A 72089-nucleotide genomic window follows, 5' to 3' on the forward strand; every position below is an offset into this window, starting at 1 on the left:
AGGGTATTTGCGAGCCTGAAGAGGCTGCACTCTGATTCTAAGGAAATACGCCGTGATTTGGATACCTGACAGCTCTTTGCCGTGAGTGTTTTGCAACTCGTGGATGCGAGTCATCAGTGCCTCTGTCGATATTTTTTCTTCCTCGGTAGCCTCTGCATCCCAGGAGCGGCAGCGATAGATTTTCTCGGCACCGTCAAAAGGAGGAATATTGTCTTCAGCACATCCATGGTTCTCCTCACGGATGTACAGCCACTTTTTGCGCCACCCTTGAACTGAGTCAGGGAATTTGACGTCGAAATACTCGACTTTGGGGCGAACGCAGATAACAACGCCGCCTATATTATAGGCAACATTGGGAGAGCCATTGCAGCGACAAAAGAAAATGCGCTTCCATAGCGCCCAGTTAGGCTGGACGCCAAGGAAGGCTTCGCAGAGGGTGATGAAAATGGAAATGTGGAGGATAGAATTGGGCGTGAGGTGATGAAGTTGCAGACCATAAACAAAAAGCAATCCTCGAAGGAAAGGGAGAATGGGGGCGAGAAGGCCGCGGATGAGATGGTCGACAAAACTAACCCGATACTCCATTGGAGGGGTTGGGTAGCTTTCTTCGCCGGGAAGCACAGCGCCTTGGGCTTCTTGCTGATCCCCAGTTTTTTCAGGAGGTTGATGTCTTGGGTGGAGATTTTGGATCTCTCCCACTCGGCGCTTCCCAGATCCACGTAAGCCATCGTCGATTCCGGCGTGCTGTGTCTGGTCAATCTACGCGGTGGCATTAACAATGGCGCAGGAATGCAGCTTGGGAGAAGATGAGCTCAGGGAACTGTGGGGCGCAAGAGGAGTTTTTGCAGAGGAGAGCAGGAGAACGGCGCGAGCGGAGGTGCTCGAGGAAGAAGAAGGGGATCTTATATAGAGGTGCGGCGAAGCGGCAGACCGTTGGATGGAAAAAGTATGCGGCAGATGATGACCACGTGGAACAGGGGTAAAAAAGTAATTTAACCCTGGAGGAGTTACAATGCGTGCGCCAGGAAAAGCGGAGGACGTGTGTCCCCCACTTACACGACGTGTCAAGATGATGTGTAATTTGGGCCCGCAAGGCAGCGGGAGAGGACTTCTCGCGATTTCAGGAATTGCAATCGTGGCTATCGTCAGCACTAACGTCACTTCAGCAGGAGAAAAATTCGGCTTCACAGCTTCATAAAAAAAAAGGGGGGCGACAGCAAAAAATATTGGAGAGCCTTTGATCAAATACAAGTTTTTGATCAAATGCTCGGGGGCTACTTTGGAAAAATGAAAAGTTCGAGAAAGACAAAATAGAAATGGTGTGAGTCTATGATCAAATACAAGTATTTGCTCATAGCCTCGGGGGCTACTCCCATCGGGAGCGCTGTTCGCGCACCCGAGAGATTTGAAAATTTCGGGAGAGAAAGAAAATATAGCGGCATAAGGCGTGGAGCCTGATACGTCTCCGACGTATCGATAATTTCTTATGATCCATGCCACATTATTGATGTTATCTACATGTTTTATGCACACTTTATGTCATATTCGTGCATTTTCTCGGAACTAACCTATTAACAAGATGCCGAAGTGCCGCTTGCTCGTTTTCTCGCTGTTTTTGGTTTCAGAAATCCTAGTAAGGAAATATTCTCGGAATTGGACGAAATCAAAGACAAGGGGCCTATTTTTCCACGAAGCTTCCGAAGTCCGAAGGAGAGACGAAGAGGGGCCACGAGGGGGCCACACCCTAGGCGGCGCGGCCCCCCCTTGGCCGCGCGGCCCTATGGTGTGGGGCCCCCGTGCCGCCTCTTGACCTGCCCTTCCGCCTACAAATAGCCTCCGTGACGAAACCCCCAGTACCGAGAGCCACGATACGGAAAACCTTCCAGAGACGCCGCCAACGCCGATCCCATCTCGGGGGATCCAGGAGATCGCCTCCGGCACCCTGCCGGAGAGGGGAATCATTCCCCGGAGGACTCTACGCCGCCATGGTCGCCTCCGGTGTGATGTGTGAGTAGTCTACCCCTGGACTATGGGTCCATAGCAGTAGCTAGATGGTTGTCTTCTCCCCATTGTGCTATCATTGTCGGATCTTGTGAGCTGCCTAACATGATCAAGATCATCTATCCGTAATTCTATATGTTGCGTTTGTTGGGATCCGATGAATAGAGAATACTTGTTATGTTGATTATCAAAGCTATGTCTATGTGTTGTTTATGATCTTGCATGCTCTCCGTTATTAGTAGATGCTTTGGCCAAGTTGATGCTAGTAACTCCAAGAGGGAGTATTTATGCTCGATAGTGGGTTCATGCCTTCGTGAATCTGGAGGAGTGACAAGAACCACTAAGGTTATGGATGTGCTGTTGCCACTAGGGATAAAACATTAGTGCTATGTTCAAGGATGTAGTCACTAGTTACATTACGCGCAATACTTAATGCAATTGTCTCGTTGTTAGCAACTTAATACCTGGAGGGGTTCGGATGATAACCTCGAAGGTGGACTTTTTAGGCATAGATGCAGTTGGATGGCGGTCTATGTACTTTGTCGTAATGCCCAATTAAATCTCACAATACTCATCATGATATGTATGTGCATGGTCATGCCCTCTCTATTTGTCAATTGCCCAACTGTAATTTGTTCACCCAACATGCTGTTTGTCTTATGGGAGAGACACCTCTAGTGAACTGTGGACCCCGGTCCAATTCTCTTTACTGAAATACAATCTACTGCAATACTGTTCTACTGTTTTCTGCAAACAATCATCTTCCACACAATACGGTTAATCCTTTGTTACAGCAAGCCGGTGAGATTGACAACCTCACTGTTTCGTTGGGGCAAAGTACTTTGGTTGTGTTGTGCGGGTTCCACGTTGGGGCCGGAATCCCCGGTGTTGCGCCGCACTACATCCCGCCGCCATCAACCTTCAACGTGCTTCTTGGCTCCTCCCGGTTCGATAAACCTTGGTTTCTTTCGAGGGAAAACTTGCTGCTGTGCGCATCATACCTTCCTCTTGGGGTTCCCAACGAACGTGTGAGTTACACGCCATCAAGCTAAATTTCTGGCGCCGTTGCCGGGGAGATCAAGACACGCTGCAAGGGGAGTCTCCACTTCTCAATCTCTTTACTTTGTTTTTGTCTTGCTTAGTGTTATTTACTATTTTGTTTGCTGCACTTAATCAAAATACAAAAAAATTAGTTGCTAGTTTTACTTTATTTGCTATCTTGTTTGCTATATCAAAAACACAAAAAAATTAGTTTACTTGCATTTACTTTATCTAGTTTGCTTTATTTATCGTTGCTAAAATGGCCAACGCTGAAAATACTAAGTTGTGTGACTTCACAACCACAAATAATAATGATTTCTTATGCACACCTATTGCTCCACTCGCTACTACAGCAGAATTCTTTGAAATTAAACCTCGCTTTATCGAATCTTGTTATGCGAGAGCAATTTTCCGGTGTTAGTTCCGATGATGCTGCTGCCCATCTTAATAATTTTGTTGAACTATGTGAAATGCAAAAATATAAAGATGTAGATGGTGATATTATTAAACTAAAATTGTTCCCTTTCTCATTAAGAGGAAGAGCTAAAGATTGGTTGCTATCTCTGCCTAAGAATAGTATTGATTCATGGACTAAATGCAAGGATGCTTTTATTGGTAGATATTATCCCCCTGCTAAAATTATATCTTTGAGGAGTAGCATAATGAATTTTAAACAATTAGATACTGAACATGTTGCTCAAGCTTGGGAAAGAATGAAATCTCTCGGTTAAAAATTGCCCAACCCATGGATCGACTACTTGGATGATCATCCAAACCTTCTATGCAGGACTAAATTTTTATTCACGGAATTTATTGGATTCAGCTGCTGGAGGTACCTTTATGTCCATCACTCTTGGTGAAGCAACAAAGCTTCTTGATAATATGATGATCAACTACTCTGAATGGCACACGGAAAGAGCTCCACAAGGTAAGAAGGTAAATTTCGTCGAAGAAACCTCTTCCTTGAGTGATAAGATTGATGCTATTATGACTATGCTTGTGAATGATAGGACTAATATTGATCCTAATAATGTTCCATTAGCTTCATTGGTTGCACAAGAAGAACATGTTGATGTAAACTTCATTAAAATAATAATTTCAACAACAATGCTTACCGGAACAATTCTAGTAACAACTATAGGCCATATCCTTATAATAATGGCAACGGCTATGGTAATTCTTATGGGAATTCTTACAACAATAATAGGAGTACACCCCCTGGACTTGAAGCCATGTTTAAAGAATTTATTAGTACACAAACTGCTTTTAACAAATCTGTTGAAGAAAAGCTTGGGAAAATTGATATACTTGCTTCTAAAGTTGATAGTCTTGCTTGCCGATGTTGATCTTTTGAAATCGAAAGTTATGCCTAATGAGAATCATCATAATAAAATTGTTACTACAGCAAATGCCATTCAAGTTAGAATTAATGAGAATATAAGATTAATGGCTGAACTGCGTGCTAGGTGGGATAGAGAAGAAAATGAAAAACTAGCTAAAGAGAAGAATATAGCTAAAGTTTGGACTATTACCACCACTAGTAATGCTAATGCTACACATGTTGCTGCACCTACTACTAATACTAATAAAAGAATTGGTGTTAGCAATGTTTCCACTTCTAATGCAAAGCGCGAAAAACTGCCTGAAACTGCTAAAACTGCTGAAATTGCTTGTGATAAGGCTGCTGAAATTTTTTCCAACATTGGGGATGATGATCCCATTGCTTTAGATTATAATGGTTTGAATTTTGATGATTTCCACATCTCTGAAGTTATAAAGTTCTTGCAAAAACTTGCTAAAAGTCCCAATGCTAGTGCTATAAATTTGGCTTTCACACATCATATTACAAATGCTTTCATTAAAGCTAGAGAAGAGAAACTAGAGCGCGAAGCCTCTATTCCTAAAAAGCTAGAGGATGGTTGGGAGCCCATCATTAAAATGAATGTTAAAGATTTTGATTGTAATGCTTTATGTGATCTTGGTGCAAGTATTTCTGTTATGCCTAAAAAAATTTATAATATGCTTGACTTGCCACCGCTGAAAAATTGTTATTTGGATGTTAATCTTGCTGATCATTCTACAAAGAAACCTTTGGGTAAGGTTGATAATGTTCGCATTACCGTTAACAATAACCTTGTCCCCGTTGATTTTGTTGTCTTGGATATTGAATGCAATGCATCTTGTCCCATTATATTGGGAAGACCTTTTCTTCGAACTGTTGGTGCTACCATTGATATGAAGGAAGGTAATATAAAATATCAATTTCCTCTCAAGAAAGGTATGGAACACTTCCCTAGAAAGAGAATGAAGGTACCTTTTGATTCTATTATGAGAACAAATTATGATGTTGACACTTCGTCTCTTGATAATACTTGATACACACTTTCTGCGCCTAGCTGAAAGGCGTTAAAGAAAAGCGCTTATGGGAGACAACCCATGTTTTTACCTACAGTACTTTGTTTTTATTTTGTGTCTTGGAAGTTGTTTACTACTGTAGCAACTTCTCCTTATCTTAGTTTTGTGTTTTGTTGTGCCAAGTTAAGCCGTTGATAGAAAAGTAAGTACTAGATTTGGATTACTGCACAGTTCCAGATTTCTTTGCTGTCACGAATCTGGGTCCACCTCCCTGTAGGTAGCTCAGAAAATTAAGCCAATTTACGTGCATGATCCTCAGATATGTACGCAACTTTCATTCAATTTGGGCATTTCCATTTGAGCAAGTCTGGTGCCATTTTAAAATTCGTCAATACGAACTGTTCTGTTTTGACAGATTCTGCCTTTTATTTCGCATTGCCTCTTTTGCTATGTTGGATGAATTTCTTTGATCCACTAATGTCCAGTAGCATTATGCAATGTCCAGAAGTGTTAAGAATGATTGTGTCACCTCTGAATATGTTAATTTTTATTGTGCACTAACCCTCTAATGAGTTGTTTCGAGTTTGGTGTGGAGGAAGTTTTCAAGGATCAAGAGAGGAGTATGATGCAACATGATCAAGGAGAGTGAAAGCTCTAAGCTTGGGGATGCCCCGGTGGTTCACCCCTGCATATTCTAAGAAGACTCAAGCGTCTAAGCTTGGGGATGCCCAAGGCATCCCCTTCTTCATCGACAACATTATCAGGTTCCTCCCCCGAAACTATATTTTTATTCCATCACATCTTATGTGCTTTTTCTTGGAGCGTCGGTTTGTTTTTGTTTTTTGTTTTGTTTGAATAAAATGGATCCTAGCATTCACTTTATGGGAGAGAGACACACTCCGCTGTAGCATATGGACAAGTATGTCCTTGGTTTCTACTCATAGTATTCATGGCGAAGTTTCTCCTTCGTTAAATTGTTATATGGTTGGAATTGGAAAATGATACATGTAGTAATTGCTATAAATGTCTTGGGTAATGTGATACTTGGCAATTGTTGTGCTCATGTTTAAGCTCTTGCATCATATGCTTTGCACCCATTAATGAAGAAATACATAGAGCATGCTAAAATTTGGTTTGCATATTTGGTTTCTCTAAGGTCCAGATAATTTCTAGTATTGAGTTTGAACAACAAGGAAGACGGTGTAGAGTCTTATAATGTTTTCAATATGTCTTTTATGTGAGTTTTGCTGCACCGGTTCATCCTTGTGTTTGTTTCAAATAAGCCTTGCTAGCCTAAACCTTGTATCGAGAGGGAATACTTCTCATGCATCCAAAACACTTGAGCCAACCACTATGCCATTTGTGTCCACCATACCTACCTACTACATGGTATTTTCCGCCATTCCAAAGTAAATTGCTTGAGTGCTACCTTTAAAATTCCATCATTCACCTTTGCAATATATAGCTCATGGGACAAATAGCTTAAAAACTGTTGTGGTATTGAATATGTAATTATGCACTTTATCTCTTATTAAGTTGCTTGTTGTGCGATAACCATGTTTACTGGGGGACGCCATCAACTTTTCATTGTTGAATTTCATGTGAGTTGCTATGCATGTTCGTCTTGTCTGAAGTAAGGGCGATCTACACTGAGTTGAATGGTTTGAGCATGCATATTGTTAGAGAAGAACATTGGGCCGCTAACTAAAGCCACGATCCATGGTGGAAGTTTCAGTTTTGGACAAACATCCTCAAATCTCTAATGAGAAAAGAATTAATTGTTGTTGAATGCTTAAGCATTAAAAGAGGAGTCCATTATCTCGTTGTCTATGTTGTCCCGGTATGGATGTCTAAGTTGAGAATAATCAAAAGCGAGAAATCCAAATGCGAGCTTTCTCCTTAGACCTTTGTACGAGGCGGCATAGAGGTACCCCTTTGTGATACTTGGTGAAAGCATATGTATTGCGGTGATAATCCAGGTAGTCCAAGCTAATTAGGACAAGGTGCGGGCACTATTGGTACACTATGCATGAGGCTTGCAACTTATAAGATATAATTTACATGATGCATATGCTTTATTACTACCGTTGACAAAATTGTTTCATGTTTTCAAAATCAAAGCTCTAGCACAAATATAGCAATCGATGCTTTTCCTCTATGGAGGACCATTCTTTTACTTTCAATGTTGAGTCAGTTCACCTATTTCTCTCCACCTCAAGAAGCAAACACTTGTGTGAACTGTGCATTGATTCTTACATACCTGCCTATTGCACTTATTATATTACTCTATGTTGACAATATCCATGAGATATACATGTTACAAGTTGAAAGCAACCGCTGAAACTTAATCTTCTTTTGTGTTGCTTCAATGCCTTTACTTTGAATTATTGTTTTATGAGTTAACTCTTATGCAAGACTTATTAATGCTTGTCTTGAAGTGCTATTCATGAAAAGTCTTTGCTTTATGATTCACTTGTTTACTCATGTCATATATATTGTTTTGATCGCTGCATTCACTACATATGCTTTACAAATAGTATGATCAAGATTATGATGGCATGTCACTCCGGAAATTATCCGTGTTATCGTTTTACTCGCTCGGGACGAGCGGAACTAAGCTTGGGGATGCTGATACGTCTCCGACGTATCGATAATTTCTTATTATCCATGCCACATTATTGATGTTATCTACATGTTTTATGCACACTTTATGTCATATTCGTGCATTTTACGGAACTAACCTATTAACAAGATGCCGAAGTGCCGATTGCTCGTTTTCTGCTGTTTTTGGTTTCAGAAATCCTAGTAAGGAAATATTCTCGGAATTGGACGAAATCAAAGCCCAGGGGCCTATTTTTCCACGAAGCTTCCAGAAGTCCGAAGGAGAGACGAAGAGGGGCCACGAGGGGGCCACACCCTAGGGCGGCGTGGCCCCCCCTTGGCCGCGCGGCCCTATGGTGTGGGGCCCCCGTGCCGCCTCTTGACCTGCCCTTTCGCCTACAAATAGCCTCCGTGACGAAACCCCCAGTACCGAGAGCCACGATACGGAAAACCTTACGGAGACGCCGCCAACGCCGATCCCATCTCGGGGGATCCGAGAGATCGCCTCCGGCACCCTGCCGGAGAGGGGAATCATCTCCCGGAGGACTCTACGCCGCCATGGTCGCCTCCGGTGTGATGTGTGAGTAGTCTACCCCTGGACTATGGGTCCATAGCGGTAGCTAGATGGTTGTCTTCTCCCCATTGTGCTATCATTGTCGGATCTTGTGAGCTGCCTAACATGATCAAGATCATCTATCTGTAATTCTATATGTTGCGTTTGTTGGGATCCGATGAATAGAGAATACTTGTTATGTTGATTATCAAAGCTATGTCTATGTGTTGTTTATGATCTTGCATGCTCTCCGTTATTAGTAGATGCTTTGGCCAAGTTGATGCTAGTAACTCCAAGAGGGAGTATTTATGCTCGATAGTGGGTTCATGCCTCCGTGAATCTGGAGGAGTGACAAGAACCACTAAGGTTATGGATGTGCTTGTTGCCACTAGGGATAAAACATTAGTGCTATGTTCAAGGATGTAGTCACTAGTTACATTACGCGCAATACTTAATGCAATTGTCCGTTGTTAGCAACTTAATACCGGAGGGGTTCGGATGATAACCTCGAAGGTGGACTTTTTAGGCATAGATGCAGTTGGATGGCGGTCTATGTACTTTGTCGTAATGCCCAATTAAATCTCACAATACTCATCATGATATGTATGTGCATGGTCATGCCCTCTCTATTTGTCAATTGCCCAACTGTAATTTGTTCACCCAACATGCTCGTTTGTCTTATGGGAGAGACACCTCTAGTGAACCGTGGACCCCGGTCCAATTCTCTTGACTGAAATACAATCTATCGCAATATCTGTTTCTACTGTTTTCTCGCAAACAATCATCTTCCACACAATACGGTTAATCCTTTGTTACAGCAAGCCGGTGAGATTGACAACCTCACTCGTTTCGTTGGGGCAAAGTACTTTGGTTGTGTTGTGCAGGTTCCACGTTGGCGCCGGAATCCCTGGTGTTGCGCCGCACTACATCCCGCCGCCATCAACCTTCAACGTGCTTCTTGGCTCCTCCTGGTTCGATAAACCTTGGTTTCTTTCTGAGGGAAAACTTGCTGCTGTGCGCATCATACCTTCCTCTTGGGGTTCCCAACGAACGTGTGAGTTACACGCCATCAGAGCCTACACCCAAGCACAAGTCCTTGGCTGTAGCCTCGGGGGCTACTCCCATCGGGAACGCTGTTCGCGTGCCCGATGAAATTAAAAAAAAAGGGGGAGAAGAAGAAAGATAGAAGAACAAGAGAGTATATTTTGAGTTATGTAACTCTACATATACTCCCATCGGGAGAACAATATAAGTCATCCGTTGACTCAATAAAATGTGTTATTCCAACAGCCGAATAAGCACTCGACAATATATTCTCAGAACGCCAAAGTTGCGAACAATTTCTGAATGCCGCAAAACTTTGCGAAGGTAAGACCCCAGATCCGTTCTGTGTGGCGTGGCGCCGTCTTTGACGTCGGTTTGCTACTTTTATCCGTATCAACAGATACGAAGAAAAATCCTAACGGACGCGTTAGGTACCCGATAAATATAACTGGGACTCGATAGAATGGTAAGACCTTAAGCGGCACCTGTCGAAGTTTACACCAGTATCCCGATATCATGTCCGGGGACGTGATCTTGAAGTAGGTTTTTGCGGATTGCCACTAGAGCAGTTAACTAGTACCTGATCCGTCAGATGAACTAGCCCCAACTACCATTATCCATGTACAATATAGAAATTCATATGAAGAAATATAGAGAAGTTTTAAGCTGTCGAGTAAAAATAAACAGTGGAGATTTTCCTTGACTCTACGATTCAAGTAAAATCTCGGGGGCTACTGACATAGGCATCCCCAATGGGCCTGCCGAAGATAGTACCCGGGGTTTACTGAAGGCCCACTACTCGAAGAATAAGAAGATTCGGAAGCCCAAGATACTGTTAAGGAAAGCTAGAGTTGTAATAGGAAGCATTATTTGTAATCTTGCGGGATGAGTTAGAAACCTTCCCGGACTCTGTAACTTGTACATCACGAAACCCTCGGCTCCACCTCCTATATAAGGGGGAGCCGAGGGACAAAGAAAGTATCGAATCATTGTCTCTCAAACCCTAGTTTTCATAATCGTCGAGTACTTTTCGGCTGAAACCTTCGAGATCTACTTGCCCTCTACTTCCAACTAAACCCTAGTCTACAACCTGTAGGCATTGACAAGTTAATACCTTGTCACCTAGCTTCGCTCTTTTTTGTTATCAGGTCGTTGGTACCTTCTGTTGTTTTTATTTGGCTAATCTGTATGCCGCAGCTCTTGTACTCGTATGGGTGGTGTGTTGAACTCTCTGAACTTTATTAATTTAAAGTCGGGCATATGTATGCCTTTTATCTAAAAGAAATGATGTTATTTGTTTGTGTCATCCTTGACTCTTCACCCCATCTAATCCGTTAACGGGTTCTATTACTTCTGCTATATATCTATCTATTATATACTAAAAGCAAAATAAGGTGGATTAATAGAGCCACCACATTGATCCACATCATTTATATTAATATTAATATTGATAGTTAGATATAAAATGTATGGCTATGATTTAATAAAGGATTAATAGTAACGTAACATATTTGACACAGTTTATGTTGAAAATGTCACGTCTCTCAGACCTGCACTCATATAATTGAGTGACATGTGCCGTAAATAGATGTGTCCGTTTGGTTGGAACATACAACAAACTAGAGGAATACCCAGCTGTATAAGCAACTAAGATATGGAAAGTTTGAAATAAAAAATTCAGCCGTGTACGCAACTAAATTTTGGTGATTGAAAACGTGATATCTTCAAAGAAATGAAGAAAAGAAAGACCTTGCCACAACGTGTTAGCAACCGGACATGTACTTTTTTTTTGCTGAACGCACTAGGTAGCATGTCTAATTCTTTTTCCGGAACGGACTTATGACTTTCATTTAATCAGTTATTGGAATCTACGGTGCAAACGATTTATCAGTCTTTGTCTTTTATTTACACTGCATTTAGGGTTTAGTTAAAAAAATTGTAAAGTTTTTCAAATATAGAGTATGAAGAATATTAATTATTATATACTAAAAGCAAAATAAAGGTGTTTTTCGAGGCACCATGTTAGTACACATATGTTAAAAATATATAAACCGATGATTTTAATTTTAACGTATGAGATTCAAAGATAATAGGTGTTCCGTACAATAATATAGGTGTACAAAAGTGATGTTTACCGTGTCAAGTTGTATACCTGTAGAACTCTAGCTACAAAATCTACGAGATAGGATGTAAAACTAACCCAAATGGCTAGGACACAATTCAATACTACATATGGTAAAACTCAATCAATCAACCTGATAAATAAATCTTTGAAAACTCAATTGGTTTGTATGATGGAAGAGTACATGCCCAGTACGTAAGGAAGCTCCCAGGGCTGATTGATCATGTACAGAAAGAAAAGCTAATTGATATATTTAAATACATGGAAAGCAAAGATAGTTGATAGATTTAACTTCACCGCTAGGTATATTTGTCCGTTCAAAAACCGGAAGAGATTTGATCAGGCTGGGTTCATTGGTTCAACGAACTAAAAGAATGATTATCCTAGGACCTGTTCATATCAGTTCTACGAAAGAAAAAAATGGAGACATATTTTAATAGGCTGGTGAGCTATGTACTAAAATAGCAAGCCAAATCTTACTAAGACCCTACAAGGTGATATAGAATTTGAATCCGGACGCATACACGTTGAGTTTCTTTCTCATTATTTTAACCCCTGGCTAGCGTTAAAAAGGCTAACATCGTTGACTGACTAAAGAAAAGACTAACATCGTTGTGTTGACCTGAAATTGTATATCCCTCCATTGGCTCATAGTCCTACAATATCCCTCCATGGGCTCATAAATTCTACAATTTTTTTAAGAAAAAGTTTAACATCAATTATGGAAGATGTTGTCACAAATGATACACTAAAAATATAACTGCATGTATTTAGATAAATACATGTGTTGTCGATTAGCAGTAATAGGTATGCGAAGCACAAAAATATCGTCATATGGAATAATAACTTCAATGACAAAGTCATGCCAATATCTAAACAAATAAAACGGGTAAGCATCCGGGGAAAAATATATGCACATATGATTTTTTAGACTTTTTAACCCAATGAAGATGATGCCCTCGCATTGCGAGGGCCACCATGCTAGTTAGGATAAAAACTGTTTTGCTATTCCCTGCAAAGATGAGTGCTGGCCAAGTGGTACGGTTAGTTATTCCTGTTGCTTTGTTGGCGATTAATATTAAGCAGTTGCTTGCTTCTCTAATAATGTGCAACTTCAAAAACTCCCTCAGCTTCATATTACTTGAAGCTAATATAGATGTATCTAGAGTTTTAGACACATTTTAGTTGTAGATGGATCGGAGGGAATAGATCATTTAAAAATCTGAAACTTTCTCAATGCTCCTCTACATATTTGCTGAGGTGAGGTTGTTGAGTCATCCCTTTAATAGAACAAATACCATAGTGTATCTGATAGTTGTGCGGACCTGCACTAGGTGTTGTATGGACAAGCTGGGCAACTTTGTTTTGCCAGCAAAGGAGCTAAGAAAAACATTTCGTCCTGGGCTCCTGTGATCCCCAGGGCAAAACCCTAGATCGTGTTGCCGGCGACCTCCCTCCTCCCCTCCTCGCAGTCATGACGGTGCGGCGGTGTCAGGGCCGACAGCCACCTCCCTCCTCCCTTGCCGCCAGGGGCATCATCGGGTGAAGCCTGAGCGATGTCGGCGGCTGCGGGGTGTCCTCTCCCCTCCTCGTGGACATGGCGGTGCAGCGGCGCTAGGCAAGGGGCGTGGTGGCGTGACTGCTATGCGCCGACGCCGTGCCTCTGCGGGCTCATCGGACTAGACGTCGGGGCGGCAGCCCTGAGTGGTGAGGCGGTGCTGGCTTTGCGGCAAGTAGCGCGCGCTGGTGCTGGCCTTCTCCTTGGCCGTGTGGATGGCGAGGAGACGATGGGTGCTGGCTGTGGAGCTTGGGCTGCTGTTCCTGCTCCAGATCGGAAGTGGATGGACGCGTCGTGTCTGCCTGCTGGTGCTGCCTCCTGTTGGCCTCTTGTTGCCGGATTTGGCGCCTAGCTAGGTGTTGGAGGTGGGGACAAGGACCGGGAGAAATCCCAGCCATGATGGCAGCGACGCCGGTGGGCGCCGCTCCCCCCTGGAGGCGCTGTTGAGGTACTTTACCCTTCCCTCATGCTCCTCTCCTTACCCGGGAGAAATCCCAAATCTTCTGAATTGGTCAGCAGCAGCATCGTGGGTGTCATTACCTTCTTGAAGGCACTGGTTGAGGTACTTTACCCTTCCCTCATGCTCCTCTCCTTACCCGGGAGAAATCCCAAATCTTCTGAATTGGTCAGCAGCAGCATCGTGGGTGTCATTACCTTCTTGAAGGCACTGTTTTGGGTGAGATGGATGTGGGCTTGTTTCAGTTCTAGTTGTTCAACGCCAAAGTTAGGGCCTTGGTGATGGCCGGGGGCCATTCTTCTTCGCATCTTCTTTGTTAACGATGACACCAAGCAGGTACACAACTAGGAGAGTACAGTTTTTTTTCCTGGGACTACTGGAGGATTTGTTTCTCCCATCGGGTTATATGCCTCTGTGCTGACCCGTGGCTGGTGAAACCTTGGAGTTTTTCAAGGTACATGATTTTGCGGATGGCACGTAAACCCTCAAATTGGAAAAACAACAAGCAATTTGATGGAGTATGTTGCGTGCAATTCGTACATGGTCTAGTATAGAGCGCGAACGTACGTGGCAGAACGATGTGTCCTATCCGTTTTAAAATAAATGTTTTAACTTTTTTCTAGATACAACTAAGTAGTAATAATAATATAAATCTAGACAAAAGTAAGACATTTAATTTAGCACGAAGGGAGTACGTAGATCGCCGAGGAAATAACGGCTGATGGGTTGAAGCTCCGCCAAGTGAGAACAAGATAGGCTACGCTCGCCTTCTGATGCCTGATGCCAACAACGCCATGGCAAAGGAGATGGACAATAGCACTGGTGGGGAGGGAAGCTGTGACGCGGTTGTGGTGGTTGTTGTTTGAATGACATGTGGGGTCGGAGGGACATGCTAATCAACCACAGTCAGGTGTAGACCTGGGTGGGGTGGGGGTGGTGTTGATGGGTCTTATTTTTGTGTTAGACTGGGAGATTTTTGGAGATTGTCAGTGAAGATACTCTTAACGTGCATCCTATGTATAGTCTAACTTCATGAGTCAAGTGCATATAGCTTGTTCCCGTGTCAGAGGGCCTCTAAGGGCTCCTTTGATTCAAAGGATTTGCATAGGAATTGTGTAGGATTTGGTTCCTATGGAAAAATTTCCTATACATGTTGTTTGATTCATAGGAACATATCCTATAGGAAAAAATCCTATAGGAATCTTGTAGTGTAATTTCTATAGGAAAAAAGCATTAGCTCATACTTCATGGAAAAAATCATTTGCTACAATCAAACAAACTTCATCTTCCTATAGGATTCAATTAGACATGTCATTCCAATCATATACCTTTCCTATTCCTATGTTTTTCCTATCCTTTAAATCAAAGGAGGCCTAAGTTTTACCAGATAAATAAACAAGAGAAATAGAAACTTAAAAGGAGATTGACGGCCGTATCATATGAATTATAGTTTGTGGAGGTGTCCTTTTGATGGCGCAAGGCGCATGGAATGCTAAGTTTCGGAGTTCCATGGCGACGTCCAGCCTAAACCCTGTCACCCCACGAGGCACCGTAAACTAGTTGGATTGTTTGGTAATGCAGTCCAAATGAACGTGCTAGATTCTGTCCAAGGCTGAAATAGAAAAGGAGACCAATAGCTAGCAAATACATTGAGTGTAAAATGAAAAATGATTCCACAGATGCTTTAAATCACTAAAAAATATGCGGATGGAGGCGGACAATGCGCCTCAGCCATGTACAACGTTTTGTTGGTCCACTGCAACTACAACCACATCTAAAATCTAACCCAACAGATTAGAGGAAACAATGTTTTCCAACCAATAGATAGAGGAAGGAAATATCTTCTACTGTATTCGTGCAAGGATGCCCTTGTATTTGGACAGTACGTGTATTTCAAGCCAGCATATGGAAAAAACAGATTGGGTGTTCAACATCGTACAGTATTAATTTACAAACCATATGAGACGCCTAAGGTCAGTGTATTATTACAGGACTTACAAAAAACTAAATTCGATGCTCACGTTATTTAGGACCATAGTCTACGGCCTGTACGGAACAAATAAATTTGTATTCATCATTGGCATGCATCAAGGTTTGCACCGTGCGTAGCTGATGGTGGAGCAGCACTTCACTCAGACAGGTTCAATGGTTACGACTTGACGCAGTAGGACGTCACAGGATCGAACGAGTCACCCCCGTGCATGGTTTGATGTCGAACTGAGAAGACCACGTAACCAAACCGATCGGAACAAGTGACGAACAGCAATCTTCAGCGCTTCGTTCCGGTCTTGTACAACTCCCATTTTCATCGCGCTTGGTTCCGTGTCCATGTTATTGCCTAGAAAACAGATTGAGAAACGATCATACCATTTCTTGATACGGGAATCAATAATGTTGTCATGCGAACACGCAAAATGATGAGTATTATACTTGATTTACCTATTGATACGTAGGTAATGTGCTTAATCTTTTGCCAATCTGGATCTGCAACTGTTTTGCACGAGCTCAGCAACACCTCATTGTCGGTGCGGAGGTTGAAGTCCTTCATAGACTGAGGCAGTGTTGGAAGCGACTGAATACTGTCGCAAGAATTAATTATCAGCATCTGCAGTGACGTCAGGTGCTCCATGCGACACGAGCTCATCAACACCTTATCGCAGCCATCCAGGTGTATGTGCTCAAGAGACTGCGGCAGTGCTGGAAGTAACCGAATATTCCGGCAGTACATGATGTGCAGCGTCTGCAATGACGTCAGGTGCTCCATGTAATCTGGCAAGGCGTCCCAGCTGCAGCCAAAAATCGTGAGCTCACGGAGATGAGCGCAAAACCCACCAAGTTCAGGACCAGGTTGTAGGCTGCAGTCCATGAGCTCAAGATGGTTCACCTTCTTTGGGCCACCGTTGTGCATCCAACTTGGATACCTTGGACCTCTGTGACCCTCGATAATCAGTGATTTAAGATCCTTGGGTGGGCAAAGACCCTCTAGTACCTCTGCTTGAACTTCTGGACTCGCTTCACCACTCCACCCCCAGGACAGTTTCAGTATACTCAGCCCTTCCTTACCGGCCAGATTGGCCTCAAGACCTTCTGCCTTGCTTCTGACTTTTTCCAGGCCCATGATCCACAGCTCGCCACGAAGCTTGTTTAGGTCCCTCAGTTGCCTTAACTCGTACCCTTGTCTCTTTCTTACATCGAAGGCCGGCATCGTTCGGAGTGACATTAGCCTGTCGATGCTTCGAAGATCCACAACTCCGGAGAAGATTACATGCCGCAAATTAATGAGGCTACAAATATCTTCACAAGAGGAAAACACCACCATCTCAGTAAAACCAAAATCTAGAGTCTGCATGTGGAATAGCTTTGTAAAAGTGGACGGTAAAATAATCCTCCGACCTCTAGCCTCATAAAATGCAGGCCGAAACGCAAGATACCTCAGGTGCCATAATTGACCAATACATGATGGGACTGCCACATCTAAGGGGACATCATTATTCATCAAATCTCCGGCACTTATGATAAGCACACGCAACTTCCTCAGCCTCTTAAACAGACACTTCAGGACTTGCTCTCCAACTGCTTCCTCACTATATGGACTACCAATTATGAGAGTGCGTATGTTGTACAATTGACATATCTTCTTAGTAATCAATTCTTCATCAAACATCTGAACAAAGATATGGCGGACGTTTGGAGGAACTTCTACTGTTGGGCATTTTCCTTGCAGTTTCCAACTATTTTCGACTGTGAAACAGTCACTTCCAGCGGCCTTCTTCGCTAAATCATGCAAAAAATCATGAATTAAATAGTAGTCTCTCTCAAGAGGACATTCCTTTGCTTTAAGTTGCAGAAATGAGGCTGACACTAGATCATCAAAGTATTCATAGCATACGTCTTCCATTTCCTCCCCTTCACTAGTGCATCTGGCAAACCCTTCTGCAGCCCAGATCTGAACTAACTCATGACGTTCCAAGCAATGTCTTCGAGGAAATATACTGCAGAAAGCAAAGCATCGCTTGACCTGCTCACGAAGATGATGGTAGCTCCACCACAGAGCTCCCATCGTCTCGTTCAAAAGGTCCCGGTCACGAACGCTTCTCCAGAACTCGGCGTTTTGCCTTATATGCAGTTGTCCTCCAACTATTCTGGCTGCTAGAGGTGACCCATTCAGTTTTTTTGCAATCTCTTGACCAATGTCTTCCAATATTCTACGAGTATGATCATCAGCAGGTACGCCGTGGAGTGCATAATGCATGAGCAAATTGCAGAAAATATTTTTATCTAGGGCTGATATGGGAATACACCTCTTTTCCGTGGCACCCAGAGCTAACAATGCATCTTTAGTTCGACTAGTCACCAGGATCTTGCTTCCTGCCTCTCCAGCCTGCAGCGGCGAAAGTATCTGTTGCAGACTTTCAGACCGCGTCACATCTCTAATATTGTACCAAACATCATCTAGTACCAAAAGAAAATGTTTTCCACGCAGTTTCTCCTCCAACATATCTTGTAAGGTGTCACGATTTCTCAACTGAGGGCATAAAGTACCTGTAGCAGCCTCAAACATCTCCATGTAAAGGGCATCCACAGCAAAATCCCGAGAAACATGAACCCACATTACAAGATTAAAATGAGCATCCTTTTTCTCACGGGTACAAACAAGTTGCGCAAGGGTTGATTTCCCAGAACCGCCGACGCCGTGAATGCCAACAACAGAGTAACATGGAACACGATTAGTGTCAGGCTGACCATGTTCTTCCTTCTCATGAAGCATTGCTACGATCTTATCACAATCTTCATCTCGTCCGATTATCTTTGATAGAGGCCTCGAAGTAGTGACGCTACCTCGTGAGTTGGCAGCAACACAATGGCTCTGGTTTGCACCACTTAAGCTTTGCAAGTTCATCCGTTCCAAAACTTTGCATGTATCATTTATGATCTCTTCTATTGTTTCTAGCTTCTTTTTCAACTTAACTTTTGACATACCACTCTCCTGCAAAACAAAATGGCACTTCAGAAACCGTTATACATAGAAGCGCACATACAAAAACGAAGGAATTTCATTTTTGTAGCTTCATTTGAACTAAAGCTAGTCGAAGGCATCTCCATGTTCATTACAGATTCTATTTTTTTACTTCTTTTGATGATAATATCATTCAGAGCATGTTATTTGTTGTGTTATACACTGTTTGGGTAGAGAATGCACGCGAAATCGTAGAATACCATGCATGCGCCCAACTGGTATAGTCGCGTTTTCAAATAGTTTAGAGAAGACGAATAAACTCTTGTGTCTTGATTCACGACATCAAGAATATTGTGAACATAACCATTGGACTAGCCACCGAAACGGACAGAGAAGAGACAAGAAAGACTACCAGAGGTGTATATGGTCTCCGTCCCCTGCGCCGACAACGCTGCTGGCCACCCCGCCTTCGATGCTGTTTCAGACTTCGTCGTGTGGCGGACCCTGGCCTCTCGTCGGCAAGAGAGTTACTGTCACTTTTGTTTGTTTGTTTGCGCAAGGGTCTGTGGAGTTGTTTGCTATGTGGATCCCCTGGGATCAGGGGCAGATCCATGATTGCGGCGCAACAAGATTTTTTTTATTCCCTCACAAGCCACCAAAGAAATTTTGTATCCAAATAGCATTCACATTTAACCTTGTCCAAGAGCACAAAACAATTGCAGACGGAACGTGTCTAGCTCGCTATAGCTAACACCGGTGAAAATGTCCACATATGCACCATGTAGATAAACTTGATAGTCAACCTACTAAAAAAATATGACATGACCTGAATCTTAGTTGTGATAAAACATTTTCCTATGAAAACAATAGATAAATAAATGAGAGTAGCCTTGAGTGATCCTTCAACTGTAATAATTTGCGATACATTTATGTCAATGCAATAAAAACCGTATGCATCAATTGATGCAAAGGCTAGGCCTTCACCATTTTGAAAAAAAGAGTAATCATATAAAACTTGATGGACCTCGCTAGCATTTATATTTTATATTGCTTTGGATAGAAAATCATCATTGGTTGGGCGAGAACTAAACTGACATACTCAAACTGTCGAACATATGGGATGAGTGAACTAATGTTGTTTTGTGAGAAATGATCAATGTTGCCGGGGTACATATCTACGGAGAACTAAATCCAGGCCATGTTTGTCCCCTCCGCCACTGGGTAGAGACATAAGAGTTAAAGGTTGAATCAGATCTGCTGGTCATCAACTCGACGGAGCACCCGAGGGTCCGAGCTTTCTATCGATTATGTCTATGCGCTCGTATGTATGCCTAGTGTAGTGACGCTGGGAGATGGCAATTGGTCCACTGTGATTATGATGGGATCAACTGGTAGAAAGCGCCGCCTTTGATCAATCTGTTCACGGAATCGATGGCATTTAGCTAATTGGTTTGGGCTTTGGGCCATTCTGCACGTAGTGCACCTGAAGGTTAAGCCTCATCTTAGCTAATGGCAGAATTTCTCTAAGAAAAAAAGCTAGTGGCCGAATATTCAGTTTAACATCAGTTTAGGAGTGTAGCCTCTGCTAGACCCTGTTGGAGGGGAGCGATCCATGGCAGAGGCCTGGCCACCGCTCGCCCCTCCTTAGATCCACGTCTATATCTGCTTAGGATCTGGCCAGTTTCCGTGTTTGCTGGTATGCTTTCAGTTTCAATACTTTTGATCTACAACTCTCATCATTATCGACGTTTGCTTCCTTGATGCATTAGTCATTTCTGGCTTAGCACACCAACTTATTGTGTATCTACTATAACAAGCTCTACCCCTCTCCTAATCTGTAAAAAAACCATCCTCTCTCCCGAGTCGCCCCCGCGTGGCGGCCGGGAGAAACCCTATAAACCGTGCCACCGCCACCCCCCTCTCCCCCTCCCCTCCCTCACCACCGCCGGGGGGGGGGACTTCTCGTCCTCTCGCACGCGGGGGTTGGACGCGGGTCTCCCTCCTCAGGCCAGGGCGCGGCCCTCTCGTTGGGGGCCTCGGTAGCGGCGCTCGGACTCGGCGGTGGCACGACGGGTGACGAGGTAGTGGTTGGTGAGCCATGCCGACGGCGGAGGTATGGGAGCGGGCGGGCTGCAGGGGGGAAACCCTAGGTCCTCTTCTCCTCGCCTCTCGGTGGTGGATGTATTGTTGTTGCTAAGACTGGGATATTGTAGCAGGATTTTTATTTCTTAGTTTTCTTTTTCTCTTTTTTGTGTGTGCATCCATAATGCCATTAGAGCATTGCGTTGTTGTAGAGGCTGGGTGTAATAGGTATCTTTTGATATTAATATATTCCCTTTATCGAAAAATAACAAGCTCTACTACACAGTCTTTTTTCGGGCTACTGTGAGGAAGGGCCGAAGACTGTGGCACACCTTTGGCTCAATCTAGTGATTGTAGTCATTTAGGCAAGATTGATCTACCTCTTCCTCTCCCTCGCGTCGCCTGGGGCGACGGGGTGGGACCCTAGACCCCGCCGTTGCCACCTTCCCCTCACTCTCCTCCCCCTCTCGTCGCCCCTAGAGGTGGCCTCTAGAAAGGTAGTGCGGCGACGGTGAAGGGGGCGGCGGGGAACTTCTCTTAGGCCCTTGCGCACAGCTGTAGGGAGGAAGACAGATGTGTGGGGGCTGGCATCCGCTGCTGGGAGTCGATGGCCCTCCTCCCTTTGTCCCCCTCTCCGGCGCGGCCTCACCAGCGCTTGGGAGTGGTGGCCGGTGGCTGAGTGCCCTCCGATGACCGGGTTGGGGCCATGGATCCGAGGCAGCAGCCTTGGACGTGGAGTGGGGCGACATCGACCTAGGGGTGGGTGGCGGGTGCCGGTGTTGCAGTCTGCGCTCTTCGGCGTGCGGACGGTGAAGGGGCGACGGGTGTGGGCATGGTGCGGAGGTCGCCCCGATGGGCCTCTGGCACCAGATCTGAAGGCTACTCCTCCTCCTCCCTGTTGTGCTCGTCCCACCTCCCCGGCCACGGACTCCCTCCGGTGGATGGTGGGTGTGGTCGGATGTGGGCTCTCGACTGGGGGAAACCCTTGGCCGACGGTGACGGTCACGACGTCGACGACGCTGATGGCGTCGTTCTCCTTCTTGAAGGCGACATCGAGGTTGTATCCCCTCCCTCATTGCCCTATCTATCTCTGGTGAAACCCCAAAACTTCGGTTTGGACGGTGGCGGCTCTCTGGTGGTGCCGTTCCCTCGTCGGAGGCATCGTTTTGAGATAGCGGGTTTGGGTGGATGAGCCCAGTGGAGGTTGGTAGGCATCGTCTTTGCCTACTCCTAGCAGCTTGGTCTGGTGTGTTGAGGATTGGGCAGCGGGTGGCAGCGTTGTTCGTGGGTGGCGGCGCGACGAGGCGAGTCCTCGGAGTTCTTCTCGTCGGCGGTAACTTCCAATATCCATGCGTGCTCAAGGAGAGCAGTCTACCTCCCACAGGTACGGCGCCCTCCGATCCGGGGCGAGAAAGCAGGGAGCTTTCTTTGGAGGTAGAAGCGGATGGTGCTTGGGCTTTGCTTGGCCTCTGGACGTTGACGATGGTGTGAGTCCCTCAATGGTTGTCTTCTTCAGCAGCTTCGAAGCATCTTCGGTCGATCGCAAGGCTGGACAATGATCTCGAAGCTCAAACTGTGTTTCTTTCTTTTTCTTGTTTGGTTGTTGTTTTCGTCTCTGTTAACTGATATTTAGCACCTTGTAACAACTTGCCGGCAACAGGTTTATTAATTTAAGGCAGGGCTACGACTTAATCTCTAAAAAATTGTAGTCATTTAGGTGGTCCAAGAACTTATTTGTGATTTCTATCACTTTAGGTATTTTTTTACTACTTCCTCTCATTCATATTACTTGCCACTAGTATGGATGTACTAAGAACTAAAATATGTCTAAATACATATATCAGTTGCAACTAATATGGATCGGAGAGAGTACTATATATGATTATTAATAGATGGGTGAACCTTTTCGCAAAAAATATGATCCATTTATATCATATAGATTAAGCCAGCAAAATAAGTGGATGGGTTTATCGATACAAAACTATGAGATCTGACTAAGTGACAAATGGTTATGAGAAGCAAACTAGCAAGAGTGCCATTGCGTTGCACTGGGAAAACAAATAATGAAACACTCAAAAAACCAGTCTTGACGCTCCACCAACTTGTAATACTGCAGACCGATAATAATGGTGGATCTCATTCTTAAATTTTATTAAAAATAAAGATTTGGATGAATTTATAGTTAGTACAAAAATAAAAAAAATTCTAATGATTCCAAAATTTAGTAGTAAAAACATGTATATGACTCAAATAAATTTTACATGATAATCTAGTGAGCCGAGCAGCATAGCCCTAGCCTTACTTTAGATTTTTTTTCCCATTTTCTCCTCTAACATAGTATGTGGGGCGAAAATATGTCTATTTGTACGTCCAATTATAAAATTCTGTAAGTAATTCCGATTCGTTTTTTTATTAATATGGTGGTCTTTTATTAGCACTATGTATATTTCAATAATGTACATGATTTTAACTACAAAATTTATATGACACAAGAATTCACACATTAAGAAAAAGTGATACAATGTATTGGCATACTCTGAGTCGCAAGTTTCTTTTTCATACACATAAACTCATATACTCAATTTGACTATAGTTTTTATTAAATGTATTACTATTATATTTGGTTTCTATATGCTTTTAATTTAATTTAATTTAATCTAATCTATCCCATTCTACTCCATCATTCTTGTCTGAAAATTTTGGGAAATATCCAACGAAACAACTAAGAAAAAAAAAAGGTTGTACGGTGATGGTGCTTTAGCCCCCTGCTCTTAGTCTCACGAGAATACTCCACGTGAACACTAAACTACGTCAAGCCCGAGCACTTGGTCGCATCCACGCATTGTTCCTGAATCCAGCCCGGCGCCGCCAGTCCCCGGTCTCTCTCACGCTCAGGCCTACTCGCGCGCCCGACTCTGTGATTTCGTTTGTTTGCTTCCTTCCATTCCTCACAGTCCTTGGCTCTCGTGGAGGCTCTTCCGTCACCGCTCGATAGACTTATTATCCATTCTCGGTATGCATCAGCCTACATCCTCATTTCGGTACAACACACAATCCCGCCAGTTTGATTAGCTCACAGCAGACAGCCGAGAATCCCGCCCATTTGCTTGACGATTTTCTTTTCCTGAGGGATGCTTGATGATTTTCTTGGTCGGCTTGGTGATACTATGCAATTTCTCAACGTATATAAACCGGTAGAAATAGGTGCAAGGAAGCAGGGTGGGACTAAACATGAAGTCTACGATGGAGCCCCGACCAGCCTCGGGACGTTGAGAATCTCGAACAGGCCCAGAACGTTATTTTGTTTTCAGACTTAGCTAACCTACAACGTGGATCCCAGCCCAGAACATGAGAGATAACCAGAATAAGGTTGGGCCGACTTTTTATTCCACCGTGCTCGCGGTCCAGCTTTGCGATGGATCAAAGGAACGGAAAAACATTTGCCCAGCGAACCGGTAAGGTCAATTTGATGTATTATGGGATTTGGTGGGAGGGTAAAACGGTCCAAAAAAAACGTTGACGAAATTATTAGGTATAGATAGTCTAGGTTAGCACAGCACAGATCCATTGGGTACCGGTAAACCGGGTCGCCTGAGCTAGTGATCGATACCTGAGCCAGTGATCGATACGGTTATGTATCAAGCAAATTCCTGTCGTTGCCGCTTTTTCTGCAGGGAAAGGTTATGGCCACGAGGCAGTGTGCGCCAAACAAACCAGAAAAAGCAAAGGTTCAACGATAGCAATACTAACATTCTTTTCATGTATTGCCTCTAATTTATAATAAGTATCATGGCTTTAGTTTAAATTTAGATAAAATTAAACTAAAGCCTCGACACGGACACTTATTATGGATCTGAGCGAGCAACACTTTTACATATAAAAAGTTCTGGAATCGAGATAAATACAAACACATAGAGGGAGGAAAGGACCTGATGTTTTAGTGGAGAGCTCTTTGCCACGGCAGACCAGATCTCCTTCAAGCGACGTGAAGGCCCAGCGACCTCTGACTTGAGCCTGTCATCTTGTATCTTCTTCTCGAGACGATAATATTCAACATCATCCAAGATTTCCTCTGCTTCGTAGAAAGCAGATTTAAGTTTACTGTACAGCCCCTCCAAACGAGGCCTGCAAGGACTCCCTTCAACCGCCCCCATCACCCGCTCCAGCAATAAAATCTTCGGCTCAAGCTCAATCAGCTTCTCTGATGCATCAAAGCCAAGATACGAGGATGCTTTCTTGAACAGATCGGAGATGACGGGGGAGGCGATCCACCCAGCGGCTTTCATGCCCCATCCTATCGCGACAGCTGCAGTCAACGGGTCCGCCATTAGAAGCCCCAAGTTCTTGGAGGTTCCGAGCGATTTCCTGCAAAAAAAGATTTTTTGGAATGGGGGCGGTCTTCCTGGAAAAAGATTTTTCTCTAAAAAAGATTTTTTTAAATGCCTAAGGACATGTCTGGACATGGTAATCTGTCAGCCGGAGAGGCATCTTCCTGGAAAGAAAGAGACATGCTTAAGCAAGTTGTTCAATGTTCAGGTCCAACTTTGACCGAGCTACACGGTGCGCGCACAATGTGAATACCTATTGGAGAAAATGATCGAACACCTTGTGTACGGGACGGGAGCGAGGTGGTCTCGGAGGGTTGATGGGATGTGTGACTTGCGGCGAAGGTCGGAGAAGAAGAGTCGTGCGAGTAAAAGGGCGGAGCTCGAATGGTGGTGCGGTGGCAGCAAAAATGTGTGGTTGGAGATGCCGACGGCCGGATCCAATGTGGGCGCCCTGCGGGAGCTCTGGAGGCTCCCAAAAGACGGCGACATCGGCGGCGGCGGATACCCTGCGCGTGGTAGCCAGGGACACACGACGGCGAATGGTCAACATCGAAATGGGGCTGCAGCCATTCGGTGGGGAGAGAGGGGAGGGCCATTCCCGGGAGAGAAAGGGACACCGAAGAGAGGGCTAGATCGCTAGCATGAGGGTGTCCTCCTTTGGGTATCCTAGGTGGCATCGTTGTGCGAACCAAGCCAACTCCGATGATTGGGAATTGGGAATTTGGGATAGACAAAGAGTTGCATACAAAAATAAAATAAGGGCCCCCTAATTTATTCTAAAAAAGTGTGGCAAATTATAAAATTCCCCACAAATTCTTGGGATAGTACATGATTTTCGCCCCTTATACTAATCAAATTGCAAAGAAAAAAATGCGTGCGAAATGATCAAATATCCTGCCACCTTCAGCAATGTGGAGTAAAGGGAAAATCGGATCAAGGTGCTTCGACCGCTCGAATGGAGGAAGACGCCAGATTCGGGGGCCCCGATAGCTGGAGTGGAGGAAGACATTGGATTTAGCTGCTTCGGCCGCTCATGTGGATGAAGACGCCGACTCCGGCGGCTGGCTAGCATCCCAATTTTTGATAATGATCGCCGCATCTACCCCTCCTACGCTGGCCACGCCGGGCCCAAGCTCGAGCGACCTCATCGGCGTGTTGGTGGGAATGGGTTTGGAAGAGACGTGGTGATCGACAAGGGGAAGAGTGCTTGTCGGGTTCGGGAAAACCATAGTGAGAGAATTCCTTATTTGACACTACTTTCAAATATGATTCCTTATTTGACCCTGGAAAATTTTGGCTTCCCTATTTGACACTAGGTATAAATTTTGGTTCCCTATATGACACTCTAGTTCATTTGTAGAACTAACGGTGTTAATTGAGGACATGCAATGATGCTTTTGCCCTTGCTGCATAATGTGACCAAAAGTGTTTACAAGACAACTATAGTGTGACATATTTGGTCACGTTATGTATGCTAATTTGCATGCACGGCAAAGCACCGTTTGGAACTGTACTTCACGTTTGGAATTGATAGCTGAGATGTTGATTGGAATATCCGTGGATTGGAGAGCGACAAAACTATGTACAAAATATTTTGCAGTCCTTTCAGAAGAGGGCTCGCTATTGCTGACTGAATAGATGTAAAACCACATCGTCCAGCTAGCAGAGCCGCATGACAACCAATCTTCGTGCTGGAGATGCGTTATCAGTTATCACCGTGTCTGCGAGCGCTAGGGTTCAGGTCTTCAGGCTGGGAGGAGTCTGAGTCAGAGTCGGGTGGGGGCAGAGAAAGGTTCCGTCGTTTTTTTTCCTCTTTGGACAGCTATGAGCCTATGACTAACGCAGGGGTCTTTTGGTCCAGCTGATAAAAAGTTGACGGGAGGATCTAACAGAACCAACGGTAGTGTCATGTAGGGAACCAAAATTTACTCTTGGTGTCAAATAGGGAAGTCAGAATTTTTCAGTGTCAAATAAGGAATCATATTTAGAAGTAGTGTCAAATAAGGAATTCTCTCAACCATAGTATCCCGAACCCATTGAGTTCGGGTCGATGTGCACCTTCACGGGGCGTTGATCTGGCTTACAAAGATCAGTTATCAAGCCCAAGAAGGTACCCCCGCATTCATGGTTTCGGGAAGGAATCGCCATCGATAATATCGTCCCTAGCCTGCATGGGCTGTGACTCGGGTTCGACTCATCCTTGACCACTTTATACATGGTCCGTCGAGGATCAGAGGGAGACAATGCGATGTCGAGTCTGTGCCTTCTGGCCTAGTTATCAGCTATGTCGTCCTAGCGTAAGCACGTCTCGAATCGTGTTCAAAGTGCGACCAAGACCAGAGAAGAGAGAGTGTAATCAAGCCGTTTCAAGAATGTCTATGCGTAGGCCGGTGCAGAGAATCCCCAAAGAACAATGAAGGATAGTTCTTCGGGAACAGAAAGCATGCCAGGTTAGGGACCAAGGTCAAAGATAGGACGGGGCGAGGATAGAGCGTTTGCCTGATAGCGTTCGGCGCCGCCCACCCGCTGCTCGTCTTGTCGTGTAATGGATAGCTTTTTCTTCGTCACTTCCAGTAAAGAGTCGAGGCGCAGTATCATGTCAGCCACTATGGTATCCCCTTGGCAGTATAAAAGGAAGACCGCAACCGAAGGAGAAGAGAAATGACTCCTAGCCAGAATCCCCAACAACTATGTTGGGGGATGACCCCCGGTATGCCAAAGGCATGCCAAACTGGATGGTTTGAGCCATCAAGATACCGGTTTGATGTTCATTCCGGAGAACGGAGTTAAGCGATTGGCTAAGTAAATCTGTACCGGTATCCCCAAAGATAGGTATACCGGTATGGGCTAAGAAGATACCGGACTGCCGGTAAGAAGTGCACTGTAGCACGTCGGCAGGACTGGTCAAAGATTCCCTCGGGAGCTAGAGGACAAGCATGACCTAAGCAAGGTGGCTTTAAACGAAGCCATGACGTAAAAGACGAGGGTGACGCCCAAAGCACCCGGAGGACATCAGCCTCCCTGATTAAAGAAGATACCGGCGTCACCTATGATTAAAGTAGCTTTGTAAAGTAGTTTGTCTGTTCAAAGATGCCATTAGGGTTTCTTCCCCTGTAAGCCACCCTCTTCCCTATATAAGGAGAGGGGGCAGCCCTCCTCACGGGCACGCATGTATGTACGACGACCCCTGTGTAGAAAAACTTGTAACCTTGTTGTTCCTGGAATATAGAAGATCTAGAACGGAGTTCATCCTTGTGTCTCTCTTCTTCTACCTCTGGCCCTGGCCAAGTTCTTGAGGAAAGCACCCGGAAGTTCATCCTACCTGATCCAAAACCCTCCCCCGAATCCTCTAGCGTCCAACTCGGCCCCAACTTAAGCCATCCCATGGCATCTCGTCCTGCTCACCACGACGACAGTTGGCGCCCACCGTGGGGCAGAGAGAGGCGCTTGCTGGAGTTCATATTCGGGCGGGCCTCCTCGATGTTGCAGGCGAGCATACGGTGTCCGCGCTCGTACAGAACATCTACGCCATGGACTTCATCAACGACAACGCGGGCTGCTTCGCCAACGGCGGTAAGTTCCCCAAGAACGGCCGCATCATCGAGTTCGGCAGCCACCGCATCTACTTCGGCACCGTCCCTGTGCGCCGCTGCCTCTCGCCGGTGCTGGTGGCACCGGATCCGCCAAGGTGGCTATGCGCTGGCCGCGCCGCCGGCAGCGTGGAGGTCATGATGGCTGGCGTGGCCGGCACCGGCAAGGACGCTGTGGAAGAAGGTGCTGGCCGTGCGGCATCGACCCGTGCGGCCCAAGCGCAGCTGGAGGCGACACGCAAGGCGCTGCTTACCGGCGGCGCAAACATCCTCCAGGCGCAGCGCGAGCTGAACCTAACCCTACGTGAGTACAACGCTGCCCATGGCTTTGCTTCAGTTAGCGCTCATGCCGCTAGGATGCCGGAAAACCGGCTTAAGGCTCGCAATCTAGATCAGGATTTGCGTAAGGAAATTCATGCCGGCAAAAGTACCTCTGCATCTGTGAGTATCGTAGAGAAACCTAAGTACAGTAGTCCGGATAAAACTATAAAAGCTGCTAAGGCCGCTATGGAGATGTGTGACTCGCTATCCGGCGAGGCTCTGGCAAAGCAACAGGATAGAGTTAGAGAGCTGCTTGATACCATACATGCACAAAATGATGAGCTTGCTAGGATGAACAAAGGTGCGCTAGAGTCAAAATCGATCCGGGTCGACAAAAGTTGCCGGAAGCAAGTCCCAAGGGCAGGCCTCGTCCCCCCATCCGGATAAAAGAAGGGAAAAAGAAACGAATGCGCGGCAAATGACCGTGTATGATCCGGTCGACAAGAGTTAGTGGGCCAAAATCGATCTGGTCGACAAAAGTTGCCGGAAGCAAGTCCCAGGGGCAGGCCTCGTCCCCCCATCCGGATAAAAGAAGGGAAAAAGAAACGAATGCGCGGCAAATGACCGTGTATGATCCGGTTCTTGCCGGAAAACAAAAAGCCGGGCCACATGATGCCAGAGAAAAAAGCTATGGAGCAGGTCGCGGCTATGCCGGAAATAGCTATGCGCGGAATGGTTATGCCGGAAACAATCATGCCGGTAGACGCGAAACCGGGCAAAATTATCGAGCTGCAAGGGAAGCGTATGCTGAAGAGGAAATGCGACCACCAAGGTACCGGCAGGCAAGAGCCGCAGAACCAGAAAGATATGAAGAAGGAGATTCCGAGGTGGAACGAGTCAGAGCCTACCGGAACCCTTTGGGGGAACGTGTGGGGGAAAGATGCTTGCCAGGCCAGGATGCAAGGCACAGGCTGGACAGAGTGCATCTTTCCGAAATAATCGAATCTGAGGGTCCTCCTGGCCCAAAGTGCTTTGGCCCGCGAATCATGGGAGAAGAGCCACCGGTGCGTAATTTCCAATTGCCCCGGGACACAAAAACATACGATGGCACAACTAAGCCGGAAGATTGGCTGGCGGACTATGTCACAGCTGTCTATGTAGCTGGTGGCGGAGTAAACCGGCGTTGGGCGTTAAGAATCATACCGTCCTACCTAGTAGGGCCCGCGCGTATCTGGCTTAATAACTTGCCGGCAGGAAGCGTAAACGGATGGTTGGACTTTGAGGAAGCATTTGTGAGCAACTTCAGCAGCACTTACAAGAGGCCCAACCGGGCCCAGCAGCTCGCCTTGTGCCAGCAGCGTGCAAGTGAAACAGACCGGGACTATCTCACCCGGTGGAACTCAACGAGAAACACGTGTGAAGGAGTGATTGAAGCACAAGCGATTGCTTGGTTCAGCTCAGTGGATGCCGGAGAGGATCACAACCGTGGCAAAGGCTGCAGAGAAACATGCCAAGCACTTTGGCTGAAATGATGCGAGTGGCGGAAAACTATGCGTTGGGAGACCCACTGCAACCGGCTGTGCAAGCCGAACCGGCGCAGTCAAACCAACCCCGGCAAGATCAACACCGAGATAACCGACACAACAAAAGAAGGGAAGATTTTCCGGATCGAAGGTACGGTCCGCAACAAGTAGCCGCGGTACAGGAAAATTCTGGCCCTAGCGGAAACCAGAGGCAGAAAACCGGATCGCAGCCATGGGCGGGTCCTAAGAAGAAATGGGTTCAAAAGGAAGGATGAGGACAGAAAAAAGATTGGCAAGAGCATACGAGATACACCATGGAAGCGGCTATGGACATGCCGTGCAACCTGCATACCCCACATCCATCGAAGCCGGCGAACCACTTAACGAAAGATTGTTCCTGGATCAAGCACTTGATGCTGAGAGGAGCGGCAAAAGATGCGCAAGCGCATGGCTCGTTCCACAAGCATCGCCGCCCTCGCACGACATGCTACACCAAGCACCCATTACCACCACCACTACCGCTACCGAGCCAATACCATACCGGTACAACAATACCAGCAAGTTAACCGGGTGGAGGAAAATCATGATCAACCACCTCCGCCGGCACCTTTAGGCCGGAATGTTTACGAGGACCTACATTTGTGTTGTGTTGTCTTTGTCACTGAGCCAACCGACAGGCAAAGTGTGCATCGCCGCTCCATGGAAGTAAACGCCGTGATGCCGGCAGTTCCCAAGTACATGTTGTGGTCAGATCAGGAAATCACCTGGTCGTTCAAGGATCACCCCAAGATCATGCCGAATCCGGGTGGTTACGCTCTTGTTGTGGACCCAATCATGCGAGGGCCAGAAACTCGAGTCAAGTTCAGCAAAGTGCTGATAGACAATGGAAGCAGCATAAACATCATGTACAAGCATACGATGCGCACGCTGGGGATAACAGAAAACATGCTTCAACCAACTCACACAACGTTCCATGGAATCGTTCCGGGACTGTCCTGTGCGCCGGTAGGAAAAGTCCGGGTGGATGTGTCTTTCGGAGGACGTGACAATTGCCGGGTGGAAAACATTCTGTTTGAAGTGGTGGACCTGGACAGTCCTTACCATGCGTTGTTGGGGAGACCGGCATTGGCAGCTTTCATGGCCTCAACTCACACGGCCTATCTCAAAATGAAGATGTCGGCACCTCGTGGACCCTTTACTGTGGTGGGAAACTACAAAGTCTCACTGGAAACAGCGTCTGCCGGATCAAACCTAGCGGAATCGCTGGTGATCGCGGAGGAAAAAAGAAGGATGCAAACTGCAGTTGCGCTGGCTCAATCCTCACAGTTGAGCTTAGCAGCAATGAGTGGAAACTTGGGCACACCGGCATTCAAGCCGACGAATGAAACAAAGGACATCGTGCTGGATCCGGCTTACCCAGAGCGCACCGTTCGTATCGGTGCCGGCCTGAACCAAGCATAGGAAAGCGCGCTCGTTAGCTTCCTCCGTGAGAATCGGAATATCTTTGCCTGGTCTACTGATGACTTGGTGGGTGTTCCGAGGAAGCTGGCTGAGCACTCTCTAAACGTCCGAAAGGATGCCAAGCCGGTGTGACAACCTTTGCGCCGGTTCGCTGAAGATAGGAGGAAGATCATCGGAGAAGAGGTGACCAAACTGTTGGTTGCCGGTTTCATCGTGGAGGTCACGCATACAGAGTGGCTGGCCAATCCGGTGATGGTCGAAAAGAAGAAAGATGAGAACCTGGAGGCAAAAGCTCCAAAGGTGTGGCGCATGTGCATCGACTACACCAACCTCAACAAAGCTTGCCCGAGAGATCCTTTCCCTCTACCCCGGATCGATCAAGTGATTGATTCTACCGCTGGGTGTGAGTTGTTGTCTTTCCTTGATGCTTATTCCGGTTTCCACCAAATCCCCCTGAAAAAGGAAGATCAAATAAAAACTGCGTTCATTACCCCGCACGGGGCTTATTGCTATGTCACTATGCCTTTTGGTTTGCGCAACGCTGGTGCAACATACCAGCGATGTATGCAAAAATGCTTGTTTGATCAAATTGGAAAGAATGTGCAAGTCTATGTAGACGATATCGTGATAAAAACTAAGGTAAAAGACACCCTAATTGACGATATCCGGCAAACATTTGATAACTTGAGAAGGTTCCGGATGAAACTTAATCCGGCAAAATGTACCTTCGGTGTCCCTGCCGGTAAGCTGCTTGGTTTCCTTGTGTCAAGCCGGGGCATTGAAGTGAATCCGGTAAAAATCCGGGCAATAGAAAGAATGACTATCCCGCAGGAACTAAAGGATGTGCAAAAGTTTACCGGAAGCTTGGCGTCGCTAAGCCGGTTCATAAGCAGGTTGGGAGAAAAGGCTTTGCCGCTCTATGCCTTAATGAAAAAATCAGATACTTTCGTCTGGACCCCACAGGCAGACGCAACGTTCAAAGAGCTAAAAAAGATGCTAGCCACAGCACCGGTGTTGGCCTCGCCTTTGGAGAGAGAGCCCATGTTGTTGTACATAGCAGCAACTAACCGGGTTGTGAGTGTTGTGGTTGTGGTAGAAAGAGAGGAAGAAGAAAAAATCGTGTAGTGGCCGGTATACTACTTGAGCGAGGTGCTCTCCCTCTCAAAACAAAACTACCCCCACTTCCAAAAGATGACCTACGGCGTGTACATGGCCGCCACCAAGCTCAAACACTATTTCGAGGAGCACCCCATGAAAGTGGTGAGTGAAGCACCCATTTCAGATATCATGGGCAACAAAGATGCCAGCGGCAGGATTGCGAAATGGGCAATTCAACTGTCACCGTACGTGCCGGTATACGAAAGAAGAGATGCCATAAAATTACAAGCCTTGGCTGACTTCCTGGTTGATTGGGCGGAAATGCAATACAAGCCGCCGGAGCACAAAATAGAATACTGGAAGATGCATTTTGACGGATCCAAGCTCAAAGAGGGCCTAGGTGCCGGTGTGGTACTCACCTCACCAAAGGGAGATCATCTTCGGTATGTTTTGCAAGTGCATTTCAGAGCATCGAACAATGTCACTGAGTATGAGGCTCTAATTCATGGGCTCAAGGTCGCAAAAGAAATCGGTGCACACCGGATCATTTGCTACGGCGATTCAGATCTTGTGGTGCAGCAGCGTTCCGGAGATTGGGATGCAAAAGATGCCGACATGGCCTCATACCGGTTTCATGTGCAAAAGATTGCCGGCTTCTTTGAAGGGTGTGAGTTTCACCATGTGCCGCGAGCTGAAAATGATGTCGCGGATGCTTTATCCAAGCTAGGTTCGTCCAGGCAAGAGATTCCTCCCGGAATAGCCTTGGCACACTTAAGAGTTCCATCAATCAAGCCAAGTCCGGAGTTGGAATCAATTTTCGTACCGGAAGCACGTGGTGCCGATGGATATTGACGAAGGAAACCCGGGGACTGTTCCGGCACACTCGGGGACTGCTCCGGCAAACCCGGGGACTGCTCCGGTAAGCTCGGGGACTACGACGCCCATACCGGAAGAAGTAATGCTTGTGGACAGCATGGACATAGACGTGCCGGTGTTTGTGGTTAGAGAAGCACCATCTTGGGTTAAACCTATTAAGGAATTCCTGATCAACGACACCATGCCGGTTGACGAAACTGAGTCAAGGAGGATCCAGCGGAGAGCTAAAGCATACACCTTCATTAATGGCGAGGTGTACAAGAGAAGTGTTACCGGTGTCCTTCAAAGGTGTGTGGAACCGGAAGAGGGAAAAGACATGCTCAAGGAGATTCACCAAGGAGAGTGTGGGCACCACGCTTCATCAAGGGCGCTGGTGGCAAAAGTATTCCAGCACGGATTCTATTGGCCCACTGCTTTGGAAAATGCTGAGGATTTGGTAAGAAAATGCAATGGTTGCCAGATGTACGCCAAGCAAAATCATACCCCAGCTTCCGGCTTAAAAACCATACCGTTAACATGGCCATTTGCTGTTTGGTGCCTTGACATGGTTGGCCCATTCAAAACCGCAAGAGGAAACATGACCCACATCTTGGTGATGGTGGATAAATTCACCAAATGGCTGGAAGTGAAGCCTATTGCAAAATGTGATGGCCAGACAGCGGTGAAGTTCCTAAAAAATGTCATCCTCCGGTATGGATATCCGCATAGCATCATAACTGACAATGGCTCAAACTTTGCCCAAGGAGAATTCAAGCGGTTCTGTGAGAACAACAATATCCGGCTAGATTCGTGCTCGATGGCACACCCGCAAGGCAATGGCCAAGTTGAAAGAACCAATGCACTGGTGCTTTCCGGTATAAAACCAAGGCTCATTGAACCACTCGAAAAGACACCGGGCTGTTGGCTCGATGAGCTACCATCAGTGATGTGGAGCATAAGAACAACTCCAAACCGGTCTACCGGATACACTCCATTCTTCATGGTTTACAGAGCAGAAGCGGTAATACCAACCGACATTCTCCATGACTCACCAAGGGTACAACTCTATACTGAAAAAGAGGTAAAAGAGGCCCGAGAAAACGATATGGACTTGCTGGAAGAAGCAAGAGAACTGGCGTTGGCAAGAACAGCCATTTACCAGCAAAACCTCAGACGCTATCACAGCCGGAAGGTTAACTTGAGAGTTTTCCGGGAAGGAGATTTGGTGCTACGCCTAGTTCAATGCACTGAAGGCCGCCATAAGCTTTCACCTCCTTGGGAAGGGCCATTCATTGTAAGCAAATCTGCACAATGATGCCTACTACTTGATTGACGCACAGGAATGGAAAGAAGGAAAGGCGGACAAATCCGGAGATGAGACCAAGCGTCCTTGGAACATAGCATTGTTGCGCCCTTTCTACTCATGAAGTTGTACTGTAAGAAGTTCCTTTTTGTACCTTATGCTATGAATAAAAGAATCCGGCACCTCGAATGTTTCTCGGGGACTGCCTCTATCAAACTTGCATGTAATATGTTTATTTTTTCCGTTTACCGGTTGCTTGTTGAACATCTTTTCTTTCCGGTTTAGTAACGTGCTAAACCTACCAGAGTCTTCGACTCTGCTGCTGTCCGCAAACCGGCTTCATGGCAAGCAAGATAAACCGGTAGGCATTAAGCACGTGAACTGCGAAAAGAGGAAGTGGGAACGGACAATCCGGAAAAGCTTAACTAACCCCGGTTTTACCGGTTTTTTGTGAAAAATTTCGAACTTTTCCTAAGTTCAAGGAAGTGTTCGCTTGGCAAAAGAACTTTGTAACTCATACGCCAAAGCACCCAAAAGAGGTAGGCAGAGGCAAAGGGAAAGAACCAAGTGCGCATCAAATTGGATGCGGAAATGATTCCGGAATCTTCACAGTGCAAGATAAAGACAAATAACAAAGGCAACATGCTAAGTTAACAAACCAACATAACTTAATAAGATACCGGTATGCAAGACACCGGCATAAAAGTTGTACCACAACCAAAAGGATAAGTTTTATCTTACATCATAAACCCCGGCATACCGGGGTAGAATTTAATAAGCATTGTTTTGAGTTAACAGACACAACAGAGAGTCTTCAGGCAACGGGGGCTTCAGGGGGAGCATCACCGGCCTCTGGAGCTTCCGGGGGCGCATCTTCGGCATCCTCTTCTTCCTCCTCCTCTTCTTCTCCTTCGTCGTTGAGCCAATCTTTGACTCCAGGAGGAGGGGGAATAAAGGTGCGAACCGAGGCGTACTCCGCGATTCGGTAGGCACGGTCCTTCCGCTTCGCGGTGAGGACCGGATCCGTGTCGGTGGGAGCATCCTGGCGCAAGGTATGGAGCGCGTCCAAGTCCAGATGCACGTACCAGGAGCAGGCGACGCGTAACGCCGCATCCGCTCCGGCACGAGCCGCAGAGCACTGCCACTCGCGGATCCTACGCCCGGCATCTTTCAGCCGCTCGGAGGTGAGCGTCAGGTTTGCCGGCAGCGCTTCTCCTGGCCACAAGACCTTATAGAGCTGGATCGCTACGTCAGGCAGGTCGGCGAGATGCCGGTCCATAGCGCGCATATGCTGGATGCGGGCAGAAAGGGCAACCAAGTGATCATAAGGATCCCAAGGTGCGGCCAGATTCTGGAATTGCTGCGCAATCCGGCGATCTGAAACTTTCTTTTGCGCGTGCACCTCCGAGTCCGGAAAGAGTCCTACAAAATAAAGGAAAGACATAAGGAAAATGCTACCGGAACATATAAGCTTATAAGCAAAGCCGGAAAAGAAAGAAGAAACACTTACTGAGGGCGAGCGCATCGGTTCGCGTGACCAGCTCATCGTACTCCTTCTGCTCCGCGGTTAAGCGGGCGACCTGGTCTTCGGCAGCCTTCCGGAACTTGCCCATTTCCTCCAGCTCCGCCCTTAGCACCGTAGTGGAGTTGGCGGAATCATCCACAACCTCCGCCAGCCTGGCCTCGGCTGCTGCCTTGGCATCCTTTAGCTCTTGGTCATGCCGGAGCGCGGCCTGGATAGCCTGGTCCTTAAGCTCCCTGGAGATAGTCTTCTGGGCATCCAGGGCCTTCTGGTGATCCCGGATGAGCTGCTCCTTTTCAGCTGAAATCCGGAAAAAGAAATTTGAACAAAAATCTAACCGGTAAAGCACGGAAAGACAATGCAACCGGAGAAAAAATAGTACCTTGGAGGTTGCTAAGCTGGGTCTTGAGGGCCTCAATGGAGGCTTCCGGAATGGCTGTTATGCAAAAATTCATAAGTACTAAGAAGCAAAATCTTTGCATAAGAAAGAAGCCGGATGCACAAAGGAAACAAACCTTGGCAGTGGCTGTGGGCCTCGGCAAGGTCCCGGTGCTCCCAAAGAAGCTCCTCGAAGAGCTGCTTCCGGGCATCCGTATGAGAAAGGTGCTGGTTTCGAATATTTTAGAGAAAGTTTCGCGCTAAGAGCTGCGCTCTCAACCCGAAACTCGGGGACTGGGAGGATATATATGAATCCGGAAAGAACAAAACCGGCATCAACAGAAAAGTTGCAGAAAGTTTGGTGAAACTTACCACCACATTGCTGGTGGCATCATGCCACGCATTGTCGAACTCCTTCACTGCGTGCTTGAGTCGCATGAAGTGTTCTTCGGTGCTCCGGGGGCCGGCCGGATCAATGATAGGAAGCCGGTCCCTCCCCACGCCGCGCGTAGCCGCGGACACATCTGCCTGATTCCACTTCTCAGCGTAATCAAGCAAGTGTCCCAGCTCGCGGCCCTCGCGCTTTAGCTCTGTGATCCGGCCTAGCAGGCCAGTAGCTCTCTCTCCAGCCACGACAGCGGCGGGGCCGGAGTGTAGCACCAGCGACTGCGGGCCAGAAGCCGTTGCCTTCGCCTTAAATGGTTCCGACACGCACAGCTTGGCGCCTTCTGGCGGCGGCGTCGGCTTAGTTTTGGCCACAACGGGCTCTTGGCTTGGCGGCGGTGTTGGAGGCTTGGCCGCGCCGGAACCTCCGGCCAAACTTGCTGGAGGAGGCATGGTAGTAGACTTGGGCGGCGCAGAGGCATCAGGCGCGCCCGGCGCGGAAGTTTCCGGCACAGACGTAGAGGGGGAGGAAGCGGAAGTCTTCTTCTTCTTCTGGGGCATGGTGGAAACCAAAGTTTCCGTCCGCCCGACATCTTCAGTATCGGCGCCGGTGTTGCTGGCGCCGGTGTCTTGGTTCTCAGGAGGGGAGACGATGTCCTCCTCCGCGCGGTAATCTGGCGGTGTAGGGGCCGCGCGCCCCACACTTGCTGTGCCCCCCAGAGGGGAGGCAAAAGAGTTGCCGGCACCAGAAGGCACCGGACTTTGTTGAGGAGGAGGCGAAGGCCTTGTGGCGTCTTCGGAGCTCTCCGGAGGCATGCCGGAAGCGCTCTTGGAAATCTTGAGCGCTGGGCTGGAAAGACAGGAAAAAGAAGGTTGGAAAAGCGATCCGGAAAAAGGAATTTGAACAACGAAGCAAAACGAAAGGCAGAATCTAACCCGCCAGAAGTCGGCATCTCTCGCCTCACGTAATGCCTCTTAGAGGGCTTCTTTGGGCGCTTGGCGGGCGGAACCTCGCCGGAGCCGGCTTCGAGTGCCGGAGCCTTTCTCTTCTCCCCGGGAGCCGAGCTTCTCCAGGAACTCATGGCCGACCTCGGCCTGCAGCGGAACCACGTGTTCGTGGACCTGCGGGTTGGTGCTGGATGAGGGAGCGTCTACAAAAAGATAACCAGTGAGGGAACGAAAGGGCTAAGTACCTCGAGTATAACAACTTCGTCGTTCGAACCGGAACCTTTGTTGGAAAAGTTACCGGGGCGTGAAGTGTGAGTCCGGCCCATCTTGAGTTCGGTCCAGTGGACGTAAGGATCCGGATCAACCTTATCCAGAGCTCGGTTCCGGGGAGGGCCTCGCTGCTCCGCCGCGATGCGAGGGAAACGTTGCTTGGCCTGACAAGAAAGAGAAAGACAGTTAGTAATATACCGAAAAGATACCGGAAAGCAACCCGGATTGCCTAATTTCTTACTTCGTCAGTTGGAGGGTTGAGGGAGTTGAGAGGCAGAAGGCCCCACTCCCAATCCAGCGGCATGGCGCTTTGGCAGATGTGCCTAGCCTTAAGGGCTACGTCCTCCTTGGTGAGAGGGAAGCTGGTGATCTTGGTAGGATCGCCAGAGCCGTATATTTCGCTCATTTTGTGAGCCCGGCGCTTAAGGGGAAGCACCCGGCGCGAGATAAATGTCCTAACAATGTCATCCGACCAGATGGCAGTGTCCTTCATAAGTTGCTTCATGAAGCGTACAATCCGGTTGGTTTCTATGTGAGACTCCTTCGGGTTGTAGCTCCAGTTGGTCTTCGTGGGCACTGCCGGATTGAAAGCCGGCAGATTAATGAGGTCGGGGGCGCCGGTGTTCTTCACATAGAAGAAGGTCCTTTCCCATGCTCGGCATGAGTCGAGACCGGCAAACTTAAAGAAGGGGCTCCCCTGGCGGGACCCAATGATGCAAGACCCGCATAGAACGGGGGGTTTAGGCTTGGGAATCTCTTTGCCCTGAACGGAGTTAATCCGAAGGGAAAAGAAGCAAGCAAAAGTCTCGCGAGTAGGCCGGAGACCCATGTAGGCCTCCATGAACGTTGCGTAGCAAGAGAGATAGAAGATGGCATTGCCAGGAAGATGGTGAGGTTGGAGTTTGTAGAAATCAAGAAATTGGCGGAAGAAATCTGAGGTAGGAAGGCCGAAGCCGCGTTCGAAGTGGGCGAGAAAAACGACGAATTCACCATCTTCCAGATCCGGTTCGATCTCGTCTTTCGGAATCCGGCAGGATACTCCTTCCGGTATCCTTCTAGACCGATACAACCAGTCAATCTCGTGCTGAGTTACCTCGGAGCCCTGCAGGCTCCGCGGGTGACGCCGGAAAGATCTGCTCCGGAAGCCTGGCTAGAACTGCCGGCATCTTGACTTGTTCCGGTATCAGTTTCCATCCGGATGCGCTCAGCCGAAGGCTCGCCGGAAGCTTGACTTTCACGGCTGCTGGAGGAAGATTCGGAAAGATGGTCCCCTCTAGACATACGGGCCTAGGGGATACCAGAATCTACTCAAAAACAGATTTCCCAAGATCTACCCTTGCGCGAAGATCTACGAGTAAGAGAAAAAAGCAAAAGAAAAGAAAGAATAAATACGCTACCAACCCAAGATCTAGAAAACAAGAAGAGCAGAGCAGACAAGCATTGGGTCTCACCTGAGGCTGCGGGAGACACGAGGAAGAAGTTCACCGGAGAAGTGGCGAGCCCGTGGCCGTCGACGAAGGCCGGCGACGGAGAAGGGCGAAGTCCGCCGGAGGAAGCTCAAGGTAGCAGCGGAGAAGGAGCGCAGCAGGAACTCCGCGCGATGAAAAGCTTCAGCGCATCAAGAGCAGCGTCGCAACCTCGACAGGAGCAGCGCTCTGGCGGCGACCGGTGGCGGCGAGAAAGCAAGGGGCAAAGGGCTCGAAGTGCTCTGGAAATGGGGGCAAATGCGAAGGAGAAGATGAAGTGGAACCGCTCCGCCCTTATATAGGAGAAGGAGTTAGTGGGCCGAAAACCGTCGGGCCGCGGCGGTTCGTCTCGTGGGCCGCCACGTGGCGCGAACATACACGCGCACAAATTAAGAGGCCACAGGGTCGCCACACGGATCCGGAATGGCCAGAGGGATCCGGTGGGGCACATTTAATGTTGGCGCAGAAGCCGAACGGAAGTGACCACTGACACTGACGCATCAGAAACAGTGCGCATGTCTCTGACAGGCACTGTACCCGAGAAATTCTCGACTTCGCCGAGGAGGGATTAAATGTCAATGATACCGGAGGAAGAGACACCGGAAATACCTTGCAAAGGAAGAAAGATGTGAATATGACATGAGATACCGGAAGAATCCGGAAGATAATAGAAAGAGGCTAAGGCAAAGAGGCCGGCATCTTCGAACAAAGTGCCGAAGAAGTTCAAACCGGTACCTTGTGAGATAGGAACCTGGTATGGCCCGCCGGATGAGGTCCACCGGACTATACCAGCTTCGAGGACTAATGTTGGGGGGATGACCCCCGGCATGCCAAAGGCATGCCAAACCGGATGGTTTGAGCCATCAAGATACCGGTTTGATGTTCATTCCGGAGAACGGAGTTAAGCGATTGGCTAAGTAAATCTGTACCGGTATCCCCAAAGATAGGTATACCGGTATGGGCTAAAAAGACACCGGACTGCCGGTAAGAAGTGCACTGTAGCACGTCGGCAGGACTGATCAAAGATTCCCTCGGGAGCTAGAGGACAAGCATGACCTAAGCAAGGTGGATTTAAACGAAGCCATGACGTAAAAGACGAGGGTGACGCCCAAAGCACCCGGAGGACATCAGCCTCCCTGATTAAAGAAGATACCGGCGTCACCTATGATTAAAGTAGCTTTGTAAAGTAGTTTGTCTGTTCAAAGATGCCATTAGGGTTTCTTCCCCTGTAAGCCACCCTCTCCCCTATATAAGGAGAGGGGGCAGCCCTCCTCACGGGCACGCATGTATGTACGACGATCCCTGTGTAGAAAAACTTGTAACCTTGTTGTTCATGGAATAGAGAAGATCTAGAACGGAGTTCATCCTTGTGTCTCTCTTCTTCTACCTCTGGCCCTGGCCAAGTTCTTGAGGAAAGCACCCGGAAGTTCATCCTACCTGATCCAAAACCCTCCCCCGAATCCTCTAGCGTCCAACTCGGCCCCAACTTAAGCCATTCCATGGGATCTGTCTGTTCACCACGACAACAAACTAGAAGGAGTTCACATTGTAATCGAACATCAAAGAATCAATACATTCAGGCAGGAGTAGGTGTGTTAGCCTCAACATGTAAAAGGGGTAGCAATAACTTTGGTGTGTGAGTTTCCAAACTCAAAATTTGGCACGTGAGGCGCAATTGTTGTACGATCCGTTATCCCCATCGACAATCATGGTCGAAACAAGATCCGCCATGAAGCCCGCGTTGCGCGGGAGGAAGAAGGTGAGCGCTCGTAACAACCCAAATTTTGGCCCTCTTTAAAAATTTCTAGACAAAACATTTTGCCCCTATTTGAAATGTTTTGTTTGGATTTCTATCTCTTCTTAAATTCTCAAAACTTGGCAAAGCTTGAGAAAATTTTGATTTGACCTCTTACACTTTTGAGCCTATGACATGAGGTGATCCATTGCATATGTTTTCCAGTCCCAAAATAATTCAAAATTATTTTCTAGATTTATTTTAAGAAAAACTTTTGTTCCTAGCTTTACAAACGAACCCTAAGACCAATGCTTCTGAAAATTCACCAAAAATCATGGAGTGATCCCTGTGACCCCTAGACCCCACTTCTCTACAAATATCTCGTGGTCACTTTGGACCAACACCAAAATCCTCCTGCCTTTTGTTTTTGCCCTTCTCTTAATCTTTTTCAAAATAGTTTGCAAGTAAATTTCTTTCCAGAGCCAGTGCCCAAACTAGGTGCCCCTATAGTATGCCCAACATATGCACACTAGTAGAAAAAGAGGCTTCCGTCCACCCCCATTAGTCCCGGAAATATTCGAACCGCGACTAAAGGGGGCTTTAGTCGCGGTTCGGGAGGCAACCCGCGACTAATGCTCCATCCGAGACGAAAGGGTACCCACCAACCGCGACTAAAGGGCGATGGAGGGATGCGGCCGGCGGAAAACCTTTAGTCGCGGTTAGGGACACCAACCGCGACTAAATGGTACCCCTTTAGTCCCGATTGGTGTCCCCAACCGCGACTAAAGGTTTTTCCGAGTTTTTTTACTCCCACGCACCCTGCACACACCCCCCCCCCCCGTGGATCGCTTTTTTTGGTTTGTAAAATACAAAAGAAAATGATAGAAAATTCAGAAAAAAAATTGTTTTCAAATTCTTGTTTGTTATGCAACCTACTATTCGGAGAAATTAAGAAATTCGAATTTTCACTTTTTTTGCAAAAAAAGTTTAAAAAATGGTAAAACCGCAATAACTTTTGCATACGACGTCGAAAAAAAATGTATAATATATGAAAAAAATCCTGGGAAAAAGTTACATCCGAATTCACCTGGGTTTACCCGGTTAGCCAATTTTTAAATTCTCAAAATTCCAAATGAAAACAAAGCAGGAAGATTTTAGTTTTTGCTATAAATTATGGATTTTATATTTTTTAAATTTTTCAAAAAAATAAAATTAATAATTGCATCCAGCATAAAGATTACTATTACTTTTACCCAATTTTTAGATTTTCAAATTTTTAGGTTTTAGGTTTGGCAAAAAAAAATTAAAAAAAATAAAAAAAATTAAAAATAATAAAAATTAAAAAGTTAATGTTTATTTATTTATTCACGATTATTATTACATCATTATTTTTGTTTATGAAAAAAATTATTTGAAATTCAAACAATAAAAAAATATGACATCGACCAACATGTTAATAGGATTGATATAATACTAGTATCACATACATGTGCGCGTAGCACTTGGATGTGGGATGGAATGGAACTCGGAAGTTAAGCGTGATAGAGGTGGAGTAGTGGGAGGATGGGTGACCGAGCGGAAAGTTTGACCACGAGTAAGTAATTTGACTAGAGATAAGTGTAGTTAGAGATAGAGACTAAGCTATGCAAATAACTGAAATAATAGAAATTCTGAAAAAAATAGAAAAAAACGGAGTGAAAAAAAATTAGAAACCCAAATGAATTAATTTTTTTTAACGAAATAGCCTTTAGTCCCGGTTGGGGACACCAACCGCGACTAAAGGTCCTTCGCCCAGGCGCACGCTAGCCGCCCACGTCGACGGACGTTTAGTCGCGGTTCGTAAGCAACCGCGACTAAGGGGGGGCCTTTAGTCGCGCTTAATTAGTCGCGGTTGCGCAACCGCGACTAATGGCAGTTGCGAACCGCGACTAAAGGCCATTTTCTACTAGTGGCACAAACCTTGGATCAATTACTTGGTGAAAGCCTCACCAAAACCTTCTGACCATTCGTATGCTGGTTCGAACTTTGAAAATATTTGCATTACCAACTATTTTTCCTAGATGGCCAAGTATAACTTTGGATGCACATTAAAAGGGCGTACTGCGTACATCATACCAAACCCCAACTTCCAAATATTTCATCTTTATCCCCAAAACCACTTCTGGATTTTTTGCTAGTTCTGAACTTCTGAAAACCCTCCATTCCGTGCTTTCGAATTTTGAAAAACTATAGATACCAAAGTTGTGGAGCATCTTCCTCTGCAGTCTGCACACGGCAAACACCAGATCGATCAACTCCGTGCACCGCAGCTCGCGCACGAGGGTGATGCCGCTCGGCGCGTCGTCAGGCACGCGCTCACCGCGTGCACTGACACGGCCAAGTGCGCCGCCCGTCTGTGGTCGTCGACGACGCCACGTCGACCGCCTCTCAGCCGCTCGCCCGACGTCGCCACGTTCTCCATCACCCACGGTACGCGCCACCGGGGCCGCTGCACAGTGCCGCCTGGCATGGCACAGTGCCGACACCGCGCCGCCCGCTGCTTCCGCGCCAGCTCCCTCGCCGCAGCAGCACCTCACAGAGCCAAGCCCGACGACCGCTGCTCCTGCGCCTGATGCTGTCCAGCGCCGGCCTGCAGTTGCGAGTGTCGCTGTCGCTGCCGCTGCTGCTGTTGGCCCTGCGCTGCTGTTCTCCGCCGCGCTGCGGCTGCTGGGCCTGCTCTGCCCGCTGCTGCGTGCGACGCGCCGCGACGCCCTTCAAGGATGCCACGCCTGGGCGATGTTGCCCGCCCTGCGGAGGACTTCGTAGTCATCCTTGCCTCCCAGGAGAGGAATGAAGAGGCAGCCTCGCTGCTCACCTGCGCGGCGTACACACGGTTAGAGCGGCCGCCGGCGAGGGGCGGGAATGCGATCAGGAAGCGGGCTATCTGTTCTCTGGGCTTCCTTGAAGAAGCGGTGTAGGTCACCGAGAACTTCCCTCAGCCATTTCTGCTCGGGCCAGGGAGGCAGAAGGAGGGATGCCGGCATGGACGTGCTGGCGACTGGCGTCTGGCTGTACATCCCCAAAACCCAAACCCCGGGGCGATCCAGGCCACTGTCGGTGCGGACGAGGAGCCACGATGTGATTCAAGGGGCGGACGACGCGCCAATTCTGCAACTCCACGACGCCAGGCCGCCAGGGCGGTGGTCGGCGCCTGGCTGTTGTCTGCCTCGCAGCTGGACGCTGCTGACGAGGAGTTGGACATGATGCATGAGCTGGGAATGCCGCATCACATGGGCTTCGGCCTGGGCGCGGCGAGCGACGACGAGCTGGGTGCCCGCGCGCACGCTCACCCAAGCTCAGCGTTCATGGTTTCACAGCATCATTACAGTACTTCAAAAAACTGGAATTCGGTGCTCAAGTTATTAAAGACCATACTAGTCTATAGTCTATTGGCATACATCAAGTTTTGCACCGTGTGTAGCTGATGAGTGGAGCAGCACTTCACTCAGGCAGGTTCAATGGTCACGAGTCACGACTTAGACGCAGTACGACGTCACTCAAAAATTGACGATAAAATATCTTCTTCGCTTCCTTCTGGTCTTGTACAACTCCCATTTTCATTGCGGTTTCTTCTATTTCCATACTATTGCCTAGAAAACAGATTGAGAAACGATCATACCATCTCTTGGTACGGGAATCAATAATAATGTTATGGAAACAGATTTACCTATTGATGCGTACGGAATGTGCTTAATCTTTTGCCAATCTGGATCTCCAGCTGTTCTGCACGAACTCAGCAACACCTCATTGTCGGTAAGGAGGTTGAAGTTCTTAATAGACTGCGGCAGTGTTGGAAGCGACAGAGTACCATCGCAAGAAGAAATCGTCAGCATCTGCAGTGACGTCAGGTGCTCTATGCGACAGGAACTCATTGACAACTCATCGCACTCATACAGGTGTATGTGCTCAAGAGACTGCGGCAGTGCTGGAAGCGACCGAATATTTCGGCAGTGCGAGATGTGCAGCGTGTGCAGTGACGTCAGGTGCTCCATGTAATCTGGCAAGGCGTCCCAGCTGCAGCACGAAATCATGATCTGACGGAGATGAGCGCAAAACCCAACAAGTTCAGGACCAGGTTCGGTGCAGTGTGAAAGCACGAGACGGTTCACGTGCTTTGGGCCACCGTTGTGCATCCAACTTGGATACCTCGGGCCTTTGTAATTTTCGATAATCAGTGATTTAAGATCTTTGGGTGGGCAAAGACCCTCTAGTACCTCTGCCTGAACTTCTAGACCCGCTTCACCACTCCAAGCCCAGGACAGTTCCAGTGTACTGAGCCCTTCCTTACTGGCCAGATTGGCCTCCAGAGCTTCCGCCTTGCTTTCAACCTTTTCCAGGCCCCCGATCAACAGCTGTCCGCGAAGCTTGTTTAGGTTCCCGAGTTGCTTTAACTCATGGCCTTGTCCCCTTTTTACATCAAAGGCTGCCATTGTTCGGAGTGACGTCAGACTGCCGATGCTTCCAAGATCCACATCTTCGAAGCAGATTACATGCCGCAAGTTAACGAGGCTAGAAATATCTTCACAAGAGGAAAACACCACTTTCTTAATCGAATCAAAATCTAGAATCTGCATGTGGCATAGCTTTGCAAAAGTTGCCGGTAAAATCATCCTCCGACCTCTAGCCTCATGACAAGGCCGAAAAGCAAGATATCTCAGGTGCCTTAATCGACCAATACATGCTGGGACTGGCACAGTTGGGGAGACGTCAGAACCTATAAAATCTTTGGCAATTATGGTAAGCACACGCAACTTCCTTAGCCTCTTAAACATACACTTCAGAACTTGCTCCCCAACTGTTTCCCAACTATATCCACTACCAATGATCAGGGTCCGTAAGTTGTACAATTGGCATATCTTCTTAGTAATCAATTCTTCATCATATCTCTGAACAAAAATATGGCGAACGTTTGGATGAACTTCCACTGCTGGGAATTTTCCATGCTGTTCCCAACTATTTTCGATTCTGAAACAGTCACTTCCAGCGGCCTTCTCCGCTAAATCATGCAACAGATCATGAACTAAATAGTAGTCCTTCTCGTGAGAATTCTTCTTTGCTTTAAGTTGCAGAAACGAGGCTGACACTAGTTCATCAAAGTATTCCTGGCAAACATCTTCCATATCCTCCCCTTCACTAGTCAATCTAGCAAACCCTTCTGCAACCCATAGCTTTACTAACTCGTGACGTTCCAACAAATGTCTTCGAGGAAAAATACTGCAGAAAGCAAAGCATCGCTTGACCTGCTCACGAAGATGATGGTAGCTCCACCACAGTGCTCCCATCGTCTCGTTCAAAAGGTCCCGATCACGAACGCTTCTCCAGAACTCGACGTTTGGCCTTATATGCAGTTGTCCTCCAACTATTCTGGCTGCTAGAGGTGACCCCTTCAGGTTTTTTGCAATATCTTTCCCAATGTCTCCCAGTGTTCTACGAGCATGATCATCAGCAGGTACGCCGTGGAGTGCATAATGCATGAGCAATTTCCAGAAGACATCTTCATCTAGGACAGATATGGGAATACATCTCTGCTTCACGGCACCCAGAGCTAATAATGCATCTTCAGTTCGACTAGTCACTAGGATCTTGCTTCCTGCCTCTCCAGCCTTGAGAGGCGAGAGTATCTGTTGCAGATTTTCAGACTGTGTTGCATCTCTAATATTGTACCAAACATCATCTAGTACCAAGAGGAAACGTCTTCCACGCAGTTTCTCCTCCAACTTATCTTGTAAGGTGTCAAGATTTTCCAATTGAGGGCACAAAGTACCTGTAGCAGCCTCAAACATTTCCATGAAAATGGTACGCACACTAAAATCCTGAGAAACATGAACCCACATTACAAGGTCAAAATGGCTATCCTTCTTCTCACGGGCACACACAAGTTGTGCAAGGGATGATTTCCCTGAGCCGCCGATGCCATGAATGCCAACTACAGAATAACATGGAACACTATTGCTGTCAGGCTGACCATGTTCTTCCTTCTCATGAAGCATTGCTACGATCTTATCACAGTCTTCATCTCGTCCGATAATCTTTGATACAGGCCTCGAAGTAGTGACACTGCCTCGCAAGTTGGCAGCAACAACATGGCTCTGGTTTCCACCACTTATGCTTGGCAAGTTCATCAGTTTTAAAACTTTGCACGCATCATTTATGACCTTTTCTATTCTTTCTAGCTTCTTTTTTAACTCAACTGTTGACATACCACTCTCCTGCAAAACAAAATGCCAGTTGAGAACTGGTGTACGGAGAAGCCCACATAAAAAATAAAGGAAGTTCATTTTTGTAGCTTCATTTACACAAAAGCTAGTTGCTACTGTATCTCCTCTCTTTGATGATAGTATCATTCATAACTTGTTATTTGTTGTGCTGTGCAGTTTGATAGAGAATGCAGAAGCATAGAATAAATGTGCAGAAGTCATATAGTTGCATTTTCAAATAGTTTAGAGAAGATGAAAAAACATTTTTGTTTCTTTACTCATGACATCAAGAATACTGTGAACAGAACCATTGTATTATCCACCGAACCGATAAGAGCAAAGGAGACAAGAAAGGTGACCCCAAGGCGTTTTAGGGTCTCCATCCCCTGCGCCGGGGACACTGCGGGTCCACCCTGCCTCCGATGGCCTTTCAGGCCTTGGAGGTGTGGTGGACCCCGGCCTCTCGCAAACGGGAGGGTTCCTATTTCTTGTTTTAGTTTGTTTTTGTGTCATCGTCGGAGTGTTAAGGCGACAGCGACATCCCGGTGTCAAAATAAGGACCGACTTGCCCTATTCCCGCCCTGGTGCTATGTCTAGCACTAGTGGAGGGCTTGTCGAGATGTTTATTCAGTTTTCGTGTCCGTTGGTCTGAATCTTTTGAACTAGACCTCCCATCATTGTCGATGTTTGCTGCCCTGATGCGTTAGTCATTTGTGACTGGGCACAACGACTTCTCGTATATATACTTCAACAAGATTTTACTATAACAGACTTTGGTCGGCTCCTGCGAGAGAGGGGAGAGGATTGCGGCGCACACCTTCGGCTCGCTCCAGTTGTTGTTAGGTGGTCCAAGGTCTTACTTGTAATTTCTATTACTTTTGGTGTTCTTTTACTGATGTTAATGATTATTAATAGATAGGTGGACCTCTTCGAAAAAAGTACGGGCCATTTATGCCACATAGATCCATCTATACAAAACTATGAGATTTGACGAAGTGTTAAACGGTTATGAGTAGCAATTTAGTCCACTAGATCAGGACAGATCCACTTGAACCCAAGCCTTAAATGCTAGCTCCGCCAAAACGCATCTACTAGTAATGGATACGGTCAGGTACTCAAGCAATTTCCTGCTAAGCGATCCGACTGAGTGACAGATGGTTATGAGTACTCCCTCCATTAGGGATTATAAGACCCGAGAGCTTTTTGAAAATGTTACGATTTATAAGGTCTATCTCATTTATTAGCCTTTCTCATCCAATGCAACCCCTCCTTTTTCTCTCTCTTCTACCATGCATGCAAAACTATTGGTCCATGCACTAATTAATGAGGAAAGTAATAGGCTTTCATGGTCTTAGCGAATTGGCCCGCTTTATAATCCTAACAGATGGAGTAGCAATTTTGTCTAGATTATCCATTAGGATCACTTGAATGAACCCAACCCTTACATGCTAGCTCCGCCGGGACGCTTGTGCTAGTCAAGCAATTATATGTCGTTGCCGCTTTTTGCAGAGAAGGTTATGATGGCTGAGTTGTAAAGCCAGTGTGCCCCAAATAAACTAGAAAAATCAAAGGTTCGGCGATATCAATACTACTAGCAACTTTTCATTCACTAATACTTTGCATTGAAAAACTTTTGGAACCGAGAGAAATAAAAACACAGAGGCACGGAAGGACCTGATGTTTTAGTGGAGAGCTCTTCACCACGACAGACCAGATCTGCTTCAAGGGACGTGAAGGCCCGGCAACCTCTGACTTGACCTTGCCATCTTGTATCTTCTTCTCCAGACGGTAGTACTCAACATCATCCAAGATTTCCTCTGCTTCGTAGAACGCAGATTTAAGTTTACTGTAGAGCCCCTCCAATCGAGGCCTGTAAGGACTCTCCTCAACCGCTCCCATCACCCGCTCCAGCAATAAAATCTTTGGCTCAAGCTCACTCAGCTTCTCCGATGCATCAAAGCCAAGATATGAGGATGCTTTCTTGAACAGATCAGAGATGATGGGCGAGGCAACCCACCCTGCGGCTTTCATGCCCCATCCTACTGCGACAGCAGCAGTCAATGGGTCCGCCATTAGCAGATCTGAGCGATTTCCTACAAGTGCTTCACATGCTAGGTTGTGGAGGGGAGCTTTCTTGGAATGCCTAAGGACATGACTGGGCAGGGTGAGTTCTCGGTGTGGCCATGTGGTAATCTGTAAGCCGGAGGGGCATCTTCCTGGAAAAAAAAAAGTGGCAATGTTTACGTTCTTCAAGGTTCAGATCCAACTTGACGGAGGTTCAGTGCGTGCACATGTAACCATGTGGCAGTTCACCTATTATACAGTTTCAGTCACCTAGTAGAGTCCAAATAGCATGATAAACAAGTACAGGCTCTGCCCCAGGGAAAGAGGAGTGACCGGAGGTGCAGTTTTCCTAGTGATGTTGTTTGGTCAGCTGAATACTGCAAGTTGCTTTGATTAAAGAGAAAACAGCTAATGAGCTCGTTTATCTTTCCCTTGATTGCAGGACATCTTATACTACTTTCTATTTAAATAATTGTGTCGAGGAAAATTAAAATAGAAAGACAAACCTACAATGATAGCATTATGGCGGTGCAAGCCGAGAGGTATCCACGAGGTGACAAAAATGGCTTCGTGGACAATGCAACTTTTCATTTAACAGTTTAAATAATTGTAAAGTAGAAAATATGTGTGTTCTTCGCTTCGGGTTTCAAACCAACACACAAAAATATAAGGCGGTGTAAGATTTCGAAAAGCAACATTAAAACTTAATTTACTGAGTTTGAATACCTAGTGACTAATCTTCATCAGCGGAATCGACACGCTGCACATCTCTTACCTACTTGAATACCTAGTGATTTCACATGGTGGACAGGTGCACTAAAAGAAGTGCCATATGGTTGTATATATATTTATTTTTCTTTAAGATTAAGGAAACTGAAAAGATGTTATGGCTCTGAGATGGCATCACCTACCAAGTTTCACTGAACACAGGCCACTATGGCCAACAGCAGCGTCAGGGATATTTCGGTCTTGATAGTTCTTCTACGATACATCCTAAATCTGTCAAGCCACAGACATCTTTCAGCAAATCCATAGATCTTTATAATACCATCGTTATGAAAGAAAAGTGAATCGAGAACTAACCAATTGAGAGTTGATCCCGTGCATCGGGTGGAAAAAAGAAAGGAACGTGGCAAGAAGAGGACCAATTAACTATTGCAGGATCCAAGAACTGGAAGGTGCATTAGCCGATTCAAGAACTGGAAGTTGCGACTGCCGCGTGCCCCAGCTCACCGTGCAGAAAGCTGAAGAGGCAGGAGAGATGGCGCGACACCTGCGTGCGGTAGCTCCTTCGTCGCGCGCCGTCGCCGGATTCCGAGACACCTCGGCCGACGAAGCTGCAGCATACTCCACCACACCGTGCAGAGAGAGAGGATTGGAGAGGCAGGAGGGAGGCCGCCATAGCAGATAGAACGCGGATACATGGCGGCCGGGAGCCAGCCCGGGATTCGTGGCGACCTGTATGTAGTACGGCTACCGTCGCCGGGCCTGGAAAGGCGGCGCCGTTGTGGGGAAGCGTCGGTGGTGGTCGCCGGGGCTGGAATTGGAGAGGCAGGGAGGAGAAAGGAGATGGTGTCGCCTGGGATTTTTTTTGTCCGTGAAAAGATAAAAAGTCGTGAAATTTCGTTGGGCTCGGCCCATGTGCGATCGCCGTACAAATAAGCTGGGCGACGGACCAAATGAAACGAGGCAAAACCTTGAAATCAGAGGCGGATCCAGGAATTTGACGAAGCCTGGACGCGCTGCAAAGTACTGTAATACAGGTCGGAGGGAACTGAGGAGATGGAGGTAGTACTGGATAGCGTCCCTGTGCGTGTCACTATGGAAATGAATGAGGGTCTAGTCTCAACAATTACAAATCAGGAGGTGAGAGACGCTCTCTTTCAGATGTTTCCAACAAAGGCGCCGGGGCCGGATGGGTTACCTGCACATTTCTTCCAGCGCCATTGGAGCTTATGTGGGGAAGAGATCACGAATATTGTGTTGAGAGTACTGCGAGGTGAGGATGATCCTGCAGCTTTCAACAAAACTTATATTGTACTGATTCCGAAGGTTGCCAACCCAGAGGAACTTGGTCAATTTCGACTGATCAGTCTGTGCAACGTTATATATAAGATCGCATCTAAGGTGCTTGCAAACAGATTGAAGCGGGTTTTGCCGGAGATTATCTCGGATGAACAGTCGGCGTTTGTGCCAGGTAGACTGATAACGGATAACATTATTACCGCATATGAATGTTTGCATTTTATGAAGAGGAACAGAGCGGTGAAGCATCGTTTTTGTGCGCTCAAGCTGGATATGCGGAAGGCGTATGATCGAGTGGAGTGGGGATACCTACGAGCAATCATGATGAAGCTAGGTTTCCACTCGAGATGGGTTGATATGGTGATGAGAATGGTAACTACGGTATCTTTCTCAGTTTTGTTCAATGGAGAGAGGCTAGAGGAATTCAAACCCTCTCGTGGTATTCGTCAAGGGGATCCGATCTCGCCATATTTGTTTTTGCTAGCAGCAGAGGGCCTTTCGTGTCTGTTAAAATTCAGAAGTGAATCATCAAGCTTACAAGGTTTAAAGGTGGCTCCCACTGCCCCGGCGGTGAATCACCTACTCTTCGCAGATGATAGCCTGCTGTTCATCAAAGCAAATGGGGAGAGCGCTTGAGATGCTCGGGACACGCTGGATGCATACTGCAGAGCCTCGGGTCAGCGGATAAACTTGGACAAATCATCTATATTTTTCAGCAAGCGGTGTCCAGGAGGCATAAAACAAGAACTAAAACTTATCCTAAATGTTCAGAATGAGTCTCTCAATGAGAAATATTTGGGTATGCCATCCAATGTTGGTCGCTCAACTAATGGGGCCTTTAAATTCTTGAAGGACCGTGTATGGAAGAGGATTCAAGGATGGATGGAAAAGTGCTTGTCTGCGGGGGGAAAAGATATTCTTATCAAATCAGTGGTGCAGGCAATTCCGACATTCTCTATGTCGTGCTTCAAATTACCTCGAGGTCTTTGTCAACATATCAATTCTCTCATCAGAAATTTTTGGTGGGGAAGCAAAGATGGTAAAAGGAAGATGTGCTGGGTTGCGTGGGAGGAGATGACGAAACCGAAATATCTGGGCGGCTTAGGCTTCCGAGATATTGAGTTATTTAACCTTGCTTTGCTGGCTAGACAAGGTTGGCGAATTTTGCAGAACCCGGACACATTGAGTGCAAGAATCCTGAAATCTGTCTACTATCCTTCAAGCAGTTTCATGCAGGCGGGTCTGGGTTCTCAACCATCTAAGGTCTGGCGTGCGATTTGGGAAGGGAGAGAGGTCCTGGCTCAGGGTTTAGTGCGCCGCATAGGCACAGGAGAATCTACTCATGCTTGGGATGATAATTGGATCCCAAGGGATGGTGCACTTAGACCTTTCGCCTGTCGGGTGGCAAATCCACCGAGGAGGGTGAGCGACTTTATCATTCAGAGCACCCGACAATGGGATATGGCAAAACTGAATGCATGTTTTGTTCCAGTGGATGTTGAAATGATCAGGGCAATACCGATTAGCATGCGATTACAGCCTGATTTTTGGGCCTGGCATTATGATCCCAAAGGTCTGTTCTCTGTGCGTTCGGCCTACAGGATGTTAGTCTCAACCAGAGAAAGGAGAGAAGCATGGTTAGAGGAGACGGCAGCTATTTCAGATCAGCAAGGAAGAAGCAACAGTTGGACAAAGTTGTGGCATATACCAATCCCTTCCAAGCTGAAAATTTTTCTGTGGCGTTTGGCAAGGCATTCTCTCGCTAACGTCGGACATTTTGCACCGACGACATATATCACAGACAAGTGCCTGCGGTATCTGTGGTGCTGAGGACTCGTGGCGGCATTCTCTGATTGATTGCACGATGTCTCGTTGCGTTTGGGCACTGATGGACTCTGAGCTTACGGAACATATGAGTCAGGTCCAGGAACCAGAGGCACGCAACTGGCTTTTTGCGATGTTTGACACTGTGCCTCACGAGCAGCTAATCCGGATGTGTGTGACGGCATGGGCGATTTGGCATGCTAGACGTAAGGCAATCCATGAAGGGTTATTCCAAAGCCCATTGAGCACCTATCATTTTGTGGAGAGTTTTTTGACTGACCTAGAACAGTCAAAGGGTTTAGCAACCAAGCCTGCGTGTGTGACCAGAGCAGCGGCAGCTCCCAAGCCCTGCTCACCGGCTTGGATCCCTCCCCGGCTGGGGTGGTGAAGGTCAATGTAGACGCAGCGGTTGCGAGGAATAAGGACCATGGTGCGATCGCAGCGGTCGCAAGAACGGCAGCGGGTGAGTATCTAGGCTCATCGTCTGTTATAATGACAGGAATTTCAGATCCTGAGATTTTGGAGGCGCTGGCAGTAAGAGAAGGACTGGACCTGGCTCTGGACCTTTCGGTTTCAAGAGTGAAGCTAGCTAGCGATTGCTTGTCAGTGGTGAAAGCAATGAAGGAGCACAGTGGCGGAGCCAGGATATCAACCTTGTGTAGTCATCGTAATGTTGTGTAGTCAAATACATGTATTTATACAAATTTTTAATTATTATTTTTGCATACTATAAGGTTGTATTGCCAAAAGTCTGTGTAGTCAATTGACTACACAGCATAGGCGTGGCTCCGCCACTGAAGGAGCAGAATCTCGGAAGATATAGCCACATTCTACATGATATTACAGCATCCTCTGTAGCTTTTGCTGAGTTTGGTTTAGTTCATGAAAGTAGAGTTTCAAATAACGAGCCCCATGTTCTTGCTCGCTTTGTGTTAGGCTCTCCGGTAGGGAGATATATGTGGCTAGGTAATCCGCCGGTTGGCGTTTGTATTCCCCATCTTCTGACTTAATAAAGAGGATGGTCGTTGCTCAAAAAAAAAAGTAATAAAAAAAATTCTTCCACGAATATAACTACAGTATATAAATCGATATAAAAACTTATGTTCATTGACCTAACAAAAAAGAGGGCAAATTTGTATGGAAACTCACTACGACAGGACTTTCTCATTTAAACTATGTATGCTGAGTGCTGACATGAATGGTCATACAATTTTCTCTAAAAAAACTGTTTGCTGGTGTCGTATGTTGGAGTTGCCGCCTTGCTGGAGCAGCGGGAATTTTCACCTTGTTGACGCTTGCGATTTGAAGATGCGCCTCGCGGTTTCTACCTTGCTATCTGAAGGACGAGCTCCACTACCCAATCTCAGGTCATCGCCTTAGTCGACGAAGGAGGAGCTCCACTATCCATTCTCGGGTCTCCATCGTCCATGACTCCATGGTTGCCACGGCGCCGACTACCGGCCTACCAACGCTAGTCGTCGTTGTGTCGCCTCTGACCCACGTTGAGAAGGGAGTCTTGGGCAAGGGTTTCATCATGAGAAAATTGAGTATTCAAGACTATTTAAAAACATGATTTTGTATTTTTCTTGTGAATAGTTTGTCTTCATATTTTACTATATTCAATTTTTTGTCGGTATATAAAAAGTTTGACCTCTATGCATGTGAATTGGAGGTGTGAAAATTAAAGAAATGACAAATAGGAAAGAAAAACGTTCTCAGGTCAAATAGAATTTCACAGTTTTTTTCGGTGTTTAAAAATTTATATCTTTCCCCTCAAAAAAATATTCTATCTTTCACGACCGGGTTTCCTAGAATTCGATCAATTGATCTGGCCCTCACGTTTTTGGGAGGGATTTCTAGCGTTGCGTTGCTGTCCCGCGTGGACAATGGATATTAATTGGGATTTCCAAAGGAAAAATAAGGTCAGGCACGCGGGACGCAAGAGCGTGAGACGCGGTTGAAGCCCGGGCACTGCAGAATCGCTACCCCAAATTTCGCGTTTGACATTGCCTTGTGCTTGAGGCAAGCGGGATCCAAGCTAAAGATTCAAGCGGCGTGGACATGGGATTTCCGTCTCCCGCCTGCTCCGCCCGCTGGGACTAAACGGGGTAACCCGGAGATAGGAAGCGGGATAGGCACTGCCCATGGGACCCATCCTTTTGTCAATTTACTCTAACTAAGCCCATGGTATCAGCATGGGTGACGGGAATGGCCAGCAGCATGCATGTAGCTGCGAGAATCTCTCTGTACAGCTATTTACACGTCTCGCCCTACATTCTGGGATAGGTGGAACCTGCTAATCCAGATGTCACTAATCGGGATCTAAAAATCAAAATTAATTGGTTTTGCTACTAGGATGAAAGGCGGAATTGACGGATTTTCCCATCCCACTTACATCGTTGATCCAAGCCCGGGCAGCCCAGACAGCCCGGGCAACAAGGACCTTGCGTCCGCCCATGCTTGAAATTATCTCCAGCTTGGAATGCGAGAATCTGGGAAGATTAGCGCGCCCTCTATCCGTCACACAACTTTGTCTAAGTTTTTTTTTTAATTTTCTTCATCTAAATATAAATGTGTCTCTATACTAAATTGTGTCTCAGTATATTTGAGGAAAATGATCTGATTCCCCCGGGGGATCGCGTCCTCCCCAGCCTTCCCATGCAGCGCGCGACGCATGTCTTGCAGGGGCCCACCTTATCGCTGCCTCCCCTTTCTTCCTCACCGCACGCTCGCGAGATAACCGGTCGCTCCATGGCGACCTCGCTCGAGGCGCCGCCGTTTTTTGCGCCTGACGCCGGTGCCCGTCCCCGCCCCCATCGCCGTAGTTTTTGCGCCCGACGCCGGTGCCCGCCATCATCACCGCCGCCCAACCACCACGCACCCCATCGCCGGTCCCCGGGGATACCTCCGCCGCGCGCCTTGGCTCTCGTCGCCGCGCCACCCCAGGAGGAGGAGGAGGCGGCGGGGGAACGGCGACGCGAGGCTGGGAGCTGAGAGCGCAGGTCGCGGCTAGCGAGGGAGCTGAGGCGGAACCCCAGGTTAGGGAGCTGAGACCGGAGCTCGCCCACCTCGCCGCGTGGAGGGCGCCGCCCTTCTCCGCGTCCATGCCGTGGGAGGTCTGACCTCGCCGCGCATCTCTGGCCGTCCCCGACTCCATCCGATGCCGGTGACACCTAGCGGCGCCCCGCGTGTGCCCCTCCTTCCTTGACCATCTCTTGCCAGTGGTGTGGCGAGGTGCTGCCAGGGGTAGGTCGGTGTTTGCTACCGGTGGTGCACTGCGGTGCTGCCATAGTGCACGCTGCTGACAAGGTGGCACGTCAGTGCTACAAGCCGGGGAGAATGAGTTTTGCTTACAAGGTGGTACTCCTTTGCTTCGTCAGGAGATCGGTTTTGCTATATTAGGTATCCGGCATTGCTACCGGGGAAGGGAATTTTTTTGCTACCGGCAGAGGCCTACTTTGCTACCCTAGGCGTAGGGCGTTGCTACTAGCGGCTTCTGGCGTTGCTGTCTTCGGTGGATGGGGTTGCTGCAACCTCAGATGGTGCTGATGGTGTTGTTGCCAGTTGCAGGCGAGGTCTCCGTTGATGTCTTACAAGATTTGCAACATATGAATAAACAAATTTTCTACAATTTTTTGCGGTTTTGCTACATCTGCGTAATATATTTGCTACGGGCTCTCCGACGAGGTCTCCGGCGAGATTCCGGCGAGCTCAGACTTTTTCTTTTATTTCATGGAGCGAACCGTTTTTTGCTACCATGTAGCAAAAGCGAGTTATTTTTTGCTGCCGGGAAGTGTTTTTTTGCTACATTCAGCAAAAACATATCTGACCGTTCGAGATGGCCGATCCGACGGCTGGCGACCCGGGGGCTAGGAAATCAAATCCCCCTGGGGACGCCCAGCAGTTTCCTATATTTAAAGCCCGACAAAGCTAATATTGTATCTTTGTGAGGCCAACAAATTGAGGAAGAAGAGCATGCGAGTGTTGCATGCATAAAAGAATGGGCCGCTACATGCTTTGATATTGATTTGGAATAGAATATTAGTATTAGCAGATTCCCTACTTTGAGGATATTGTGTAGTTCTTCATTATTACTGGTTACTGGTGTTCATTGTAACTAAGAGCATCTCTGTAATATCCCAGGTAATAGGGTTACAAAAATAGAGAAAACAGATGTGTGTATCGCATTCATGCATAGAAAATCTGGGGAATTTTCGCGCTTTAAAGTAAAACATGCCACAAGTAATCGAAGTTTCACTTGACCTTGGTGGAATTGAAGTAGCTCATCAAGTCAAGCGCTATAAACCTCAATGTGACTTTGCTAAAACCTTGTTTTGGGTAGAGATAATTTGATCTAAGGGGTTAGATCAAATGGAATAAAAACCAACACAAGAACATATGAATCAAGGATCAACTACTTGATCTTATTATAGAACACAACATGGTATTCCTTGCCATAACATATGAACATCCATATAATTGGAAATCAAGTAACAATAAATGAAGAAACTATTCTTCACTTATCTTTTTCATGTCCTAAGACTAATCTATGATCCTACCATGAAACCTCATGGTATTCATTCCACTTCCACATTGGAATTATAACAAGGAGATCCACTCAAGAAGTATATATTCCTCTCTATTACAAATAGCTTTACATCAAACCTAAAGAGGTGAGGGTCCTATTTTATTTAAGGAAGCAATGACAAACCTTGAGGCAAACCTTGGATATAAATATCCATATGATCACAACATCATCTTCAAGAGGAACCCTAGAGTATTATTCAAGTCCTTCCCAAATGAGAGAGACCATTCATACTAATCCAAGCTTTACCTATTTAAGAATATAAAGGACAACCTTTGAACTAAAGTATTAGGTTGAAAACCATTTTCCTTGGAGTGGTGAGTTAACCTAATATCACATGGAATAATACCATATCAATGAGTTGATATAGTAAGGAGGAGATTAATTCAACCAAGATAGCCAAGTGGAGTTTTAGACTTGATATCTATTTAGATATTGTGAGTATACCATAAACCCTAGAATAACTATTCCTATGAAAGAGAGCTCAAGCTTTGGTGCTACACTCAAGTTAGTTGAGGCAACACTTGAAATTGGAGGGAGAGAACTATCCATATACCCAGATGATTATATCATCATTCCCTGGAAAGAACCCTAAGTTAATATCTCAGGCATTCTCCTGGGATATAAACTTTAGAGGCAACCACAGTAGTCCCATTCAAGAAGGTAAATTAGAAGTACTATAACCTAGCTGATCAAGACAATGCTTGATCATGGAAGTGAGAAACCTATTTAATGAGAGATCCTTAGGAAGCCAAACCTTGATCATTATAAATTGAGTGATGATCATAAACCCTAAGAACTTGAGGTAGAGATATTAAGAACAAGTTGAGCATGTATATTCCATGACCATGCTTTGGAGAAGTAGAAAAGTAAACCATAAATTAAGCACTATATGATAAGTAGGTATCATTCCCCACAGGAAATTATAGGGAAATCACTAGTAATCAAATACAGACTTATATCTCAATCTTAGCTTGTGAATCACTTGGTGATCATAAGTAGAATCTTACCCCATCTATTTTTGATTCATTCATCAATTAAAGAACCTAAGAAAACATTTAGAGTCAAACTCTATACTCTAAATGGTGAGAAACCATCCATCCATATGACCAAAGTTAACTATAAAAAGAACTATAACAACTTTAGTTACTTTAACAATAGATTAAGGATAGAATAGAAATCTATTGGTTTAATATAAAAACAATTCTCAAGTCCTTAGTAATTAAAGAAGAACAGAAACAAATAAGTCAGTAACCAAAATCCCTTGGTTAGGGGAGATTAAACCCTAGCAAATGCAATGTGATGTCATCTCAACTCTACAAATAAAAATTATATCTCAACCCTAGTTTATGTATCACCATGGTGATCATAATATAAAACCAGGCCATAATTGAGATCCAAACCAATTGCCATTAGGTGAATATGAGGAGAACCCTAGAATTGCTCACTAATTAAAGCTCATGCTTAAATATGGAACTTAAGAATAACCTAGTGCTAGATCACTTGATTAGACCCATGGTGGTGAACAACCACTTATCTTTATAACCAAGATCCAACCATAATGAGAGTAGTACATAATCTAGATAAGTTAAGATGATATCAAACCATAATAATAGTACTAAAATTTGAAGGAGCCCTAGTAGAATTTCCAATTTATTAACACATAATTGTGCACATAAAATAACATGCAAGTGATCACTTCCCAAATGGAAACCAAGATCTAATTCAACCTCTAAATTACTTTGGGTTGAAAGTATCAACATTAATCATTCCAAACAGAATTGATTCATAAGAAAAAGAAATTTAAAATATAAACTCATGTCCAATTGCTATTTTGAATAAGCACATATGTATAAACTCAATCTAATACAAGATAGTTGCTTCAAATGGAATAGTGGTGTAATAATCATTGCACCAGATCTTAATAAAATTAACATATTGAAATACCTGCAAAATAGAAAAGAGTTTGAATATGAATTCAAATCTGAATTCTAAATAGAAATACAAAACAGGAAATAAATAAAAGAGAAAATGGGAGAAAAGCCTTACGTGGACCTTGCCAGCCGAAGGAGCCCAGCAGCAGCCTAGAAATCAAGCCCAACAACGCAGCCCAGAAGCAGCCTAGCCCAGCCCAACTTACCTATTCGTTGAAAAATCAACGAGAGGAAGTCGTCCTCATCCTCTCAACGCGCATGGACGCCAGCACCGCGCCGTGCTCCTCTTCTCATCTCTCGCTGGCGCCCTCTCCTTCATCGACGGCGTGACGGGGCTCGCCCTTGAGCCGTATAAAGCCCTGGACGAACCCTAGTTCCCGAGTTTCTTCCTCCTCTCCAATTTTTCCCCCACACCGAAACCCTGGCCGCACCAGCCATCCTCCTCGCCGCCGTTTGGAGTCCTCCCGAGCACCACCGTGAAGCTCTGGAGCTCCGCCTCGTCTCCAGCAACCTCCTCATCGACGCACGCTTGCCGGGAAGCCTCGAGGTCCTTGAATTGCGACCTCAATTCCCCGCCGGTCACCTTCAACCGCCGCCATTCGCCGTCGACATAGACCTTCCCAAGCCTCGCCGATCTCACCAACGCACTCCTGGTGAGCCTCTCTACCGCACAGCATGCCCACTTTACTCCGTAGCGCCTCGTAGCAGCATCTCGCCGTTCACCCGTGACCACCGCCGCCGCACGTCGTCGCCGACCAAGCTCCGGTGACCACACCGGAGCGGCGCCACCACCATGAGGTTCGCCTCGGCGTCCTCTTTCCAACAAGCACGCACACACCCCCGCGGGAACCTTATACCGCCGGCGATCGTCGCCAATTCCCGCCGGCAGTGAGCTCCCATGCCACCGTGGCGATTTTGACCTTGGTCAATGCACGTGTGGCAGGTGACATGGCCACTCGCCCACGAGTCAGTGACTCTGTGGGTAGACAGCCCGGGTAGATTTAGTATTTCGTTTGTTTAATTTCAAATTCATAAATTGCTGCAACTTTAAATAATTATAGAAAATTCATAAAAACTCAGAAAAACATAAATGAGACATCAAAATTCTTAGAAAAGTAAACTCTATCCAATAAAAATATAATATGAAATTTTTATTTTTAATAAAAATTTAATTATTTTAAACTCATTCATTAAGTCTTTTCTTTTATACTTTATTGAATTAAAATTCAATAATTAGGAAAACTTTACAAATTAAATAAAAACCCGTAAATAAATAAATAAAACTTAAAAAACTAATTTTCTTAATTTGTTATTCTATTAAATCCTTATTAAAAGGATTTAAACCCTAATTGTCCTAATTATTAATTGTTCTAAAATAGAAAAATGCCAAATCCAATATTATTTTTCCAACATTATTAATAACTTAAACTTTGCAAACAAGTTATTAATTCAAGAATTTTAGGGTAATAGAAAACCCTAGTTCCATAAGGGAGAAAACTAGAAACCTATCATTTCATGAGAAACCCTAAAACCCTAACTCCATTTGGAACCCTAGTTCCATTATTACATGTGAACCCTAAATGGTTCCAAACCTAAAACCAAGTTAACATATGATCATGATACCTTCTTTTCAAACATAGAACAATAATAGCAGCTAAATAATTGCCATGACCACATAATAAAGCAAGAACCCTAACACTAGTTAATTGCTATGCTATGTTCTCATCTAAATAAAACTTGTTGATCTAGTAGGATCAACCAAGTGAAAGACCCTAGTTCCTATTCCCAAGACCACCATCCTTAACTATCCATGATTAGCATCACACCATTGTGATAAACCCTAATAGTAACCATGATTAATGATTACCTTACATTCCATACTCCACTAAACCCTATTAGTATTGGATACTTATGAACCATCCTATTTAGGAACCAACCATTCTCTACTTAGAAATACAATAGCTAAATCAAGATAACCTCAACCTTAATTGTAATACTTCTTATTACTTAAGAAGTATGTTCTTCAAAAAATTATTCTTTTGAAGTAAATAAAGAATCATCATCAACCCTGCTTATAAGAACCTATAAACCCTAACTAGCAATCACCTGCCAGATGAATCAACCTTGATAGCAATCATGTATAAATACTTGCTTAGGATGCCTAGGCTTAACTCAGCCTTACCAGCCCTAGATGTCGATGAATCCAACATTATTGGGATCCATCTGATACTTACTCCAGAAACTAATTGGAACCATAATAAACCATAGAAAACCACAAACCTAATTATCATACTTGTTCTTTATTAAAGAACATGTTCTTCAAAAATTATTCTTTTGAATTATATAATAAATAATCATCAACCATGCACTATAGGACTTAAAATTGACAACTGCTCTTTACTTATTATACAACTACTATTCCCTGGTGTGCATGATTGTTACTATGCATTTTACCACTTGCTTATGATACTAAAACAACACAACCCTGAATAAGAACCTTGTTTGTGAATCACACTAAAAGTGCAACACACCCTGAACCAATCATTACAACTCACTGATCCTAAATCATCGGGGTTAGGTCACGCTTAGAGGGATTGCATCTCATGCTTATGCATTACTGCATCCTTGCCAATCTTTTAAACATCGTCCTTACCGGACGATGATGCTATTTCAGAATTTGGAGTTACTGCGTATCGAAGACCTTGCCTGCATAATCTTGCAGTCAAGAAAGGCAAGTTCATCACTTGCTCATGTCATTCGAGTATTTTTACCAAATTACTTGCAAAGTACTATGTTTATCACTATTGCATAAAAAGCAAAACCACTACTTTCATAACTATGAATATGACTAAGTGGTGGGCAATGGAACCATGGATTGTGTTGATATGGTGGAGGTTCCATTGCAAGGGTTTATATCCATCTAGGATTAAACAACAAATGTCGTCCAGTGATTCTTGTGCCGTAACAACCGTGTTAACCATAAGATCCGGAGTGGGACGGAGTAGTAAAAAGTGTTTCCACCTCTCGTTCATCAACGGACGCACTTTACCGTAGTACACTTGTAATCCAAGGGGGCAAGCGGTGAGGCTGGGGAGTCCTAAGTCCCCACGGCATTGTCCGTAGTACACTTGTCGCCCGAAGGAGCAAGCGGTGAGGCTGGGGAGTCCTAAGTCCCCACGGTATTGCGGTCTATGATGGGTTGCAGCTACCGGCGAAGGAGTTTGGTTCGATCCCAGACTATCGTCGTGGTCGGGGTCCATCCTTAATTGGTATAAGAGGACCGGCGAGGACCCAGGGTCGGGGCATGCAAAAAAGGGTGGGTGTTCGAGGTAGCGGAGGAACATGATTGGCTAGACCTTATACCGGGCCTCACACCAAAGGAAGTGTGGACGAGCTCGTGGCTCGGTTGGCACCAAGGTTACGATCTCTTATGGGTAAAGCAACACACCTCTGCAGAGTGTAAAGAATCGTGACCTGTCACTCCCTGTTCCGGGATATGGAACTGCGAACGCTGCCGGAAAGGAATTTCATGAAGTTCTAGTAAACCGGTGAAGGCTGACGGACATAGTTCTTCTGAATAAAAGCAACCTTTTGAAGAAATGGTTATGAAAACCTGCATTGGTATTAGACTTTATGGTCTAATGCCGTAGCTAGTGCATTAAACACCTCTTTCCTATAATGAACTTGTTGAGTACGCTCGTACTCATCCCACTCTTAAATCCCCTGCTTAGATATGGAGGCATCGAAGGAGGATCTACAGTGCAACTCGAAGGCCGAGGAGTCAACAACTACTTCAAGGGACAGGACCCAGCCAGAGGAGTCAGATACCACATCCACCAAGGAGAAAACCTAGATTAGCAATATAAAGGAACTAGCTTCCTAAACCTAGCTCCTATTTAGCTAGAATCTATTCATAGCCCCTATAGCTAGTCAAATACTCTACAAATAGAGTTCGTGATAGGATTAGACTACGAGTCGTTCTTCTGGAGATTATTTGCAGATTTACCTCATTCTGAAGTAGGAGGCTGTGCTGATCTTATGTAACAGAGTCTGTAGGTAATTCTATGAACATGCCTTGGACCCGCATATGTTTCTGTTGTACCACTCTGAGCGATATAATACTAGTGGAACGGTGTTTCATTGGTGTTATATCAGACTTGCATACTACACCATGCAGTGGTATGCCGGGTCACCACAATCTCGAGCCGTGGGCTCTCAGGAAATCCGGCGCTATTTAGCGTCGGATGGATGTATTTTTTGGTTTGGGGAGCTCATTTTCCCGGTGAGTCCATGATGGACGAAATTTTTAGATAAATAACGGCGAATTCGGAGAAAACAAGACAAAATTCGTTCAAACATAAGCGAAATTTAAAGATATTTAACATATTTATATGTAGGCGAGTTCGTACATATATTTGAAATTGGGCAGATGGAAACATAAACTAACTACATGTCGTCGTCGCTCGAGTTCCCGGCGTCCTCGGGTGGCGGCGCCACCGGCGGCATCCCCAGGGGGAGTTGCCGGCCTCGATGTGCCCGAGCACACGGGCGAGCGTGCGGCCCGATGCACCCCACCAGCGGTGGCGGCCGGCGGCGTTGTTACGCGCTGGAGGAGGGGGAGGACCGTTGTACGCTGCGAGTTCCCGTTCGTGCCGGAGACGGAAGAACTCGTTCCAGGCGTCGTAGTTGTCGGCGAGGTACCGCTCCTCTGCGCGCTGCTCCTCGGTGAGGGTGACCCGCACAACGTCGATAGCGGCGTCGAGCTCATCGCCTCCCACCGGAAGCGGCGGGATCGGGACTCCCCCCGCGCTCAGGCGCCATCCTCCGGGCACGCGGAAGTCCGGTGGCACCGGGTAGCTCGCCATGTGCAGGAGTTCCGCCTCCCACTTATGTAGGGAACGGCGGCCGAAGTCGTTGTTCGTAGAATCGTGGCCCGCCATTGCTCGCTGGTGGAGGTGGATTGGGGATAGAAGACAAGGCTGGGATGGGGAGAGGAGGGAGACGGCAGTGCTGAATGCGGCCAGGCGCAGTAGGTTCTGCGATAAATAGAGGGAGATGAATCTGAGGCGACGCCGCGTGGAAGCTACGCGTCCGGTGAAGTCTGACCGGCGACAGGCTTTTGAAGCGCGGAAGACGATTAGCGTCTGTCGCCGACAAGTCAGGGCCACCATCCGTGCGGGAAGTTTTCTCGACGTTTCGCGCGCTTTTGTTTCGTCCGGAGTACCCGAGCGCTCCCTGATGACCCACAAGTATAGGGGGTGTATCGTAGTATTTTCGATAAGTAAGAATGTCGATCCCAACAAGGAGCAGAAGGTGTTGACAAGCAGTTTCGATGAAGGATTCACTGTAAATGCTCACAGACAAGTATTCAGGAGGTTTTAATGTAGCAGTTGAATAAAGTACGAGTAAGTAAAATGCGAGAGTAACAATTGCAGCGAGTGGCCCAATCATTTTTAGCACAAAGGACAAGCCTGTTTGTTTACTTATGATGACCAAACGTTCTTGAGGACACACGGCCACACGGGGATTTAGTCTAGTGCTTTCGCTTCATATAGCTGATTAATCTTCATTGTTTTGATAAGTGTTGTGTGGGTGAACCTATGCTAATGCATCGCCCTTCCTAGGACTAATACATACTTGTGATTATACCCCTTGCAAGCATCCGCAACTACAAGAAAGTAATTAAGATAAATCTAACCACAACCTTAAACTCTGAGATCCTGCTATCCCTCCTGCATCGATATACCAACGGGGGTTTATGTTTCTGTCACTCCGGCAACCCCGCAATTAGCAAACGAGTACAAGATGTATTCCCCTAGGCCCATAAAGGTGAAGTATCATGTAGTCGACGTTCACATGACACCACTAGAAGAATAACACCACAACTTAAATATCATAACATTGAATATTACCCAACCATAATTCACTACTAACATTTAGACTTCACCCATGTCCTCAAGAACTAAACAAACTACTCACGAGACATCATATGGACCATGATCAGAGGTGATATGATGATGAATAACAATCTGAACATAAACCTTGGTTCAATGGTTTCACTCAATAGCATCAATAACAAGTAGAGATCAATACCGGAAGAGTTTCCCCTATCAAACAATAAAGATTCAATCCTAATTGTTACAGCGGTGACGAGGTGCAGCGGTGGAGATGGCGGTGATGATGATGGAGATGATGGTGATGGTGATGGAGATGATGTCCAGCTCGATGTCGGTGATGATGGCGTCGATCTCCCCCTCCGGGAGGGAATTTCCCCGGCAGATTTCAGCCTGCCAGAGAGCTCTTTTCTCTCTGGTGTTTTCCGCCCCGCAGAGGCGGCTGTGACTCTTCGCGACTATCCTCCTGGTCTTAGGTTTTCGGGACGAAGATGTACGCGGAGGAGAGGAGGCCAGAGGGGGCTGTGGGCCCCCTCCTCACAGGGCGGCGCGGCCAGGCCTTGGGCCGCGCCGGCCCATGAGGTGGGCCCATGGCGGCCCTCCTCGGCTCCCCCTTCTGGCTCCCTTCGTCTTCTGAAAAAATAGGATTTTTCATATAATTTCTGGCAATTGTTGATCTTCCGAAATATTGCCTTCTGACGACGCTTTTTCCAGCAGAATCCTGGCTCCGGTGCGCGATCCTCCAATAATCATGAAACATGCAAAATAGATGAAATAACATAAGTATCATCTCCAAATATGAAATATATCAATGAATAACAGCAAATTATGATATAAAATAGTGATGCAAAATGGACGTATCAATTCCCCCCAAGCTTAGACTTCGCTTGTACCCAAGCGAAATTGAACTCGGTAAACAGGACCACATGTTTATGGAGTGAAGAGTCGATAAATGAAATACGGACAAGAAACATCATATCAATTCACACAAGACATTCTAATGAACAACTTCCTCATATAATTCAACTTGAAACAAGTAGAGGTTAATCACAAATAAAGGTGCATAAGAAATCATAATTGGTGATGGCAAACTTCGTTCTTGGTCAGAGAACAATTAACATGTTATGTTAAAGCTAATATGGCACAACTTGCATACTCAATTATAATAATCTCCTCATAATCATTGATAACTTTCAAAGCTATATTCATTCGTATAAAACTTGTACTAAACAAGGGAGAATAAAAGACATGATGAAGTAAATCACAATATAGATACTTTGATCACAACAACTCAAATGCTTGCTTAAGATGGAGGGAAATAGGTTTACTGACTCAACATAAAGTAAAAGACAGGCCCTTCGCAGAGGGAAGCATGGATTAAATCATGTGCTAGAGCTTTTTCAGTTTTTGAAATTATATAGAGAGTGTAAAAGTACAGTTTTGAGAGGTGTTTGTTATTGTCAACGAATGGTAGCGGGTTCTCTAACCCCCTTGCCAGACAAACTCTCGAAGAGCGGCTCCCATAAAGTTTTATTTTTGGTTGGCACTCCTTCCAACCTTTGCTTACACAAGCCATGGCTAACCGAATCCTCGGGTGCCTGCCAACAATCTCATACCATGAAGGAGTGCCTTTTTATTTTAGTTTTATTTGGATGACACTCCTCCCCTCCTTTGCTTTCTCAAGCCACGGCTAACCGAATCCTCGGGTGCCATCCAACAATCACATACCATGGAGGAGTGTCTATTTGTAAAATTATGAAAGTCAATTAATTTGGGACTGGGAATCCCATTGCTAGCTCTTTTTGCAAAGTTATTGGATAAGTGGATGAAGCCACTAGTCCATTGGTGAAAGTTGCCCAACAAGATTGAAAGATAAAACACCACATACTTCCTCATGAGCTATAAAACATTGACACAAATAAGAGATAGTAAATTTTTGAATTGTTTAAAGGTAGCACATGAAGTATTTACTTGGGATGGCAGGAAATACCATGTAGTAGGTAGTTATGGTGGACACAAATGGCATAGGTTTGGGTTAAGGTTTGGATGTACGAGAAGCATTCCCTCTCAGTACAGGTCTTTGGCTAGCAAGGTTAATTAGCAAGCATAAGAGTTGAGGGAAACAAACAAATATACATGTGATAGAAACAATCATGCATCTTCCTTGTAAGCACAAACAATTTTAACTTCAGAACAATAAGCTAAAAGCTAACAAGAAAGGAAGATAATGGAACAACTACATGAATTTCTCTTTTCTACTTAAACCTCAAAGCGTTGTTGCTATTGACCAATGCTAAGTTTGCCAAAACCAAATAGATTTACTCAAATGCTCCCAAAGTGATACCAATACTAATAACAAGATCAATCATATAATAGAGATTGCCAACTAAAATGAGATGTGCAATATGTAAATGATAAGACTTCTCATTAATATTCCATAACGATAACTCACACCAAGGGATACATAGACAACCAACTAAAGGAGAGATACTTCCACACTGCAACCCATCTTATATGATAACTTCCCTACTCATGATATGACACTACTTGATAGTAAAAAGTAAAAGATAGTGATGATGTGATACCGCGGCACTCCCCCAAGCTTGGAACAAACCAAGGGGATGCCAATACCGATGATGAATTACTCCTTCGGCGGTGGTGATGATGAATTCTTGACAAGCTTCTCAACCAGCTCCTGAAGCTCATCAATCTTGTACATGAGGTTGCGGATCATCTCCGAATTGTGCTCGACGCGGTTAAGAAGTATGTCCGACGGCGAGTCCCAACTCTTGGAGTTATTTCCCCACTCTTCAGCTTCGGGCTTCATCCTTCCTGCAGTGTTAGAATGATCCATATCCCAATTGCTAGGCAATGCTGCCTTGGGAGTCCTTTCAATTTGACTATTGTAAATTAGATTACGGAAGGGGTTGTAGGTGCCTGGAGAAGATGTCTTTGGAGCTAGGTAGTGACGTGGAACCTTTCCTCCGTTGCGAATTCTTGCACTCCTCTTGGTACTGAAAGGGTTCTCCACCACCCTGATGCTTGCGATGATAGCACGCGGGTGCACACGCGAGTCTTCCTCCACTTCTTCTTCATCTTCTTCCTTGATGCTCTCGTCCACCTCTTTCCACTCGGGATCTTGAATATCTTCATCCGAAAGCCCCTTGCCCTTGTTGTTGGAGACCATGGTGCTTCTAGATTGAAAACAGATCCTGGCAGAAACAGCTCGAAACAAAACACGTCGAGAAAACGATATACGGACCTCCAGGGGTCCGGGGGTTATATAGCAGGAATTTTTACGACAAAAGGAAAGTACCAGGTTGAACCAGAGTCGGAGAGGGGCGACGAGGTGGCCTCCTCATAGGGCGGCGCGGCCAGGCTGGGGCCCGCGCCGGCCTATGAGGGCACCCTGATACGTCTCCGACGTATCGATAATTTCTTATGTTCCATGCCACATTATTGATGTTATCTACATGTTTTATGCACACTTTATGTCATATTCGTGCATTTTACGGAACTAACCTATTAACAAGATGCCGAAGTGCCGATTGCTCGTTTTCTCGCTGTTTTTGGTTTCAGAAATCCTAGTAAGGAAATATTCTCGGAATTGGACGAAATCAAAGCCCGGGGGCCTATTTTCTCACGAAGCTTCCGAGAAGTCCGAAGGAGAGACGAAGAGGGGCCACGGAGGGGCCACACCATAGGGCGGCGCGGCTCCCCTTGGCCGCGCCGCGCCTGTAGTGTGGGGCCCCGTGCCGCCTCTTGACCTGCCCTTCCGCCTATAAAAAGTCTCCGTGACGAAACCCCCGGTACCGAGAGCCACGATACGGAAAACCTTTCGGAGACACCGCCGCCGCCGATCCCATCTCGGGGGATCCTGGAGATCGCCTCCGGCACCCTGCCGGAGAGGGGAATCATCTCCCGGAGGACTCTACGCCGCCATGGTCGCCTCCGGAGTGATGTGTGAGTAGTCTACCCCTGGACTATGGGTCCATAGCAGTAGCTAGATGGTTGTCTTCTCCCCATTGTGCTTCATTGTCTGGATCTTGTGAGCTGCCTAACATGATCAAGATCATCTATCCGTAATTCTATATGTTGCGTTTGTTGGGATCCGATGAATAGAGAATACTTGTTATGTTGATTATCAAAGTTATGTCTATGTGTTGTTTATGATCTTGCATGCTCTCCGTTATTAGTAGATGCTCCGGCCAAGTTGATGCTAGTAACTCCAAGAGGGAGTATTTATGCTCGATAGTGGGTTCATGTCTCTGTGAATCTGGAGGAGTGACAAGAACCACTAAGGTTACGGATGTGCTGTTGCCACTAGGGATAAAACATTGGTGCTATGTTCAAGGATGTAGTCACTAGTTACATTACGCACCATACTTAATGCAATTGTCTGTTGTTTGCAACTTAATACTGGAGGGGGTTCGGATGATAACCTGAAGGTGGACTTTTTAGGCATAGATGCAGTTGGATGACGGTCTATGTACTTTGTCGTAATGCCCAATTAAATCTCACTATACTCATCATGATATGTATGTGCATGGTCATGCGCTCTTTATTTGTCAATTGCCCAACTGTAATTTGTTCACCCAACATGTTGTTCGTCTTATGGGAGAGACACCTCTAGTGAACTGTGGACCCCGGTCCAATTCTCTTTACTGAAATATAATCTACTGCAATACTTGTTCTACTGTTTTCTGCAAACAATCATCTTCCACACAATACGGTTAACTCTTTGTTACAGCAAGCCGGTGAGATTGACAACCTCACTCGTTTCGTTGGGGCAAAGTACTTTGGTTGTGTTGTGCAGGTTCCACGTTGGCGCCGGAATCCCCGGTGTTGCGCCGCACTACATCCCGCCGCCATCAACCTTCAACGTGCTTCTTGGCTCCTCCTGGTTCGATAAACCTTGGTTTCTTTCTGAGGGAAAACTTGCTGCTGTGCGCATCATACCTTCCTCTTGGGGTTGCCCAACGAACGTGTGAAATACACGCCATCAAGCTAAATTTCTGGCGCCGTTGCCGGGGAGATCAAGACACGCTGCAAGGGGAGTCTCCACTTCTCAATCTCTTTACTTTGTTTTTGTCTTGCTTTATTTTATTTACTACTTTGTTTGCTGCACTAAATCAAAATACAAAAAAATTAGTTGCTAGTTTTACTTTATTTACTATCTTGTTCTCCATATTAAAAACACAAAAAAATTAGTTACTTGTTTTACTTTACTTAATATCATGCATGTTTTTATTTCACTAGTTAAGCATAATGGAAAACAACAAAAATATGAGAGATCTTTATGAACTTTATCTTGAATTAGGACATGATGTGTTTGAAGAGAGAATTAAAAAACCCATGGAACTTTATATGCATGCTAATGGGAATGTTATTACTATGGATGCTTTGAACACCATTGTTGCTAATGCTATGGAAAATTCTAAGCTTGGGGAAGCTGGCTCTGATGAGCATGATCTTTTTAGTCCCCCAAGCATTGAGGAGAAAATTTTCTTTTATGATTACAATATGCCTCCTATATATGATGATAGCCACTTTGTTGAATTTGCTCCCACTACAACTAATAAAATTGATTATGCTTATGTGGAGAGTAATAATTTTATGCATGAGACTCATGAT

The 72089-nt window shown here is 46.1% G+C and overlaps 2 protein-coding genes across 2 annotated transcripts; both read right to left on the reverse strand.

Annotated features, from left to right (window-relative positions):
• Positions 1 to 15847: 15847 nt before the first annotated feature.
• LOC124684179 (putative disease resistance protein RGA3) lies at positions 15848 to 25099 on the reverse strand. Its single transcript, XM_047218559.1, has 5 exons — positions 24701 to 25099; positions 17499 to 18719; positions 16441 to 17396; positions 16172 to 16311; positions 15848 to 16070 (listed from the first exon to the last, which is right to left on the reverse strand). The coding sequence occupies exons 1-5, from the start codon at positions 25097 to 25099 to the stop codon at positions 15922 to 15924; spliced, it is 2865 nt and encodes a 954-aa protein (XP_047074515.1). The 3' UTR covers positions 15848 to 15921.
• Positions 25100 to 45279: 20180 nt separating this feature from the next.
• On the reverse strand, positions 45280 to 51029 carry LOC124684180 (putative disease resistance protein RGA1). Its single transcript, XM_047218560.1, has 4 exons — positions 50920 to 51029; positions 49804 to 50345; positions 45600 to 48141; positions 45280 to 45522 (listed from the first exon to the last, which is right to left on the reverse strand). Exons 2-4 carry the CDS (start codon positions 50200 to 50202, stop codon positions 45395 to 45397), a joined length of 3069 nt encoding a protein of 1022 aa, XP_047074516.1. The 5' UTR covers positions 50203 to 50345; positions 50920 to 51029; the 3' UTR covers positions 45280 to 45394.
• Positions 51030 to 72089: the final 21060 nt, after the last annotated feature.

Source organism: Lolium rigidum, chromosome 1 (assembly GCF_022539505.1).
Source record: "Lolium rigidum isolate FL_2022 chromosome 1, APGP_CSIRO_Lrig_0.1, whole genome shotgun sequence".
NCBI classification, from domain to species: Eukaryota; Viridiplantae; Streptophyta; class Magnoliopsida; order Poales; family Poaceae; genus Lolium; species Lolium rigidum.

What these genes read in the sequence shown, in the direction of transcription:
- LOC124684180 (XM_047218560.1), bottom strand. Translation starts at nt 50,202, where the DNA reads ATGGCGGACCCATTGACTGCTGCTGTCGCAGTAGGATGGGGCATGAAA. An exon ending in GCTCTCCACTAAAACATCAG is followed by an intron (nt 48,142 to 49,803) that starts GTCCTTCCGTGC and finishes TTTGTTTTGCAG; the next exon opens with GAGAGTGGTATGTCAACAGT. An exon ending in CATTCCGTACGCATCAATAG is followed by an intron (nt 45,523 to 45,599) that starts GTAAATCTGTTT and finishes TCTGTTTTCTAG; the next exon opens with GCAATAGTATGGAAATAGAA.
- LOC124684179 (XM_047218559.1), bottom strand. Translation starts at nt 25,099, where the DNA reads ATGGCGGACCCGTTGACTGCAGCTGTCGCGATAGGATGGGGCATGAAA. An exon ending in GCTCTCCACTAAAACATCAG is followed by an intron (nt 18,720 to 24,700) that starts GTCCTTTCCTCC and finishes TTTGTTTTGCAG; the next exon opens with GAGAGTGGTATGTCAAAAGT. An exon ending in CATTACCTACGTATCAATAG is followed by an intron (nt 16,071 to 16,171) that starts GTAAATCAAGTA and finishes TCTGTTTTCTAG; the next exon opens with GCAATAACATGGACACGGAA.